General features: G+C 44.0%; 2 protein-coding genes across 6 annotated transcripts; one reads left to right on the forward strand and one right to left on the reverse strand.

Moving 5' to 3' along the window:
* Positions 1–3,607: 3,607 nt before the first annotated feature.
* LOC140106086 (uncharacterized) lies at positions 3,608–12,515 on the reverse strand. 3 transcript variants are annotated; one of them, XM_072130303.1, is made up of 5 exons: positions 12,342–12,515; positions 9,517–9,615; positions 8,019–8,077; positions 7,819–7,918; positions 3,608–5,061 (listed from the first exon to the last, which is right to left on the reverse strand). In XM_072130303.1, the coding sequence occupies exons 1-5, from the start codon at positions 12,367–12,369 to the stop codon at positions 3,743–3,745; spliced, it is 1,605 nt and encodes a 534-aa protein (XP_071986404.1). In that variant the 5' UTR covers positions 12,370–12,515; the 3' UTR covers positions 3,608–3,742. The 3 variants fall into 3 exon arrangements, with proteins under 3 accessions (XP_071986404.1, XP_071986403.1, XP_071986405.1); XM_072130302.1 differs by having other exon boundaries at positions 3,610–5,061; positions 9,540–9,615; positions 12,283–12,514; XM_072130304.1 differs by having other exon boundaries at positions 3,610–5,061; positions 9,540–9,615; positions 12,342–12,509.
* A 5,957-nt stretch (positions 12,516–18,472) lies between these two features.
* LOC140106107 (gastrula zinc finger protein XlCGF66.1-like) lies at positions 18,473–32,332 on the forward strand. Of its 3 annotated transcripts, none has more exons than XM_072130344.1 (5): positions 18,473–18,625; positions 27,884–28,028; positions 29,586–29,756; positions 29,836–29,959; positions 31,270–32,332. In XM_072130344.1, exons 2-5 carry the CDS (start codon positions 27,906–27,908, stop codon positions 32,238–32,240), a joined length of 1,389 nt encoding a protein of 462 aa, XP_071986445.1. In that variant the 5' UTR covers positions 18,473–18,625; positions 27,884–27,905; the 3' UTR covers positions 32,241–32,332. The 3 variants fall into 3 exon arrangements, with proteins under 3 accessions (XP_071986445.1, XP_071986447.1, XP_071986446.1); XM_072130346.1 differs by having other exon boundaries at positions 18,489–18,625; positions 27,888–28,028; XM_072130345.1 differs by having other exon boundaries at positions 18,490–18,685.
* Positions 32,333–59,796: the final 27,464 nt, after the last annotated feature.

Here is a 59,796-nt window from a genome sequence, read left to right on the forward strand (position 1 = left end):
GAGAGGAGGTTCTACCATCACCATAGACAGGAGGCATCCTCTACGCCTAGAGGAGAGGAGGTTCTACCATCACCATAGACGGGGGGCATCCTCTACACCTAGAGGAGAGGAGGTTCTACCATCACCATAGACAGGGGGCATCCTCTACACCTAGAGGAGAGGAGGTTCTATCATCACCATAGACAGGGGGCATCCTCTACACCTAGAGGAGAGGAGGTCCTACCATCACCATAGACAGGGGGCATCCTCTACACCTAGAGGAGAGGAGGTTCTACCATCACCATAGACAGGGGGCATCCTCTACACCTAGAGGAGAGGAGGTTCTACCATCACCATAGACGGGGGGCATCCTCTACACCTAGAGGAGAGGAGGTTCTACCATCACCATAGACAGGGGGCATCCTCTACACCTAGAGGAGAGGAGGTTCTACCATCACCATAGACAGAGGCATCCTCTACACCTAGAGGAGAGGAGGTTCTACCATCACCATAGACAGAGGCATCCTCTACACCTAGAGGAGAGGAGGTTCTACCATCACCATAGACAGAGGCATCCTCTACACCTAGAGGAGAGGAGGTTCTACCATCACCATAGACGGGGGGCATCCTCTACCCCTAGAGGAGAGGAGGTTCTACCATCACCATAGACAGGGGGCATCCTCTACACCTAGAGGAGAGGAGGTTCTACCATCACCATAGACAGGGGGAATCCTCTACACCTAGAGGAGAGGCGGTTCTATCATCACTATAGACAGGGGGCATCCTCTACACCTAGAGGAGAGGCGATTCTACCATCACTATAGACAGGGGGCATCCTCTACACCTAGAGGAGAGGAGGTTCTACCATCACCATAGACAGGGGGCATCCTCTGCGCCTAGAGGAGAGGAGGTTCTACCATCACCATAGACAGGGAGCATCCTCTACCCCTAGAGGAGAGGAGGTTCTACCATCACCATAGACGGGGGGCATCCTCTACACCTAGAGGAGAGGAGGTTCTACCATCACCATAGACAGGGGGCATCCTCTACACCTAGGAGGAGAGGAGGTTCTATGCATCGGGTGTGTGAGGATGTTTACTGCAGTTATTACCCACCCTACAGCCCGTGAGCCCTCTTCATACATCCTTAATGATATAAGTGAAAATTCAATGTGAACAGTACATAATGTACATGTAAATGCAGAGGAGTATTTTTAAGCTCTTTAGGATGCAGCCAGTTTATAGCTTAACGCTCAGCCCCATTTTTGTGATATGACATGCTTCACTTTATTACTTCATGGTTATTACTTTTGAACACTGACTAAAAATGATTTCGTCTTTTTGACACGTCTTCACGTTAGTGGTAAATTTGGGCTGATAAATTTAGCGTTTTTCTTAATAAAAAATTCTATATTATCTTGTTTTCAGAAAGACAGGACCTTGTTACCCAGGGTTATAGGTGAAACTGCGTTTCCCGATGACAGTTCAGCTCGGGTGTAGGGCATCCATGACGTTCTATTACTGCATGGAGCATCACTAGCTACTCTCCACCCTGAAATAGTAGGTAAAGGAGCCGCAACAGGTTACACACCTTTAGTGAGTGCACATCTTAAAGGGAAGCTGTCACCAGGGACCTTATTTTCACTGAACACAGGTTGCAAAAGCCAATAACACCTGCAGTGCAAAAATGTCTTCTCTAAGCATTTACATTACAATATAATTGTGTGTTATAACTTACCTTGCACCCTGAGAGAATCCTCTGTGTAGTCCCTGGGGTTGGGCTTTGGATAAATTTCCACATGTGACTTGTCTTTGCTGCAGACTTCTCAGCCCTTTGTGCTCCTGTAGAGATGTTACATGAGAGGGCCCTTGTTCTTGTGCGGTGACATAGAGAAGTTGAGGCATTGAGGTAAAGCCAGAACATATTTTACTGCTGAAAATAACAGCAGGAATCTTCCATACGACATTGAGTTGCGTCTTATGATGCCTAAATGAGACCTGGAGGGAGGTGGTGGTGTTGATTTTTACTTGGCTTGCTCCTTGAAGCTGGCTTTAAAGCGTTACACTCATCTGCCATATTGTTCTAGTGGTACGACATACTCCCTGCAATCCCCAGCTGTGGGGTCCAGATGTGTACGAGTAGTACCCGAAAACCTACTCAATGTCTGAAGTGGGTCCTGAATCCATTAACGGTGTGGGATCTTCTCAAGTTATGCCCTCATGCAACACTTTCCATTTTGTCACACTATCGCTCTTTAAGACTCTCAGCTTGTTTTTTGTATCTGGAGGTCAGTCTGCGCATCGCACATTTCTGCATCAGGTTCTTCCTGGTGTAGATTTTAACCAGAGACCGCTTAGTTCCACCCTATTCTCACCATTTAGCACGTCATAGGACAAGGGTGAAATCAATTACATGAAATCCACAAACTACTTCTCCTCCCCATCCTCCATAGAGGCTGCTGTGATTTCATGTGATCAGATACATACGTTAGGTAGATTTAGAAAATATTTGTGTGTAAAAGAACCTTAGCTTACATCACCCTGGTCACATGAGATGAAGTGCTGAATAGTGAGAATGTGGAGGAGTAGAAATGAGTGAGGATGAGAGGACATTCCCCCTCTGACTTGTTGAAGATCTGACTGAATGCCATGTAAGATAACAAAGTAAATTTTTTGGAGATGTGAGGGAAAAAGAAATGTGTCATTTACCAAACAGGGCTCTATGGGAACCTGTCAGTAGCTTAATTTGTTAAAAATTTGTTGACAGGTTCCCTTTAATGTAGTTGTAATTATGCTTTAGAGTTGTGTTACCTTAAAGGGAACCTGTCAACACATTTTTCACAAATACAGGTAGTGACAGGTTCCCATAGAGCCCTGGTAACTGACACCTTTCTTGTAGCTAAAAACGATTCCACGGAGATTCCCATATATTTAACTTTTCACCTGATATCTAAGCACGGCTACTTCGAGTCGAGGTGGGCGTGGCCTCCTCGGGCGGAATCCAGCAGCTCCTCCCCATCCTATCTCTGTATGCAGCTATGTCATGTGACCAGGGTGACATCATTGCAGGTCCTACAGCTTTTTAGCTTTAGAAAACTACACCAAGCATATATATCTCATGAAATCACAGCATATTGTATCACGTGAAAGCACGGCAGCCTGCAGGGAGAGGAGTAGAAGTCCATGGAGGCTGCTGTGATTGTTTTATGTGGTCAGATATGTACATGGGGTACAGTTTGCTAATGTTAGGTAGCTGAAGGACCTTGGATGATGTCACCCTGTCACATGACATTAGGCCACGCCCCTCCAGTGGCTCCAAAGATCCCTATATACCAGGCAAGATTATAACTCTGATTTTATGGGGATCTGAGGGAAACTATTTTTAGCTAAAAGAAGGGGGTCCGATAGTTACTAGTGCTCTATAGGAACCTGCTACGACCTGTACATGAAAAAAATGTGGTGACCGGTTCCCTTTAAATTGTCTCTCCCAATCATTACATTCCATGCACATTTTTGGTCTTTTCTTTGGTGAATTTAAAGGATTTAACGTTTTGGATGAATGATGAAGCAAACATAAGGTTTGTAGTATTTATCACTGATCAACAGACTAAATCGATTGACTGGTACAGTCACATCCATAAAAAACATAAATACATGGTAAAAAAAAAAAAAAGAGCATGTTAATTACAATCACATAAAATCACTTACATCGCTTACATTAGATGTAGCCTTTCTGGTTCAGCAGGACTGCGCAGTGTTGGTGGTTAATTAGCGTGGAGCACTTTATGCCGAAGCAGATTTGACTTCTGGGTAAAACTTTTGCCACAATCGGGACATGAGTAAGGCTTCTCGCCCGAGTGAACTCTCTGGTGCGCTAAGAAACTGGCTTTTAATCGGAAACTTTTGCTGCAATCCGAACATTTAAAGGGCCTTGCGCCGGTGTGGATAGTGAGATGGTGAATAAGATTGGTTTTCTGGTTAAACCGTTTACCGCAATCGATACATGGGAACGGTTTCTCGCCTGTGTGAATTCTCTCGTGCTTCATCTGCTCTGATCTGTACATAAAAGATTTCCAACACCAAGAGCAATTAAATAACTCCTCACGCGTGGCACTCTTCACAGAACGGTTTGACTTGTCACAATCTAAGTCCACTGAACCGGCAGGAGATTCTGGTACTTCAATGATACTTTCAACATCTGGTTTTCTGCACTCTGGACAAGACATTGTTCCGTCTCCTTCCTGGCAGCTTGATACATGCGTAAAGGGTTTCCCACAATCTGAGCAAGAAAATATCTTCTCTACTGCGCGCATCTTCTGATGCATGACAAGTCCAGATCTTTGGGTAAAAGACTTCCAACATTTAGGACACGTGAAGGGCTTCTCTCCCGTGTGGATTCTCTGGTGCTCAATAAGGACGGACTTGCGTGAAAAACACTTTTTGCACTCGGAACATGAATACGGCTTTACTCCGAGGTGGATTTTTTCATGTATGCCCAGTTTAGATTTGGTAATAAAGCATCTGCCACACTCAGAACATGTGAACGGATTATTGTTTACCTCCTGGTTCACGACCACTGACTTGGCTTTCTTCCTGCAATCTAGGCAGGAGATCTCTTCCCCTGGAGTGTGATTATTTAACCGATCTGTGAAACCGTTCCCACAATGAGAACAAATAAATGATTCCTCCCTCGCGTGGATGCGCTGATGCACCGCAAAGCTGGACTTTTGGGTAAAGCGCCTGCCACACTCGACACACAAAAATGGCTTCTCGCCTGTATGAATCCTCTGATGTTCAACAAGGATGGATTTACGTGTAAAGGATTTGCCACATTCAGAACATGGAAAAGGCTTTTCTCCTGTGTGACTCCTCTGATGCCTGATAAGTGCTGCATGCTGGGTAAAACATTTATCACATTCTGTACACGAGAACATTTTACCCTGGTTATCAATATCATCATGAACCGAGAGCTCTGTGACCTGAAGGACTGAATATTGTGTGAAGTCCTGGTCTTCTAACTTACACTTCAAGGTGTAAGACAACTGGCTGTCCGTGGAGCTTCTGCTGTCCTCCTGATGTTCATCTGTGAGTAATACAATATAGATACTATTGAAGTCACCAACAATAAACCTATGAAACACTGCAATTATCCCCTGGTATATTAAAGGGGTTTTCCTCCAAAGGAAAGTGCCGAGACCCCAATAGATTGCAAAAACAAGGGGGCGTCCTGACGTTACTGACCCGTTTATTACTTTTATTATTACTCCTATTCCTTATACAGGCAGTCCCCGGCTTACATACAAGATAGGGTCTGGAGGTTTGTTCTTAAGTTGAATTTGTATGTAAGTCGAAACTGTATATTTTATAATGGAAGTTCTAGACAATTTTTTTTCTTTTGCCCCAGTGACAATTGGAGTTTCAAAATTTTTGGTGTAATTGGACCAAGGATTATCAATAAAGCTTCATTACAGACACCTTACAGCTGATCATTGCAGTCTGGGACTATAGTAACATCCAGAGACTTCACCAGAGGTCACAGTGGGGTCCGTCTGTAACTATGGGTTGTCTGTAAGTCGGTGTCCTTAAGTAGGGGACCGCCTGTACATGTTTCTACCCATCAATTCACCCATAGAAAATAAGCATTTCAACTATAACATTAATGTTTAAATTAATTTTGTAATTAATAACCTTCTTCTACACAGAACAAGCTCTCTGCTTTTCATATGTTGCATCATCTTTTTCTTTTTTAGTGAGAGAATGAACATTGATATTCTTTGCCTTATGTGGCTACATATTAACATCACGACCCAGAACTTGTCCAAAAAAAACAAAGTAATACATTTCCCCCATCGCTCCATTATATATAGCTATGTTATGGCGTTCTTACTCAAATTCTTATGAACCGTGGAAAATTTAGTTAATGCGCAGCTAATACAATGGGGAACATCATAATGTGACCTTTGTTATCTCATTAGCTTGGTTTATGGCTGTATAGTTATTTGTATATGCAGTAAATGGTCGGCACTCGGCTCCTTTCCCTCGTGCACGTGGATACACTTTAACAGTATAAAAATGAAAAAATCCCGGCACCTCGAGGTGAAAGCAAAATTCCTCCTTTTATTTTCGGAGCATGTAACAAATCAAGTATACACAAGTCACGCAGTAAAACGCGTTTTTTCGGCTCTCCTGAGCCTTCATCAGCTGATGAAGGCTCAGGAGAGCCGAAAAAAACGGGTAAGATTTTTTACATGCTCCGAAAATAAAAGGAAGAATTTTGCTTTCACCTTGAGGTGCCAGGATTTTCTCATTTTTATACTGTATAGTTATTTGTGTTCGGCTACATTCACATTAACGCATGCCCACTGTACCATAGCACGGTGGGCATACGTCGACGCCGGGGAGAAGAGGAGGGGGGTGAGCACTGCTCGCCCCTCTCCATAGAGACTTGTGCAGCACCGTACCACTCCCGTCCGGCGCCGTGCGCCCATTGCCATCTACGGGGGACGTATAGAGGCCGTATATATGTCCCCCATACGGTGGCGTCAATGCAGCCATACACTGTAATGGAGAGTACGATAATATATGTTTTATCCTCAGTGCAATCTTTTGCAAAACATTTTCTTTATATAAGTAGTCTGGATTTGTACATATTTTAGTGGAAATTTTGAATGTTCATGTAATATTAGCATTTTATCGTGGTTTGCTGTAAAGTTGCATAAAAGTGGTAGTGTGTATTAATTAAAACTTTATTTTTGTATACATGCTACACTGCGATTTCAGAAAAATTACTTTGACAGAATATGAGCTTTTACTTTGTGCATTTTGTATTTTTAAAAACCATTTGTGGATTGCAATCCCTACTCCCAGGCGTTTTCACTGCGTTTGTAAATGCAATGCAAACGCCACATGTGAACACACCTTGTCTGCGCCAGCACAGAAGAAGTAAAGGTTACATTAAGAATCTCCAGCCAGAGAGTCATCATCAGACACTGGGACGGATGATTTCACAGAGGACTCACTTCTGGAGGACAAGAACCAGCCGTTTTTGCCCAAAAGCCTCCAAATCTTTACTCCTGATAGACCAAGCTGAAATGTAGGAGCAGCTACAGCTAGTGACTGGTTCACATAGAGTCCTATTAACTAAAATGTCACCCTATTAGCCATCACATCCCCATAAAATCAACTTTATTATTTTACATGGCATACAGCCAGATCTGATGAGGTGTGCCCTGCTCATTGCCTACCCCCCATGCCCTCTCCTCACCATTCAGCACCTTGTGACCAAGGGGGTGTCATCTAAGGTCCTTTACCCACTAACAATTGCAAAATTTTCCCCATGTATTTATCTGATCACTGGTCACATGACAGGAAGTGCAGAACGGTGAGAAGGAGCAATGCGGATGAGCCGCTGGATTCTGCCAGGTAAGATAAGAAAGTTGATTTTTATGGGGATGTGAGGGACATCCCCTTTGCCTACAGGGAAGACAGTTTTACAAATATAAAAGGGATTTACTGTAAGAGAGTAAGACTGTGGATTAGGCTGTCACAAGAGGTTATGGTAGTTGGGACACTGAACAGAGGCCTGTATGCCTTTGGAACTAAATTCTTGCAATAGGATATTGATGTAGGGATTGTCATTGAACTCTCCCCACTGCTCCGCGATTCCTTTACCTGTTGGCTCGGCATTTATAATGTCATGCAGAGATTGTAACTGGATGGGGAAACTAGACAGGAGGAACCAATATGGGCAGGACATCTATCAGATCAGTAACAATTATTTTATATGGTCTCCAGCTTGAAGCCCATTTAAAATCATGAACAATTATTGGTCACTACTCACTTGTAATGATCTCTGTGGATGCTTCATCATCATTTAGGGTAACAAGGATCTCCTCTTCTTCCTCTTTAATACTGATCTGCAAACTGTGAAATATTTCCTCCTTTGTAAAAGAAAAAAAAACCAAAACACTAAAACACTGATACCGGTACATAAGACACGATACAAAAGCAGTAGTTGTTGCCGTGTTCACTTTCATTCACCTGATCATCCGAAAACTCTTGGGAGGATGGAGGACTGGAACATCTGTCTGAGGAGCCATCTGTAACACACAGCATCATACCATTCAGTTACCAATATAGGTCATGTATTAAATTATATGATATAAAACGGTTTTGCAATAATTAAAAAAATCTTTGAATGGAGCATTGGTCAAGCATCCAGTGCGTAGGACTGTATCCGAAGATACAGCAAAACCCACAAGTTTCCATTTGCTTTAGCAAGAGGCACCTATAATGTTTTTCTCACTATGTGACAAGAAATCAAAATAAACCTTTCCCTTTTTTGGTCAATTAGGAACCAAAATTATTTGTAGTGCCAGAATAGTATGAGAGAGAGAGAGAATGTTTAAGGCTTTTTCATCACTTTCTCTAAAGTCAAAAGTTGCCACACATTTCATTAGCGTTTGGTGCAATTGCCTTTAGTCATGACTAAGTCATAGGCTGCATTCCACACATGTATGGGGGACGTATATACGGCCGATATACGTCCCCCATACACTTCTATGGGCTCACGGCCACACGTGCGGCACCGTACCGCTCCGTAGCCCGGGAAAAGATAGGACGTGTCCTATCTTTCTCCGTAGTACGGCGCCGTGGTCCATATGTTCCTATGGAGAGGGGCGGGGGTGAGCTGCGCTCACCTCCTCCTCCTCTCCCCGCACGCTGACGGGTGCCCGCCGTGCTACGGGGCGGCGGGCCACGGCAGTGTGCATGTAGTCATACAGTGTAAGGCTACATTCACACTGCCGTTGCCCGCTGTACCCTAGCATGGCGGGCAACGGCAGCGCACGGGGAAGAGGAGAAAGTGAGCGTAGCTCGACCCCGCCCCTCTCCATAGGAACATATGGCGCACGGCACCGTACTACAGAGAAAGATTCCAGGGTACTTTCCGGGGTACGGTGCTGGTGTAGCTGAGCCATGTTTGTAGCATCTTGCTCACATCTGCCTTTTCAGTTTTACCATAAATGATCAATAGGACTGAGATCAGGACATTGTGATGGCCGCTCCATAAGTTTGATTTGTTCTCTTCAAGCCACTTTGTAACCAGTCTGGCAGTAGCCAGTTATCTAGCTGACAGGCGATAACTTGTTATACATGCCATTTTTTAACATCTAATACATTAAGCTGTATGTATGTATGTATGTATGTATGTATGTATGTATGCATGTCCGCTAAAGGACACTTCCGTCGCCTTTACAATCAGCAAATTTTGCACAGCCGCTCTCTGTGACACTGGAAATGCCAAAATTTTCGCCCCACGCTTTCCAAAATCCACTTATTACCCACCATATACACTTCTGATTAATCTCCCCAGACAAATTGAAGGGGCAGAGGCAGCCGGGGGCAGCATTGGGACCTACAACTAGTATATCATACACATACGGTAAAACTTTTGTCTGCCATAACACAGATGGACTAAAATAGCAAGAAAAGGCCACTTGGTGTATTTAAGCCCTCACAATAACGTTCTCTCCTTTACCATGAATGAAAGTCTCCTCATACCGGGTGACGTGAGGGGCTGGGAATCCTCCATTATCATATCCTTGTACTGCTCCTTGTATCCGTCCAAATACTCCCACTAATCCAAGAAAGAAACAGTAACACAAAAATGAATGTAGTGTCCATAATCCAAAAATACACACGCAAGGTTATGAGAGATAAAATCATTTTCATAACTTTACAAATGCTGCAGTCCCTCAATGTCTTGTTTCTTAACCTACCGGTTACTGTAATGTGAGACATAGTAACTGGTAAATTAAAGGAATATTATAATAGTAAAGCATATGTAGCCAAGGAGGAGCTTTCACCACCGCACACATGCAGAGATTAGCATAATTTTCGGTAGGAGTAAATACAATGATGGGGCGCTTTAAATTTTCTCCCATAGTTGTGATATCAGTCCTGGTATCTGACCATTATAATCTGTCTTCTGTTGAAAAGGAGCAGAGAAGGGAGCGTGAGTTATGATAATCTTCTACTTGTCAAAGTATAGCACACGCCCCCCTACAAGCACCTTCTCTCTGTAGGTTGAAACTTCTGATAAGACAATGAAAACGTTTTATACCATATACACACAGTACACTAGAGGCTCCTCCTCCGGTATTATATATATATATATACACACACACACAGTACACTAGAGGCTCCTCCTCCGGTATTATATATATATACACACACACACACACAGTACACTAGAGGCTCCTCCTCCTGTATTATATATATATATATATATATACACACACACAGTACACTAGAGGCTCCTCCTCCGGTATTATATATATACACACACAGTACACTAGAGGCTCCTCCTCCGGTATTATATATATATATACACACACACACACACACACACAGTACACTAGAGGCTCCTCCTCCGGTATTATATATATATACACACACACACACACAGTACACTAGAGGCTCCTCCTCCGGTATTATATATATATACACACACACAGTACACTAGAGGCTCCTCCTCCGGTATTATATATATACACACAGTGTACACTAGATGCTCCTCCTCCGGTATTATATATATATACACACACAGGACACCACAGTCTCCTCCTCCTGTATTATATATATATATACACACACAGTGTACACTAGAGGCTCCTCCTCCGGTATTATATATATACACACACAGTACACTAGAGGCTCCTCCTCCGGTATTATATATATACACACACAGTACACTAGAGGCTCCTCCTTCGGTATTATATATATATACACACACACAGTACACTAGAGGCTCCTCCTTCGGTATTATATATATATACACACACACAGTACACTAGAGGCTCCTCCTCCGGTATTATATATATACACACACACAGTACACTAGAGGCTCCTCCTTCAGTATTATATATATACACACACACAGTACACTAGAGGCTCCTCCTCCGGTATTATATATATACACACACACAGTACACTAGAGGCTCCTCCTCCGGTATTATATATATACACACACAGTACACTAGAGGCTCCTCCTCCGGTATTATATATATATATACACACACAGTACACTAGAGGCTCCTCCTCCGGTATTATATATATACACACACACACAGTACACTAGAGGCTCCTCCTTCAGTATTATATATATACACACACACAGGACACCACAGTCTCCTCCTCCTGTATTATATATATACACACACAGGACACCACAGTCTCCTCCTCCTGTATTATATATATATATATATATACACACAGTACACTAGAGGCTCCTCCTCCGGTATTATATATATATATATACACACACACAGTACACTAGAGGCTCCTCCTTCGGTATTATATATATACACACACACAGTACACTAGAGGCTCCTCCTCCGGTATTATATATATACACACACACAGTACACTAGAGGCTCCTCCTCCGGTATTATATATATACACACACACACAGTACACTAGAGGCTCCTCCTTCAGTATTATATATATACACACACACAGTACACTAGAGGCTCCTCCTCCGGTATTATATATATACACACACACACAGTACACTAGAGGCTCCTCCTTCGGTATTATATATATATACACACACACAGTACACTAGAGGCTCCTCCTTCGGTATTATATATATATACACACACACAGTACACTAGAGGCTCCTCCTTCAGTATTATATATATATATATACACAGTACACTAGAGGCTCCTCCTCCGGTATTATATATATACACACACACAGTACACTAGAGGCTCCTCCTTCGGTATTATATATATACACACACACAGTACACTAGAGGCTCCTCCTTCGGTATTATATATATACACACACACAGTACACTAGAGGCTCCTCCTTCGGTATTATATATATATATACACACACAGTACACTAGAGGCTCCTCCTTCGGTATTATATATATATACACACACAGTACACTAGAGGCTCCTCCTTCGGTATTATATATATATACACACACAGTACACTAGAGGCTCCTCCTTCGGTATTATATATATATACACACACAGTACACTAGAGGCTCCTCCTTCGGTATTATATATATATACACACACAGTACACTAGAGGCTCCTCCTTCGGTATTATATATATATACACACACACAGTACACTAGAGGCTCCTCCTCCTGTATTATACCATATACTGCTCAGGTATTATCCCGACACCTTCCTCATACAATAAGCAGTCGGGACGCGGGAGGGGATAACCTCCTGCTCCTCCTGTGTAGCACAATAATAGATGATACAATGAAATTACAATGTGATGTACCTCGCGCCGGTGTAGTGAATGTCTCCCGTTACCCGGAAGCTTTGTGCAGCACTTCCTACCTCCCCTCTCCGCCGGCCCCTGGAGCATCAGTACGTGTGTGTATTACCGGAAGGATCATGGATGCTGAGCAACTACACAGTAATAACATAACGGTTTCGCTTCATAGTGCAGAAGGCGACCTAGAACTACATTGCCCATGATCCTTCGGGCTTTCTCGCCACTGCTGATGACGTAATAAAGTAAGCAGGTCAGCCTGCGGATCGCCGATCACTAGCCTAGACAGGAGAGTTGCGCGCAGAGTTGAGCTGCTGTAGACAGAGTGGAGGAGTAACTATAATAGTGGGGCAGAATGGGACAATGGTTATTATAACTGGGGCAGTGTTAAGGCTGAGGCACAGCTTGGAGCAATATTAAAGGAACACTACAGTCACAGGTGATTCATTAAATGATACCTGGTGCAGGGCCTGAAGGGAGGAGCAGGACTCTTTCTCATTGTATTCTTAGGACATTGCTAGAACCTAGAGTCCTGCTCCTCCCTTCACCAGGTATCATTTAATGAATTAGCTCCGACTGGAGGGTTCCTTTATGACTGGGGAAATATGGGCTGTCATTAACCATTGGGGTAGAGTGGGGGTATTATTGAAGGGGTTTTTATTATAAAATTATGATAATGAGGCTCTGTGGCTGCTCAGCGCTTCTCCTCTTACCCTAATTATGCCCTGCTCCCGTCTTCTCCTCCCAAGCATAAGCTCGGAATACGTCATCACAGTGTTGTCCATGAGGCTGCGGTCACACGTTGCCTTTTGAAACGCATTACAACAGCTTAATTAGATTACTGTTTATATTTGTTGACACATTGTTAACGCATGTGTTAACGGTACATTTTGTAAATGCAAATGTTAACAGTAATTGGGCAAATCAACTCTCAGCTGTTTTATTGTGTTTCAAAACTAAATAAAAACACGTGAACGCGGCCTGAAATGCAGAAATAATACATCACTGAACCATCCCCCAGCTGCTATGTATCCAGCTCAGGTAGATTAGTCCTGTCTGAACAGTTCAGGAAGCTCCGTGTGGAATGTGTTTACCAGCTTTCCCAAGGTCCTGAATGTTATAGTTGTCTTTTGAGCGGAACCACTCGGTCTAGGAATTAAACAAGATATGTTTCTGCATCAGTGTAGCTACAGCATTCTCAGGGTATGTTTGGTTCATAATGCATAAAATCAAATGGTAGATTTTCTTTATGACTGTCGAGTCATGCTTCGCACCTCCTATTAGTTATCTTACATTACGCAAGAAACCAGGACAAAATTCTGTCAGTAGTATTTTTGGCACACAGACCATTTTGGTGTGAGGAGTGCCAGAAAACTGAGTTAAAACCTTTATAAATATGTTGCAGAGGTTTTTTTTAGTATGAATTATGACAGTATTGTCATATTATGTATTATGACAATCTTCCCCATAGGTGTAAATGGAGGCTGGTGCCCCTCAGGTACATTATTATACAGTCCATCGTCCTGGTGGTAGATGCCCTTTAAAGGACATCTACCATCATGGTAGATGTGTAGAGCTCACATGGTGGTTCTTTGATGCAGGTCCTGAACTGTTCCTACTAAGTGCAGGATTACCTGGAAAAAAAGTTTAAAAAATATACAGATTAGCCATAGGCGTTCATTTGAGCGTCTCTCTGCATCGCCGCCTTTTAATTTTTGCACGCCCTGCACTGTAATAGTACCACTTTCTCGCACCCGAGGAGCTGGGAGATAGCCGGTAACGTCAGAGAGCCAGGGCGTGCAGCGTGTGGGATGTGAGCTCGCTCCTAGCTCTTAGGGTGATGTCACACATGGCGTCTTTAGGCCGTTTAGGCATACGTTTTTTGAAAATGCATGCATTTTTGTCCGTTTTTAATTGCGCAAATTCCGAAAACAGGACAAAAACGCATGCGTTTTTTACAGCCTAAAAACACCATGTGTGACATCACCCTTAAGCTGCAGTCCTTCAAAAGATATACAGCTTTATTGGTCCTAGGGTCAACATCTGCAAAGAGTTTGTATGTTCTCTCCCTGTGTGCGTGGGGGTCCTCTGGTGTCCTCTTACACTCCAAAAACATACTGGTAGGTTGAATAGATTGTGAGCCCCATTGGGGACAGGGACCGATTTGGAAAGCTCTGTGCAGCGCTGTGTAATCTGTGTGCAGTATATTAATAAAGGAATTATTATTATTATTGGTATATGTCATCATTTAAAAACACATAAACGTTATGTGTGCTAATCATGGATATTGATAGCTCAGACTCTGTCTACTGCCCAGGTCTCAGCTGAATCATACAAAAAGCAAGTTAGAAAATACCAGAGACCACAAATTGCAAAATTTAATCAGCTATCAGCAATGTCTGTGGGGCAGGGAGCGGCTGTCGCCCCACTGCAGGGCATTTCATAAGTAGGGGGTCTGGCTGCAGGGCATTCCATCAATGAGGGTGTTGGCAGCAGGGCATTTCATTACTAGGGGCTCTGTTGCAGGGCATTACTGGGGGAGGCCGCTTGGCATTTCCATACTCGGGGATTTAATACGCTTTCACAGTTATTTGTGGCAAAATGAGGGGCCTCAGCTTAACCTGAACGAAGTTGGCCCCCCCACCTTGTTCAAATCACACAAAATTGGTGTCAAATGTTTGTGCAGCAGAAATTTTAGTTTGTGCTGCTAACGTTTTTAAGATTCATGGGGTCAACCAGGCACCCCACATTACCCAAGTAAAAAAAAACTGGTGCCAATCAATTGTGCTACGTTTGTGGCTGACCTTTTGACCTTTACAGTGTTGTTAATATCTTCTAAACAAAAGCAGCACAAACAAAAATTTGAGCAGCACAAATGATTGGCACAAGTTTCGTTTGATTTGGGTAATGTGTGTGTGTGTGTGGGGGGCTTGTTGCTGCAGCGGTGGTGGACGCCATGTAATGCCGCACATACCGTAATAGCGCAGGGACCCACCAGAAAGCGGTCACCGTGAAGTGGTTGGTGGGCTTATACAACTTGATCACAATGTAACTAAGAACCTTGAGTTTGTTATATAACGTAGCCTAGCGGCAGTAGATCATTGTGTGATGTGTGGATGTGCCGTCCACTTCTTTTTCTTTCCCCATGTTAATCCTATTAATAAGGCTGACTTTATCTGATCTTTGCCTGTTATACAGTTATATCTTTGCTATCCAGATTATTCTGTTTTCTGTATCCTGGTATTTTGACCCTTTTGCTCACACTCCCCTAGTTACGTACAACATAGGTTCTATAGGTTTGTTCTTAAGTTGAATTTGTATGTATGTCGGAACTGTATATTTTATTCTTGTAGCTCCAGCCAAAATATTTTTGGTCTCCGTGACAATTGGATTTTAAAAATTTTGGATTCTCATAAAAACCAGGATTAATATAGCTTAATTGCAGATACCTTTGTTATTATAGCTGTTTATTGTAGCCAAAGTAGAGTACTGTAAATGACCAACATCCAGAGGTCCGTTTGTAACTAGGGGTCGTCTGTAAGTCGGGTGTTGTAAGTTGGGGACCGCCTGTACTCTGTTTGCTCTCTTTATTGTGACAACGCTCTGTAGAGTTTTATTCTCTTTGTTATATTCTGTCTTCATCCCTGTTTGTTGCACTTTAGTTCAGTGAGAGAACATCCTATAGTTGTCTACCCACTGCCTACGTTGGACGGGGCAATAGGCAGGGAGAGGTGGGAAAGGGAATACGCCTCATGGCCTACAGTCTCTGTCTGTGTTTTAGTTGTTTTCCAGACCCTGCATTACATTGTAGCAGGCCCAAAACATGTTCTCGTGTGATACCTATTGTGTTTGTGACTATGTTTATTATGTTTTATATCAGGGAAAGGGGGGTGATATGAATTTTTAATATTTTATAAATTTTTTACATTTGTGAAACTTTTTTAAAAATTATTTTCACTATTTCGGAGACCTCTTGGCTACATTAACCCTTGATGGTCTGATCGTTTCTACCATATACTGCAATACTACTGTATTGCAGTATATGGCGTTTTTGCATAGGATTCATTACAATGAGCCACTGGCTCATTGTAACGAATCTTCAGAAACCATGCAGCCTCGGGTCTGACGTAGACCTGAGGCTGTCATGGCAACCGATCGCTGGCCCCTCGATGACGTTCGGGGGAGCGACGATCTAAAGAAAGATGGAGCCGCCCGGCATACAAGAGGTTAATACCTGTGATAGTGTCCAAGGTTAATATAATATAAATATATATATATAATATAGCGATGGGTCTTTGCTTCAATATGCAGCAAAGCCCATCTCTGTATGAATAGGGCTCAGCCCATGAGCCCTCTTCATACACCCTTCATAGCTCTGCGGCGGATATATCAGTCGCAGAGTGTAAAGGGGTTAAAATCAGGAACTCCCTCTTAGACGCATGTGCAACAACCTGGGCCTAGCCTTTCTAGTGGCCTGGATGAAGCCAGGAGCCTGGAATACCCGAGTATTCAGCAGGTGGTGTGGGCAAGAAAAGGGAGGGAGAAGGTGATAGAATGGTTGCCCCCTGGGGCAACCCCAATGTGTAGATAAGCATCCCTGATGATGGAGGATGGGGAGCCCGTGATGTGGCACGTTGTGCAGTAACTTGCAGCTAACGGCAGGCAACGGCTTTAAACATCAGCAGAACTTCAGCTGGAAAGAGATATATGGTCGGAGTTTGGGTCCGCAGGAAGATGGTTGCTCACAGCCTGGATAATTGCTTCAGGCTGGGCTGGTAGTAGAAGGAGCAGAGTGGTGGATCTCTGTCCCAAGGAATGTCGGATGTTGTCGGAAACGAGCCGCCAGTGTTTTGCATTAAAGTAACGCAAAATACCGGCGGCTCGTTCCCGATCGCAGGCGTTTCCATGGAAACCCCCGATGAGATTGGGCCGCGGCCCGCCACAGTAAGTGTGGTTTGGTCTGTGTTTGCAAACGCAGCCAAAACGCAACGTGGAACAGCGCCCTTAGTGTTAGGTTTTGTAATGCATATATGGACTTAATACTTTAGATCCCATGGATTTGGATGGTTAGTATAATTGATTATAACCTATTATTGCACTTATAAAAGTTTTATCATGTCATTTATGTAATTGCACTGTGATCTATTATTATGTAAATATGCACTGAAAACCAATGTAGTTCATGAATTTATACTAATAAATTACACTTATTGTAATGAGGTGGAACTGTTTGGTCATGGGACCAACCTTTGTACGTGAATATGTTGCTTGAGGAAGGCTCAGTTGGAGATGAAATGTCAATACTGTTCACTCTGCAATAAAAAGGCCACTTTTTTATCACTTTTTTTCTCTTTATATTGTTGGAGAACTTGAAGTTTGGCCCTTATTGGCCTCTGCATCCACATTAATCAACTTTTAATTGTGCTGCTGGGATTTTCTATAAGTAGATAGAACTTTAGATGCCTGTGTGAATCAGGAATTGGCTGATAAGGGCGCTAGCATACACACTTGTCACATACTGGTAGATAGATATAGATCGATCGATTTATCATAATAAATGTTAAAAATCGGGCAGTAACTGACAGTAAAATGAAACAGACACTAATGGGGAAGATTTATTAGGACTTGTAAGACAGTTTTTTTGGCATACAACCTGATATAATCGCATTTACTTGTGTAAGACTAAACCAGAGACGTATCCGCAGCGCGAGACCACGCCAAAGACGTATCCGCAGCGCGAGACCACGCCAAAGACGTATCCGCAGCGCGAGACCACGCCAAAGACGTATCCGCAGCGCGAGACCACGCCAAAGACGTATCCGCAGCGCGAGACCACGCCAAAGACGTATCCGCAGCGCGAGACCACGCCAAAGACTTATCCGCAGCGCGAGACCACGCCAAAGACGTATCCGCATTCCTCCAGTGTAATAGTCAAACAAATCCTGACTGAATTCCTTGATTGCTTTCTCTCACTGTGGTCAGATGAATAATACACAAGCACAAGCCCATGCACACTGCAGCTACAGAGACTGATGATAAAGGAGCAATAACAGCTGAATATAGGGCTCCAGCACCATAAACGCAGGGACACATCCTGTTACCTGCGATAGGAGACAAAACCTGTTGAAGTAAAAAAAAAAAAACCTGGAAATCATTTGGAACGCAAAAGCCGGAAGTGCCCTGGAACGCACAGAAAGGAAAGCAGAACCCGGAAGTGAAATAGCAGCAGACCGGAACGTTTTTTAGTTTTCTTTTTTTTTTTCCTCCCTTTTGGACGCTATGTTCATGTTACAGATGGATGATAAAGGAAAGACGCTGCAGTCCGTGTGAATTACTCCAGCGGACCCCGGTATTTTTCTTCTCATTTACCTCTGTTACCATGGTGCACAGGAAGGGGAGAGGGTTTCAGGTTTGTGGTGTCCTTTGTTGTGTGGCCCCTGACACTTACAGGATGTACATACACCCAATCATTCCTCCTGTCATACACATTATAACAGTGTAACAAGTGTATAATACACATTATATCTGTATGTACAGATATAATATACATTATAACAGTGTAACACGTATATAAAACATACATGTATGTACAGATATAATATACATTATAACAGTGTAACACGTATATAAAACATACATGTATGTACAGATATAATATACATTATAACAGTGTAACACGTGTATAATACACATAACTGTATGTACAGATATAATACACATTATAACAGTGTAACACGTATATAAAACACATACCTGTATGTACAGATATAATACACATTATAACAGTGTAACACGTATATAAAACACATACCTGTATGTACAGATATAATACACATTATAACAGTGTAACACGTGTATACTACACATTATATCTGTATGTACAGATATAATATACATTATAACAGTGTAACACGTATATAATACACATAACTGTATGTACAGATATAATACACATTATAACAGTGTAACACGTGTATACTACACATTATATCTGTATGTACAGATATAATACACATTATAACAGTGTAACACGTATATAAAACATACATGTATGTACAGATATAATATACATTATAACAGTGTAACACGTATATAAAACACATACCTGTATGTACAGATACACATGACTGTACAGATATACACATAAAAGGGTAACACGTGTATATAATACACACTATAACTGTATGTACAGATATTATATACATTTTAAGGCTGAGCTCACATAACTGTCATATAAAGCGGATGATTAATAAACAGAATTAATCTGAATGTAATGGATGTCAGTTACTGTCCATATAACATCAATTATGACAAATTGTCAATCTACATCTCATGTCTATCTATCTGTGGCTCATTTCACAATACTGTTCCTTCCCTCTGTTAATAAAGGAAAGAATGGAGGATTAACAGAGGTTTGACGTATGAATAATTAATCCCATTGACATTAATGTAAATCTTATGTCATCCGTTATGTTTGGCTTAGGCAGGGATTTGTTATCTATGCGTTTTTTGGAGAGTAAAAATGAAGCAGGACTTATCCTTCGTTTGATAAAGACGCATGGATAATGGATCCAAGACTAATCTGACCATAACGGATGACATAAAATGTACATTGATGGTAATGGGATTAATTATTGATACATTAAACCTCCATTCTTTACTTTAACGGAGGTAAGTAACAGTTGTGTGAATTTAGCCTTTCTCTTCTATCCCTTGTATCTATCATCTATCTGACAAGAGTGAATACTAACACCCCCTATGTTCCCATCACACACAACCCACGCTAACATTTAGATTTCTATTGTATTACAAAGAGTGACAGGTTCTTTGGATTTCGTGTTATAGAATAAGAAAAATTACACAGTCAACAATATTTAAATGTAATACAAAAGTATATAAAGAGTTAAATATCAAAAATTATGCTCACAACACTGTCAACTTTCATTGATGATCATCTTCACGGGCTTATCAACTTACAACTCTGTCCAGCATCATTGATGACCTTCCGGCAGGTCGGGGTCTTCACGGACTATCACCAAGCAGTAGAATGACAGGTATTGACAGGTATCATCAGGTCTTGAGGCGTCCCACAAGTACCCAAGCAGTATAGCATCAGTCACTAGCTAGCTCTTAATTCTCTCAAATCCCACGCCAGGTGATAGTACGGAATTTTTATACCCCATGTCTGTGCGTCACCAAACTATATGGAAAAACATACGTATGTTTCTCTCATTATTCTCCTAATGGTATAGTTTCCTGAGACTGTAGAGTTAACAGCGGCTGTTCTAATTCACTGACAATATTCTGTAAAAGCATTTTCTCCTCATTCTGCTCCCTGCATTCTGTGAGCAAGATCCACCTCCTGCACACATTGGGGGTCATTTACTAAGGGCCCGATTCGCGTTTTCCCGACGTGTTACCCGAATATTTCCGATTTGCGCCGATTTTCCCTGTATTCCCCCGGGATTGTGGCGCATCGGCGCCGGCATGCACGCGACAGAAATCGGGGGGCGTGGCCGAACGAAAATCCGACGGATTTGGAAAAACCGCCGCATTTAAAAAAAAAAATTGTGGCACGGGACTCGCGCTTACCTTCACCAGGTATAGGCTCATGCATTCCGGCGTGCCTCGGCGGACTTCAGCACAGCCGTGACATCTGGTGGACGGCGGAGGAACTACCTTAGTGTATCGCCGGAAGACCCGAATCCACCGCACAGAACGCGCCGCTGGATCGCGAATGGGCCGGGTAAGTAAATCTGCCCCATTGTCTTTACTGATCCGCACTAAACACTGTACAACATCTACTGGGCCAGTTTTCACTTAATCCAGTAGTTTTAGCCCATTCCTTCACTAAAATTGAGTGACAGGTTCTTTGGATTTCGTGTTATAAGAAAAATTACACAGTCAACAATATTTAAAAGATTTATTGTAATACAAAAGTATATAAAGAGTTAAATATCAAAATATTATACTCACAACACTGTCAACTTTCATTGACAAGCCCGTGAAGATTTTGTGTGCCGGAGCTCATCAATGAAAGTTGACAGTGTTGTGAGTATAATATTTTGATATTTAACTCTTTATATACTTTTGTATTACCGTATTTTCCGGACTATAAGGCGCACTTAAAAGCCTTGGATTTCCTTGGAAATCCAAAGTGCGCCTTATAGTCCGGTGCGCCCTATATGAGGCAGCGGACCCTACTTACATAGGTCCCCGCTACCGGAGACAGCAGATCTCCAGCGGGAACTGCAGACCACGCGGCACGAACAACTTCTGCCGCGTGGTCTGCAGTTCCCGCTGGAGATCTGCTGTCTCCGGTAGCGGGGATCTATGTAAGTATTCTATTCTTTACCTCCCCCTCACCTTCCCCGCGTCTCGTCTCGGCGTCGTGTCTCGTCCCGTCGGGTCTCCGCCACGCCCCCGACCCTGCGCCTTATAGTCCGATGCGCCTTATATATGGAATTATATAGGCGCATCGGACTGTTGCGCCTTATATTCCGGTGCGCCTAATGGCCCGGAAAATACGGTACAATAAATCTTTTAAATATTGTTGACTGTGTAATTTTTCTTATTCCATAACACGAAATCCAAAGAACCTGTCACTCTTCGTAATACATCTATCTATCTCACATTTGTGTATAATCTTATCATTTATCTATATATGTATAGATTATCTATGTCTATATCTATCAAAAAAAAAAAACTGATGTGATAAAGTAGAAATGATAACATCTGTTATGCTGGCATTTTTTTTCTATCCAGTCAGCTAAGATTTTTTAATTTTTTTTTTTTTTTTAACTGTTTTGGAAAAATGAACCGATTGATTACCGTAACATAGACAGTTGTAGTAAATGACGCCCCTTATAATACATATTGTATAGACCAAGCCAACTATGTCCTGTTGTGCACCTATACTATGCATTTTATATAATGGAGTTGGTCCATAATACAGTTAGCTCATGCACATTGAAGCCAGTTATATCCCTGTCTCCATACTTGCAAACTTTGAGGAGGACGAAAGAGGGACAAAGAATGCCGTTCACACCTTACCCTGTATTCCACCTCCTCTTTATAATGTCACCTTTTCTGTTGGAACATCATGTCTCACACAACAGCGGCAGAGGATCAATGTTGCAGCAAGGGAGCTGATGGCTTCACCATTGCATTCAACTCTATCTATGTCAATAGAACAAAGATTGGATGCCTGCTATTCAGGGTGCCAACCCGGGGGCCCCCCATGTTGCTCCTAAGGAGGTCCCTTACCTGCAAGAGAATCTTAAAGAGTGTCTCATGTAATTCTGGAAAGAGAGAAAAAAAAAAGTATACTTGACTGACTTACCTGTGGTCTGCAGCTCGTGTGAGGCTAGCTCTTAGTTTTACGGGTCAGCCAGTCGGCTCACACACTTAGCTGTGGAAACCATGTGTGCTAGCCATGGAAGCAGTAGCTATCATACATCCAACAGTGGCCATCTATAAGGGTGTGAAGGAAACTGCGACGTTTCGGACCCCTGAAGGGTGTGCAAGGTCACTTAGTTATCCTTTTATACATACTCCCAGAAAGCACGAGTTCTGAGAGGCGCAGGAAGTGATTTAACAACTTCTTGATATGGCACAACAATAAATCGCAACCCTAAACTCAAGGAGCTGCCACCAGTTCTCTTTTAATATAAGCCCAGTCCGTAACAGGATTATATAGGGTGAGGAACCAACCCGGTAGCATGTATATAAGCGAAACTTGGATGAGGGGATTCGTGGATCGAGATAAAAGAGCGACACAGATTAGATTTTATATTTAATTGCCTTAAGGGCTCACTAGACAAAACAATATATACAGTAGAGATATACACAGTTACACACAGTACAAAATACAGGGTAGCACTACAAGTAACAGCATTTCAGTAAGTTTGTTACCTTGTGTGTGGCCTAATGGAACCCGATAGTGCTCACCTTAAGATCCTTCTCTGCTCATGATGTTAAAATGGTTCCCAGACAAAAGACAATGCAGTCTTAGAGGTGCCTGATTATATCAGGTGGAGTCACTCCACTGCCCACCCAACAGGAGGGGTCATGGGTCCCTCCTACCTGGTATTACAACCAGAGCCCTGGAGAAGCTTCTCAAGGGGAAGTCGTCGGATCATGGTTCTGGTATCGTTGGATTTGGGTGAATCCCTGGATCACATTGATCCCATACCGGACCCATTTGCTATGGTCCTATCCAGAGCTATTGATATCTCTGCACCCAAGGGTCCTAGAGCCCCAGGAATTGGACCATTGTGATCTCCTTAAGTTAACCAGTCCAAAATATATATTTGTCCTTGGGGTGAGATGGACCATAACTGTCCCTATTCAACCTATTGGTTTAAGAGGTTTTATGGCTCTTTGTCTGTTTGAAAATTGGGGGGGGGGGAGACAATTCCACTGCAGAGGTCCACTGAAGCTTGGACACCTGTTGTGTTAGGTAACACTAGCTGGCTCCATTAGGATAATTAATCTGAGGCTGGGGGAAAGTGGTGAACTTGAGTAGGATAAGGCCTCCCCTCCCCCTGGTCACATTTATCACAAAGGGTTCTTACTTTCCCTGGCTTCCATTCCCACTGTAGCAGGTGCCGGTTCTCCAACGCTTAGGAAGGGCTGACCAATGCGGTCAATTAGTAGCTGGTCACAGAATCTCTACTTGCCACTCATTGGCCTCAGAATTCCAGAAAACAATGAACTTTTTTCATTGTATTGTTTTTTTCTTAAAGGGGTATTCAAATCAGGGCTTACACATTTAATTCAATTGTGTACCCGTGTCAAGATTATTTCCCATAAATGCAGTCTTGTTGTCCCTTGGAAACCAGATAGCTGTCCTTGGATATGGCCACCGCTACAGTATGATACTGTATGACCACCAGGTTCAGAGTTCAAATTAATGTATATAGGAAATGCATTAACATCCAGATGGTAATAACCCTTTAAGGACTGCTACATTGATGTAATGCTCCCATTACTGAGCCAGGGATTTATCTTATTCACATCTCCATTATTATTATTGTCTGCTCCGGGGTCTCCTTTATTTATTGTGTAGTTCGGAAGCCATATGTATTGTCTGGTTTGGGGTCCGTGTTATTATGGTCTGTCTGAATGCGGCAATAGATATAATAACATCTTTTGGGTCCCTGTCAGGCTTTACTATCAACTGGACAAAGTGGACATCTGTAGTAATGCCCCTATCCCCACAGGTGTGTCCTAAACCCCTCACTGAGTATGGTCTCTCAGTGGTGTCGGTCTTTAAATATCTGGATGTCCAAATATCGGCAGACCCTACTGAATTCATTGCACTCAATATTCTACCCCTGATTAATACGTTTCAGACGAAAGTAAAGGACTTGTGTAAACTTCCCCTCACCGTGATCGGCCGCGCCAATCTCATTAAAATGGTCAGGATGCCACAATTGTTCTACTTCCTTCACAATTCTCCCATTTGGATCCTGGTAAGACTATTCCACAAGATTAATAGTATTTTTAGGGATCTGCTTTGGAAAAAAAGGCTTGCCACCCTGCAGAGATCTAAGGAAGAAGGGGGTCTGTCACTACCAAATCCGTGGCTGTACTTCATGGCAGCTCAGCTGCAACATCTCCGGGATGGGGAGACATGGCTGGGGGACTATCCTCACAGAAAGTGCTTCGACATATTTTGAATGCGGGTAATTTATTGGACGCACTGGAAGGGGGCTCATTCAAATCTGTAGGTTTGGAGTTAGTAACACTGCAATGCATAGACAAACTGTCCAATGTCCAATACCCTGAACTTGGCAAGCTCACTCCGTTTCCTCAGTGGATAAGCAAGGGAATTGCCACTATGGCTCAATTATATGAGGACACTACACTGAAGTCCTTTGAGCAATTACGCTCTGAGCAGGGGCGTAACTACAGTGGTAGCCGCTATGGGGCCCGCAGTGTCTGGGGCCCTGTCATCTGACGTGACACTTAAGAATGGAGGATATGCACCATTATATATGTATAATGCTGATGTATACATTCTGTAAATGTGCGTGTATCTGTGATGTGTATATGCTGTACATATATATGGTGTATGGTGTGTGTATATACTGTATGTGATGTGTATATGCTGTACATATATATGGTGTATGGTGTGTGTATATACTGTATGTGATGTGTATATGCTCTATGTGTGTGCAAGTGTATAAGTGTGTGTATGAGTGAAGAACTGTATGTTTATGTATATAGGTCTATAAATGTGTGTAAAAATATGAGTGTAACATGTACATTTTTAAGGGGGCCCCATTCAGTTCAACCTTCCGCACTCATGTTTTTACCAATTTCTTCAAGTTAGGCATGCAATAACCCAACAAGAACGCTCCCAACCAATTAAGAAGTCAGGCCACAACATAGTAGTGGATATGATAACTAAAGCGGGGGATACGCGGGGTATAATCGCAGTTAACTACTCGTATGTACGGGACGCCCATATAAAAAAATTCCCTACAGAATTAAAATCTAAGTGGGAGAAAGATGTGGGAACCATTACAGAAGATCAGTGGCAAGAGATTTTAGAACCCAGAGGGTCGGTTAGCGAGGCGCAGAGATTATCCAATTTATATCTGCTGCATAGAGTTTATTTGACCCCCGTCAGGTTGTTCAAAATGGGATATAGAGGTAATGATTGCTGCCCCAGATGCGACGGATCTGGTGCAGATCTGATCCACCTGATGTGGAGCTGCCCCAGATTACGTCGCTATTGGAAAGAGGTTCTGGATCTGATTGATCGGACTTACTCCACAGTTATCACACGTAATCCTTTTACAGACGGTCCCCTACTTAAGGACACTCGACTTACAGACAATCCATAGTTACAGACAGACCCCACTGACCTTTGGTGAAGTCCCTGGATGTTACTATAGTCCCAGACTGCAATGATCAGCTGTAAGGTGTCTGTAATGAAGCTTTATTGATAATCCTTGGTCCCATTACAGCAAAAAATGTTTAAACTCCAATTGTCACTGGGACAAAAAATTTTTTGTCTGGATCTACAATTATAAAATATACAGTTTCGACTTACATACAAATTCAACTTAAGAACAAACCTCCGGACCCTATCTTGTACGTAACCCGGGGACTGCCTGTATATGTATCTTAGGGTGAAGACACACGTGGCGTTTTTAGGCCGTTTTTGGGCCATTTTTAGTTGAGCAAATTCGGAAAAACTGACAAAAACACATGCGTTTTCAAAAACCGGATGCGTTTTTCACGATCTGAAAACGCACTAACTAAAAACGGCCTAAAAACGCCACGTGTGTCTTCACCCTCAGGTTGTGTGTCTGGACTGCAACGGTCTGAGAGTCATAGATTGGCAGTGCTGCGACTGCTACATATAGCTAAGAAACGTATTGCTTTCCACTGGAAAGATACGGAGCCTCCACGAGTTTCAGAATTTATATCTAGGGCCAATCTTTTACTAAGACTAGATAAATTTGTCTACCTAAAGTGAAATTAAATGAAGAAATTTGATACTATATGGGGCCCATGGCTTGATGCCCCAGGATTAGCTCCTCTAAGTCTTACTAGAGACAGAATAATTAGTGGTAATGTAAGATAATTGTTCTCACCACTCTACTAAAAAAAACATGGCAGAGAATGGGGCACATTTACTAAGGGTCCTGCGGCCGCCATTCAGTCGGGTTTTCCCCAATATTTCCGATTTGTGCCGTTTTGTGTTGAATTGGCCCGGGTTTTAGCGCACGCGATCGGATTGTGGCGCATCGGCGCCGCAACAGAAATCGGGAGGCGTGGCCGTTGGACAACCTGATGGATTCGGACCATCCGCAGAATTTAAAAAAAAATTATTGTGTCGCAAGATCAAGCACTCACATGCACCGGGAAGAAGAAGGTGAACTCCGGCGGACCGGAATCGGACGACGCGCCGCGGGATCGCAACTGGATCGGGTAAGTAAATGTGCCCCAATGTATGCAAAGGTCTATGACTCTCCGACAATCAGTAATTGGTGCTATATCACTACTGTTTGCTCTATATCTGTATATATCATTGCTTGATCTAATGTATACGGTTTAATATATGTAGCCTACAAGGATTAAAGGTATCTTGGATGGACTCTCTCTCGAAACCTATATACCCATACAGAAGAGCATTGGCTATGAGTAATATGAGTATACCTGTAATGCATTAAAGCATTGACATTCTACCCACCAAGTAGAGGGGTGGGGGGAAGGATTTGGGGCCTTTTTTTCTTTTTCTTTTAGTTTACTGTTTATATTGTTTAAATGTGAAAAATGGAAAACTATTGTTTGGTTTTCACTAAAAACTTTATTTGATAAAAAAAAAGTCGCCAAATTTGCGCTGCTTTCCAACACAATTTTGGCGCGTTGGGAATTAATGTCCTGCGAGACAGAAAAAGCAGTCATAAGGAGTCACATAATGATAAATTACCCTCCATTGTCTATCGTAGACAGAAAATTTATAGATAGAAATAGAAATGATTTACATTGGGCCAGCTATATGGCCATGACTCACCTATACATATAGCTAGAGACCATTATATCCACTACATTGACTTGATATTTTTCTCTTTTTTTTTTTCCCCAGAAAGGCAGAGCAGTAATTATACATGACGGAGGGGTCCTGTATGGATCACAAGTCTTTCCCTGGGAAAATGGAGAAGGGCAGAATTTACATGGTGGAAAGGATATTTAATATTACCCTGGAGATCATCTGTCTGCTGACTGGAGAGGTGGGTGATGTGTTTGGTAGACCTTAGAAACATACAGTATATGAATTACAGATGTTAATAGTCCTGCGGTGGTCCACAACTGTCAGGCCACGGCCAAAGAACTTAAACTTAAAGGGCACCTACCACCACAATTCTACCTATAAAGGTAGAAGGGGGTGGTAGGTGGATGAATGGGATGTGAGGATAGCCCTTTTTTGGGCTAATCCTCATGTCCCAGCTTTCTTTTAGAAAACTTTAATCTTTAAAAAATTTTTAAGAGGCCCCAGTAGCCTCTTTTCTCCGCCTACCATTTCATCTTCGGCGTGCAGCTCCTCGTAGCTGCGCGCCCTCATCCGAGTCCCCGGCATCAGCGGCGTTCTGCGCATGCGCAGTAGCTCCGGCCCCTGAGCTGCGGCCACGCAGGCCTGCGTTCTGCTATGAGGAGCTGTGCGCCGAAGATGAAATGGTAGGAGGAGAAAAGAGACTACTGGAGCGTGGAGTAGCCGCGACGTGTAACCTCATGTCCCAGTAGCCGTTTAAAAAAAATGTACATATACGCAGATTAAAGTTTTCTAAAAGATAGCCAGGACGTGAGGATTAGCCCAAAAAAGTTCTATCCTCACATCCCATTCATCCACCTACCACCCGATCTACCTTTATAGGTTGAATCGTGGTGGCAGGTTACCTTTACTAAAAAAAAAAAGAAAAAACAACTCTATACTTACCTCCGCCTTTTTCTCTTCCTGGCAAAGCAGGCAAAGGCCCATCTATACGCCCTGTGCTGGGGTACGCCCTCTGCCCGCTTTGCCAGGAAGAGCTTTTTCTTTTTAAGAAAACTGCTGTAAACATTTCATTAGTGAGGAGGGGCGGGGGCTCTGATGTAGACATTTCATTTGCAAGGTGGGCTCCGTTGTGGATATTTCATTAATTAAGGGAGGCTGCTGCTGAACATTTTATTTGACACAGTGGAGCGCAGTAGAGGACCAGGGAGCAAAAGAGGACTTCTCAACTTCACTCAGCGCTAGCTGCCTTCTGCACCGATGAACACTTCCATCAGGTATGGAAGCAATCATCATACTCATCATACTCAGTAGGGTGTGGTCCGCAATTCATGGCTTAACAGACCACATTTGGCATCCTATTCTAGGCTTTGGCTGCACTTTATGTACATGCTCAGTGGTGAAGCTCCTGTGCTACAGGTCAGAGTAATAAGGCACTGGAAAGGTTTCCTGCTCTCATGTTAGAGCTGCTAGACTGATGAGAAACCCGGGGCTGCAGAGTCTTGGAGTTTTGGTGGAGCTGGATTCGGAGTCGGTGACCATTTTGGGGGAGCTGGAGTTGGGGAAATTGAGAAGTTGGAAACTTGGCTTACTGATTCCACAGCCCTGATTAATGTAACCCTTCAATCTAGGTCAGACACTACATCTTTCCAATACTTAAAAGTGGTAAATTTATTCCTAAAATTGTGATTTTCAGGTGTTTTTTTTTTAAGTCTCAAGTATGATTCTTCCACAAAAACCCTGTACAATATAACCTAGCCCAAATCTAACATGTTTTTTCTGTGCTTTCAATTTCTAGGACTGTAGAGTTGTAAATATGTGCGGTGAACCTGTGACAATTAGCAGCAAATCCCCTTTGACAAGAGGATGGAACAGGATCCAGAAATCCATTATGATGTTAGATGTCGGGAACAATGATCAGAAGATCCTAGACCTGACCTATAAGATAATAGAGCTGCTGAGCGGAGAGGTGAGCGCTGCAGGGAATGCTGGGACATTATACAAGGGGTGATGTGTCTGGGTGATGACTGTATCATTGTGTGTCGCAGGTCCCTATAAGGTGTCAGGATGTCACCATCTATTTCTCCCTTGAGGAGTGGGACTACATAGAAGGACACAAGGACCAGTACCAGGACATCATGATGGAGCACTGCCACTTTCTCACATCACAGGGTACGAAAGGAACAAGTCAATCGAATGATGCTGAATAATTTTCATGAATTGACTTGCTGATTTGATATGAGGGATTCTGGGAAATATGGAAATATGTTTTCCAGGATGTGATAAGGAAACATTGCCTCTTAACTTCCTTGTAAGGCAGCCCCCTTGGCATAAAGCATGACTTTCAAGAAGCCTAATGACATGATGTGGGATTAGCCAGCGCGGTTTCCATTTGTTTGCATATTGTCAGCACAGTGTAGGGATCTGGTTTAGCTGAGTGACAGGCTTATGACTAGGCTCCCCCAACCATCATAACAGCAGTGACAGGAGGATTTCCCTGCCATCTGGAGAAAAAGTCTCTGCTTTACCATTCCATTTCCATTCAGCGGCCAGCTTTCTTGTGGTCAAGGGATGGAAATAAGCCTCTTTTTTGTTTAAAGTGTTGTTGGAATTCTGCTCCACATGTGACTCTTAGTGGACGGAACATGGGGGGGGGGGGGGTATTTAGTCTCACATCCGGAGCTCATACCCACACTTACTAACAGGCCACAGCTTACTAACACTTACTAGCAAGCCACAGCTCTCTAAGCAGACACTTCATGATTCCTCTAGTGCTGTGAGATACTGTGTGATGAAAATGTGGTTAGATTATGAGGGTCCAGAGTTTATCAACACTTTTATTTGGCTTCTGAACATTCTACTGGTATCTGGCACATAGAAAGATAGAGATGACACCGTTCAGAGATGATGAGATCCATGAGATTGCCTATTACACATGACATTCTCGGCTCTGAAAACTCAGCTATAACACACACAGAGTCAGCTCTGCTATATGCCTCCCTCCTGGATAAAGACCTACTCGACAAGCTACAGGCATGATAAAGTCTCTGCACACTGCTTCTTGCTGGCAGGAAGTGACTGTGTCTGAGCTGATCTTGTAATGCATTGGGGGAGGGGCAGGAGGCAGAAATCACTGCAGTGTGCAGACAAGTGAAGCTATTGATTAGAAGAATCCGATCATAGTCAGAAGATTCATGGTCATATACAGGGACAACCAAAACTGTATACAGCAGGACTGATAGACACAGGTTGGAATTATATCTGTGAAATGCTGCATTTTTGTTAATAACTGTGAATAAGAGAATGAGTACTTATCCTGTACATATGAATACTTATCCTGAGTACATATAAGAATCTTGTCTTCATGGGAATACACATTTAAGGTTCTGATTAGCTGTAAAAAAAAACACTACTTCCAGCAACATATTCCACATCCAAAGCTGGACTTGTATTCAACGTTGTGCTTTATATTTTATTTTTAGATTTATCAGAAGACAGAAGCAAAGAGAAACTGGCTTCTCCAAGAAATCTAAACTTGACAACCAGCAACGTTTATGAAACCTCACAGTATCCATCCACTCAGATCCAAGATCCCAAAACTTTCTTGGATGATACAGGAAATTTATCAGATGATAACATTTATATCCAACATCCGACAATTCACATAAAAGAGGAATCTGCCTCAGGGGACGACGGAGATGCTAAAGATATAGACATTTACGCTGACAATATTCAGCTCTATCCATCCATTTACGTTAAGGAGGAATCAACCTCTTGTGAGGAAGGAAATGTCACTGATAATGACATCTACACAGAGCAGACGCATTATTCCTCCAATGACCAAGCTGCGGACACCTTAGACGGCGAGTACCGCAGCTATTACCACAACAGTCTAGATCTCCATAAAACTGATGCTACACAAGAAGAACCGTCCTCCATTATTTGTTCTGAATGCGGGGAAAGTTTCTCCACCGACTCAATGCTTGTTCTTCATCAAAGAATACACGGAAGGAGACAGATACATTCCTGTCCAGAATGCGGGATGTGTTTTACTAGCAGCACGTACCTCAGCCGTCACGTACGCTCCCATACTATCGAGAAGCCATTTGCTTGTTCAGAGTGCGGGAAACGCTTTGCCAGCAATGAAGATTGCGCGAAGCACGAGACCGCGCACACAGTCAGGAGACCTTACATCTGCAACGTATGCGGAAAGTATTTTTCAAACAACTCAAACCGCGTCAGACACCAGAAAATACACACGGACGAAAAACCGTTTTCTTGCAACGAGTGTGGGAAGAGCTTCAGACGCAAGACGCACCTTACTATACATAGGAGGGTTCACACAGGAGAAAAGCCATTTCATTGCCCACAATGTGGCAAGTGTTTCAGCTGTAGTGCCCACCTCGCTGCTCATCGCCGTATACATCGGAGAGAAGCTGTATTTCTAGGGTGAAATGGAGATTTTGTTGTGTTCCTCTTTTTAATTTAAAGTAGTTTACGTGTTGTGATATTTAAAGGAAACCTACCACTTCCGATGGAGGTTATAAGCTTTAAATGCCGTGCACCAGCTCAGGGTGCGCTGGTGTCGGCGCTTATTGTCGTTATGTTTTTAAACCGTTATAAAGCATTTAAACGCTTTAGTAATCTTTATATAGGAAGTGGCTGCACCGCACCGTGGTCTGCGCTCGGCGCACCATGCGCGCTACCACTTCGTGTGCCTGAATAGGAAGTGGTCGCGCACGGTGCGCCGAGTGCGGACCACGGTGCGGTGACGCCACTTCCTATATAAAGATTACTAAAGCGTTTAAACGCTTTATATGGGTTTAAAAACAACGAAAATAAGTGCCGGCACCAGCTCACCCTGAACTGGTGCACGGCATTTGCAGCTTATAACCTCCATCGGAAGTGGTAGGTTTCCTTTAAGGACTGTAAAATCACAAAGTTTGTAGTTGTGGCAGCCAGTTTACTTCATGTGTGATATTACTTAAATATTATTCATGAGATTTTTTATTATTTGTCAATGAACCTACTCTGTTCATGCAGATGGATAAAGTTTAGATTAAAGGGAAAGTCCACTATCTGCAAATAATTGATATTGCTTGTGCAATAAAAAGTTCACCAATTTTCCAATATACTTCAAATTCAATGGTTTTCTAAGTCTCTGTTTGCTCTCATTCAACAGGAAGCTTCATTGTTCATTTCCTGTGGGTAAAACCGGTCCCTGGTCATGTGATGTCACACAGGTGCAATGGCTCTGATTACTCTGTGATATAACGAGCCGTGCACCTGTGTGACATGACTGCGGATCCATTTTTAGTAGAGATCTAGAAAACCACTAGGAATTGATACAGAAAATATATTGGAAAATTGTTTAACTTTCCATAAACAATATCAATTATGTGCCGTTTTAAGGATGCTATCAAAAATCCTTTTTAAATTACAAAGCGTGTAATACTGAAGCATAACTCAAAGTGGAATTACCTGGCCAAATAGTTTTAGAATAGTTGAAGAAACGCTTGGACATCAATTGTAACAATACTTATATCATGCTGCTTAAGCACCATCCTGTAATATCTATGAGCCCTTCTGATAAAATCATCTTCAGCTTCCGAAGATCCCTGAAGAGGCCAGTGCAGATCCCCACTTCCCATAAAGCTGAGCTCTCCTCTCTAGCAATAGCAGTTCTAACACAGGGGCAGATTTGTCAAGCTGTCTGAAAGCCAGAATACTTCTAGTTGCCCATGGCGACCAACCATGAATATTTTAAAGGGAAGCTGTGATTGGTTGCCATGGGTGGCTAGAAATATTCTGACTTTCAGACAGCTTGATAAATTTGCCCTACAGAGTATTACACACAAATATATGCCTATAAACTGTTATCAAAGATAGACCTATAATCTACTATAGCCTTATGACTACTATACACACCATCTGCTAAAATGGATGTGTCTGACAGACTGTTGAGCAGGTGCTATCACTCTCCCCTCATCCGATCAGCCTGTTGAGCAGGTGCTATCACTCTCCCCTCATCCCATCAGGCTGTTGAGCAGGTGCTATCACTCTCCCCTCATCCCATCAGGCTGTTGAGCAGGTGCTATCACTCTCCCCTCATCCTATCACTGTGAGGGATTGGGGTATACAGTGAACGGAGAAGACATTGCACACACAATAGGTAAATAGTCTTCATCCTGGGTATCAGACTGCTGTGCTGATTCTCCCCACTTCTCTTCACTGATCTGACTATAGCCTTGTCAAAGCCTAGAGAAAAGTTGGTGGTGAACATGAAAGACTTATGAATGATAATACATTTTTTATTAAACTGAAAAGCTGCAGGGAGAGGAGGTGGACTGTGTGTGGGAACATGAGAGCAGAATGTAGACAGCAGACATGATGGAGCTGCTTCCTGTAAATACTGAGCAGAGACCAGAACTAGCTCAGTGCTTAGATGTCATCGCCCTGATCAATTGACATGATCGCTCTTTCAATGTTCCAGCAAGACACAATGGGGCACATTTACTTACCCCGTTCCTGGAGTTCACCAAAAGTGCATTGTCCGTGTATAATGCACTCTGTGCGATTCACTAAGATTGTGCGCCCAATATCCTGCATGTGTCGCTTCCCCGCTCAGGTCCAACAGAGTTCACCATCTTTTTCGTGGTGCATGTAAGTGCATTGTCTTGCAACACAATTTGGAAGTTAAATCCCGCGCTCAGTCCGAATTAGTTGGATTGTCTGACGGCACACGTCCCCCGATTTCTGTCTCATGGAAGCAGCGCAGCTGCTCCAAAAACCGATCGCGTGCGACACAATCCCCAGGCAGACACTGAAAACTGAAATCCCCTGAAAACTGCGCACCGTCCGACAAAAGCGAGCAGCTGGACCCTTCTTAAATGAGCCCCTCAAATATTAAAGGACACCTGTCATCAGGTCTGTGTCACTTGTCCTGTCACTACTACCTGTCGGAGCAGCTCACAAGGATCCATCCCAGCCTTTATCTAGTCAATTCATACATTAATCATTGTAAAATCATCTTTTCTTTATTATGTAAATGAGGCTGGTCACGTGGTCAGAGGCAGTGATGTCACCCCTGTTACCCCTCCCCCCTGCTCATGTCTGTGTGTAATGTATAGTAAAGCATTGCTGGTGTGTGTGCTGCATCTGCTGACATGCTGCATCCTCCTAATATACAGGTGAGAGACACAGACATCAGCTACACATGTACCTGATATGACTGCCTGGAGCTGTGGTATCTCTCCTATACACACACACAGGCTGCAGGAGGTGTGGCCAGCAGCAAGCACATGGAAACATTACACCATTATACCTCACATCATTATACAGGCTGTCAGTCAAGCACTGGGGGAGTGGCTGTGCCTCCCACTCATGAATAGAGTGGACAGCTTGAATATGCTAATGACTCATTGGACATTTCACAGGTCATTTGCATACAGCTTTAGGACCTCATTGCTTAGGCATGTAGAGGGACAATGAAGGGATAGAGGCAATGCTCTCTAATGGCAGTTTATGAAAATATATTTAGATTAGGGGGTTATTTTGCATGACGGGTTCTCTTTAAGTAAACAGAGCTGTATAGGTCTGTAGTTGAATATTGGCAGACAGTCCCTAAGTACTAGTTCCATACAGCAGCATCACCTAGCAGTGAGACCTGTCAATCAGGAAAAAGGAGGTGGGGCAGTGCAAGTAAAATTTAATATGCAGGACCCCATTTATGTCCTTGGGCCCACATCAGGTTAGTAGCCTATAAGTTTACAAACTGATTCTTTAGCATTGCAGCCATGGAAAGGAACCATTTAGAGATAAAGCTTTTTAATCCTAGATTTGTTTTTTTTTTATAAATACTTATTTTGGGTGGGTTATTTTAAATGGCAGGTTCCATTTAAGCAAAAAGAAAACGGTCAAAGATCTCAGAACTTCCTACTTGCTTTATCAGCATTTTCAGTGTGTCCGCAGGAGGGTGAGGGGGTCAGTGTGTCCGCAGGTGGAAGGGGGGGGGTGGTCAGTGTGTCCGCAGGTGGAAGGGGGGGGTGGTCAGTGTGTCCGCAGGTGAAAGGGGGGGGGGGTCAGTGTGTCCGCAGGTGGAAGGGGGGGGTGGTCAGTGTGTCCGCAGGTGGAAGGGGGGGGGTCAGTGTGTCCGCAGGTGGAAGGGGGGGGGTGGTCAGTGTGTCCGCAGGTGGAAGGGGGGGGTGGTCAGTGTGTCCGCAGGTGGAAGGGGGGGGGGGGGGTCAGTGTGTCCGCAGGTGGAAGGGGGGGGTGGTCAGTGTGTCCGCAGGTGGAAGGGGGGGGGGGTCAGTGTGTCCGCAGGTGGAAGGGGGGGGGTGGTCAGTGTGTCCGCAGGTGGAAGGGGGGGGTGGTCAGTGTGTCCGCAGGTGGAAGGGGGGGGTGGTCAGTGTGTCCGCAGGTGGAAGGGGGGGGTGGTCAGTGTGTCCGCGGGGGGGGGGGGGGTGTCAGTGTGTCCGCAGGTGGAAGGGGGGGGGTGTCAGTGTGTCCGCAGGTGGAAGGGGGGGGGGTGGTCAGTGTGTCCGCAGGTGGAAGGGGGGGGGGTGGTCAGTGTGTCCGCAGGTGGAAGGGGGGGGTGGTGGTCAGTGTGTCCGCAGGTGGAAGGGGGGTAGTCAGTGTGTCCGCAGGGGAGGGGGGGCAGTGTGGCCACGGAGGGGCCCACTAAGGCTCTGTCGCCCAGGGGCCCACTAAAACCTGGAGCCGGCCCTGTCCGGGATCACCGAGGGCTGGCCATAACTTACCTCGCCATGTGTACTGGCTCATAGTCGTGCTAGACCTGATCTGCCCAAGCTATTTTCACTGAAATGAAAGCAATAAATTCCATTAATCCTTTGAATTTTGAATCTGTAATAAACTCCTTTGGGCAGTCAGAAGGATAATATTCCCCTGGCATTTATAAGATAATCTGAGACCCATCTTTCAGTCTGCTAGATAGACACCAAGACGTACCAGAAAGCCTATGCAAAGACTAGAAGGCCATTAACGCCTTTAGATTTATAGATACGATTGATGACTGATTTATTATACGAGGCTCCCCCTGCTGAGAAACGCCATTAGATTTCGATTGGGATGGCATCAGAGCACCAGTAGGTGTAATATGGAGATTTCCAAAAACATTTTTTTTTCCTCTAGTGAATGGTAGCAAGGGAATTAGTAGTCAGTTCCTTTCAAGATTTTTTTTTTTAAAAAATTTTTTCAGAAAAGAATGAGCATGTGATAGTAGTAAACTTCGTAATATACTTCATTAACTAGAGCAGCTTCTCTGTGCCCTGTGTCTGCTCTTGCTCCTGCAGAGAGCAGTGTATTTTAAAGCATCCATCCTCACCTGATGTAAGAAGACGAATTATTCACTTTTTAATATCTAGATAATATTTCCCTTGACGATTGAACTGTGTAACAAGATCAGACTATCCAGAGACGGTCTATAAAGCGTTATAGGAACATTATCAAGTTGCAGTGGTGCACAGACAGGGACCTAATGTACAGAAACCGCTTAAAGGAAATCTCCCATCAAAGTCGAGCATGATAAACCAGGGACACTTACTCATAGATCCTGGCACTGTGACTGCGGGAATCTTCTTATATTTGTTATCTATGCCCTCCTTCCTTCTAAAATCAACTTACAAAACTGAGCTAATGAGCCTGAAAGGCACTGGGGGCATTACCACAGATCCTTAGTTCTGCAGATTCACAGGCTATTACAATGAGAAGAACATGTCACAACAAACCCATCCTCTCTCCCTTTTCCCCTCTGCCTGCATAATCTAGTAACAACAGGTACTGCAGGGGGAGGTCTGCCACGCTCATTGTAACAGCCCGTGAAGCTACAGCACAGAGTAGCTCTGGAATCACTCATGAGCATAATTATAAAAGTTGATGATAGAAAGAAGAAGACCATGGATAAAAAAATATTTAAAAAAATTAACAAAGTCACAATGCCTGTAAGTGACATTGGTTTATCATGATGGATTTTGATGGTAGATTTCCTATAAAGAAGACCTGTCACCAAACTTTTACCCCTTGCACCAGTAATACCTGCTGGTAAAGTGTTAAAAGTCCGCCCCATATCACCTAAAATGATATGCCACTGAGCCACTGTATTTAAATTAAAGCCGTTTTTTTCTGATATGCAAATGAGTATAGAAGAGTCAAATTCTGAAAAGAAGAGTCACGCTTTCTCCAGGCTGCCAGTGACCACGCCTCCTTCTTTTGATTGACAGGTAGGTGTCTCTTTAGAGCTCAGCCTGAGCAGACAGGAAGTCCTTTCTCTTTCCACTTCCTGTTTTACCAGAATGCTGTCCCTCCCTCTGCATGGTGTAGTGAGCGCTGTGTGGGAAACTGCAGATCTTGTCACTATTTCACTCACCCTGTGGTGGGTGTAGCCAAGCAGCGATTGGTGGAACCAACGTAGACAAAGCCGGAAAAAGTTTGGGGATCCATTTTACTGGTGGGAGGAGGAAAATTTAAAGGAAACCTACCATGAGGACTCTACCATAAGAAGTAGATGTGATGGTAGATTCCTCCTGCTGCTTCTGAGCTAATCTGTAATTTAATAATCCTGGAACCTAAGTTGTTAAAAACTTTACTTTACTAATATGCAAATTACCTGCAGAGGCTACTGGGGCGTGGAGGAGCCTTAGCTTATTCCTCATGTTAGGTTTCCTGTAAGCTGGGACCACTTTTAAACATAGGCACAGTGTGGGTGGGCAAAGTTTATTGGGCCTGTTCTTGATGACAGGTTCCCTTTAACCCTTACAGGACGTAGCCCTTTTTCATTTTTTGAGTTTGTTTTTTACACCTCTCATTCCAAAAAGCAATTATTTTTCTTATTTTTAAAGTTTACAGAGATGTGCGAGGGCTTGTTCTCTGCTGGACAAATTGTACTTTTTAATGTCACCATTTAATATTCCATGTAATGTACTGGAAAAAGCCGGAAAAAAAATTCCAAGTGCGGTGAAATGGACAAAAACACATTAGTGGGGTTTTCTTGTGGGCTCTGATATTAGGGCTTTCATTTTGCACTTCAAATAAATGACACCTCTTTATTCCGTGGGTCGTTACGATCACAGGGAGAAGAAATGTATGCAGGTTTTAATAGATTTTTAAAAAATTTAAATCTGTTGTACATAAAAAAAATATTAGCATTTTGCCATTTTTCCAGACCCTCTAGGGTACTTTAACCCTGCTGCGTCTGATTACTAATACCATATCCTGAAATACTGCTGCATTGCAGTATATAGCAATTTTACTGCCGATCTCTAATAGCCTGCCATCTGCTGGCTGTTAGAGATCATTACACATGGCAATCCTACGAGTCTCAATGAGACTGTAGACTGCCATGCCAACCGATCTTCACCCTCCGATGACGCCACTGGGCGGCGATCGGCCATCCAAGATGGTGGCACCCATGGGAGGGTAAGTTGGGTGCCACGGTCGGGTTTGACCACGGCACTTAATAGGTTAACTGCCGCGACCGGTTCCAGCACTGACCACGGCAGTAACGGGCAGGTGTTATACGAGGACCATATAGTACGTCCTGGTGCGCTTAGGGGTTAAATAAGGAAAGAAAACAGGGAGAAGAAGGACACAGAACCATATTCCTTTAATAAAGTATATTACAAACTTTACTATTATCACGAGCACTATGAATTCATAACATTTTGTTGGAAGTTTAGTTACACTTTAAGGCACTGGACGATGTGGAACTCGTTCTCACAGGGAGATTTATCAGAAGTGTCAGAGCAAAAGTGTTCGTGTTGCCCATAACAACCAATCAGAGCTCGGCTTTCATTCTTTAAACTGCTGTGGAAAAATGATATCTGAAATCTCCCCCTGGAGTTCTGCGGCTCGGCTCGAGGTGTCTTCACTACAGCGCTCCCTTATACAACCGCCGCTTACTAAAGTGGAATTCTTGGTGATTTAGGGAGGAGATCTCTGATCCCATTCTGGGATACTGTGGGATAGAAACGTACATACTGTATATAGTCGAGTTTTTCAGCACAAAAATTGTGCTGGAAAAACCCCTGACTCGGCTTATACTCGAGTCTAAAAAAAAAAATTAACACAGTACTCACTTTTCCAATGCCCCCTGCAGGTCCTCTTCTTGCTTTGGGTGCTGGCCGGATATATCCTTGGGGGATGGACTGGCTATAAACTGAGGGGGGGGGCAGGGGCGGCTGGCTACATACTAAGGGCAGGTGCTGGCAGGCTATATACATGGGAGGACAGGGGCTGGGAGAATATATATAAAGGGGAGGGGCTGTCAAGCTATATGCTAGGGGCTGCTGGCTTTATTCTGGGGGGGTGGGGTGGCTGGCAGGCTATATATTGGGGAGGCAGGTGCTACAGGCTATATACTGGGGGGCAGGGGCTACCAGGCTATATACCGGGAGGCAGGGGCTGCCAGGCTATATACTGGGGGGGGGGGGCAGTATATATACTGGGAGGCAGGAGCTGCAGGCTATATACTGGGGGGTAGGGGCTGACAGTATATATACTGGGGTGCAGGGGATACAGGCTATATACTAGGGGGCAGAGGCTGCTGGCTATATATCGGGGGGGGGCAGGGGCTGCAGGCTATATACTGTGGGGGCAGGGGCTGCAGGCTATATATCAGAGGGGCAGGGGCTGCTGGCTATATACTGGAAGGCAGGAGCTGCAGGCTATATACTGGGGGGGCAGGGGCTGACAGTATATATACTGGGGAGAAGGGGCTGCAGGCTATATACTGGGGGCATGGGGCTGGCTGTGTACTGGGGGATATGGGCTGGCAGGCTATATACTGGAGGGCAGGCGCTGGCTATATACTGGGGAATGAGGCTGTGACCAATGCACTTCCCACCCTCGGCTTATACGCGAGTCAATAGGTTTTCCCAGTTTTTTGTGCTGAAATTGGGTATCTCGGCTTATACTCAAGTATATACGATAATTAACCCCTTCCCAAATTCAGATGTTCTTCAATGTCCTGGCGTGGCTTGGGGTGTATGAAGAGGGCTAACAGGCGGAGCCCTCCTCATACTCACTGGGTATTTGCTGTATAATGCAGAAAAGACCCTTTGCTAACACATGCAATCAGTGTTCACAGCTGCTTTTAAATGTGCCCAAATGTCTGAATTGCCACTTTTTTTTTGCCATTTTGCATCACTTACATTTTTAAAAAAAAAGTTAACTAGATGTTGTACAATCCCCAATTGGTAGCAATGAAAATGTCATCTTCTCCCACAAAAAAATGACACCTTACTAAGGTCACTACACCAAACAATGAAAAAGTCAGAATAGGGCAAAATGACAACAAAAAAAACAATTTGTACAAAAGATTTTTGTTTTTGAAAATGGATTAAAACATAATAAAACCCATATAAATGTATCTTCGTGATCATACAGACCCAAAGGATGAAGTTATTAGATACTGTCACACAAAGAACAAACCTCAAACAGCTCTGTACACGGAAACATAAAAAAGTTATGGGTGTGGATATGCAGTAACTCCCGGACAACTCATATGCAAAAACATTTGTTACTTTGTCTAATCTCTCTAGTAGCAGTGGTCGTATCCAAGGACAGCTGTCTTTGTTTTTTTTAAGGGACAACATCCCATCATCCTTTTCATCTTGTCTCTTTCATATCATCCAACTGAAGAAATGCCCTCAATAATGTAATCTTACCCATATTACATGGCCCCCTTCTATTACTTCCAAAATTAATCAGAAATTTTACATCGTGCACCGTTTGCTTTTTATTCACAAACTATCTAACTTTGCAATGTACATTATTAACCCCTTAGCGCTCAGTAACATACTAGTACGGTGCCGGCTCAAGCTATTCGCGTTCAGCACAGTACTAGTACGACGCTGAGCCGATGCCGGTTAGGCTCTGCAACAGAGCCGAGCCGGCATCAGGAGTTGCGACCGCTTACATAAAATAATAAAATACCCATAAGCCCCAAAACATATAAAAAGACATAATGCACATAAAAAGTATAAATCACAACCCAAACCCCACATATATAGTTTCACCGCGTCCGTAACAACCCATAGAATAAAAGTAAATAATTGTTGAACCCGCCCGATGCACCGTAAAAAAAAAAACTGTCAAAAACCTGACAAAAATTATGATTTTTACCTGTTTAATCTCACAAAAAAAAGGAATAAAATGTGATTAAAAAAACACATGTACTCCAGAATGATACCGTTGCAAAGTACAACATGTCCCACAAAAAACAAGACATCAACCAGCTCTGTAGCCAAAAACGTAACAATGTTATGCCACTTGGAAGACAGCGAGGCAAAAATTATAATTTTTTTTCCCACATTAGGGTTTTAATTGGTAAATTTAGTAAAACATAAGAAAAAATATTCATGTCTGGTATCCCCGGAATCGTATCGACCCATAGAATAAAGATCACAGGATTATTAGGCTATACGGTGAACACCAAAAAAAAAAAGGAAAAAATCCAGTACAAAATTGGTGCTTTTCTACTCCTGCCCTCAAAAATAAGTTCATAAGTTTTCAACAACAGCGGATACCAACCCCAAATAGTAACACTGGAAAAAGCATCTCATCCCGCAAAAAACATGCCGTCACATGGCCCCAATAACGGAAAAGCGAACATTTTATAGACTACAAAAGGGGCCAATGAGGAAACAAAAATCCTGGCAGCTGCAGGGTGCTCCTTCCCTTCTGCACCTCGCTGTGCGCCCATAAAATAAGTAACGGCCACGTGTGGGGGGTCTCAGTACTTGAGAGAAACTGCAGAAGAAATTGTATGGTGGGTTTTCTCTTTTTATCTTTTGGAAATGTGTAAATTTTAGGGCTAAATGAACGTATAACCGACAAAATTTGACCATTCTAAATTTCACCGCCATTTTGATTCAATTACTATGAAGATCTCAAGGGGTTAACAATCTTCCTAAAAGCTGTTTCTGATAGTTTGAGGGGTGCAGATTTGAAAATGGGTTGGTTATATAGGGGGGGGGGGGGGTTAACATTAAATATTTAAAATTTCATTCAAAACCATAATTATCCCCAAAATAGTCAATTCTACAAATACGGAAAATCGATATTCGATTTGTAAGCCGCGCGACACCAAAATAAATTATCCAAAGTTCACCACTAAAATAAGTGTAATGGAAAACCAAAATGGAGTCGAAGATACAACATGTCTGCTCTTGAGATAAAAGACAGTTCATGTAACCTTATTTCAACTGTGAATGAGCCCAAATCAACATATTTGGATCCTCATTATATTTGACATTTTATTCTCATTAAGTTTGACATATTCTTATCCTTATTTGGCACCCTGTTAGGCATTACACACCTGCTGGGGTGCGCCTATCTTTTGGGATGCGCTCATCTCCTGGGATGCTTTCCAATGAAAACTGGCCACTTTCATGGGAAACTATACCATTAGGAGAATAATGAGAGAAAACATATGCATACATATGTCTTTCCATATAGTTTGGTGACGCACAGACATGGGGTATAAAACTTCCGTACTATCACCTGGCAGAGGGATTTGAGAGAATTGAGAGCTAGCTAGTGACTGATGCTATACTGCTTGGGTACTTGTGGGACGCCTCAAGACCTGATGTTACCTGTCAATACCTGTCATTCTACTGCTTGGTGATAGTCCGTGAAGATCCCTACCTGCCGGAAGGTCATCAATGATGCTGGACAGAGTTGTAAGTTGATAAGCCCGTGAAGATTTTGTGTGCCGGAGCTCATCAATGAAAGTTGACAGTGTTGTGAGCATAATATTTTGATATTTACCTCTTTATATACTTTTGTATTACAATAAACCTTTTAAATATTGTTGACTGTGTAATTTTTCTTATTCTATAACACGAAATCCAAAGAACCTGTCACTCTTTGTAATACATTTTTGGCGTAGATGCGGCAGGATTTCTATTTATAGAATTAAGGAAAATGATCATGAGTAAAATGTTTAAGTGTATTTCGGGTTGGGAGCAGGCTCCTTACTTTAACTACTGAAACTACTGGATTAAGTGAAAACTGGAAGGAACAGTTAACTAATTGTAGCCCGGTAGATGTGAATCTTGTCAGTGAATTAGAACAGCCGCTGTTAACCCTACAGTCTCAGGAAACTATGCATAGATATCAGCAGCAGATGTTGGCTGACAAAGTGTTTCTGTATAAAAATGTGTCAGAAGAGGCATTTGTAAGGGCAGCCCGATATAAATACAGAAAGCGGGGGGGCGTGTCCTGACTGCTGAGGAAGATGGCTGCACATTAAGCCTGCTCCTGCCTTCACCCTGCTTGTGACCAGCATAAACGCGTATCCAGCGATCCCTTCTCATCACACATGGGTGCAAAGAGAAAAGGGGGTACCCGAACCCCTTCAGTACCGCTCGGACGAACCTCAGCTAGAGGTATAAGCAAATACCTCACCGGCATAGTGACGGCAGCGACATCCGCCCGGAGCTCTGACATGGCGGCGGGCTCTGCACGTGGATCGGGAGACGCGGAGAGGGAGTCCCATACAGCGGAGACCCCGGGTGCCTCCTGCGCAACACAGCCGCAGATACCAGATGCCGGCACGAACGGAGGGGAGCAGGGAGAAGAAGCCGGTGCTCCGGCACTGATGGAGCACGTGGCTAAGATGGCGGACCCCGCGGCTACATCCCCCCGCGGTGGCCCTCTCCCCGCACAGCCGCGGAGTGGAATGATCTGCTCCGTGGCGCGGTTGGAGCGGGCAGCCGATCGGGCTGCGAGTACAGAGCCTGCAGCGGAGCAGCATGGGGGCCAGGAAGATGAACGGCCACCTGGGGCTCCTGCCACACATCTGCCACCGGGAAGCAGCACCCCTCCTCTGGCAGAGGCGTCTGTCCACCTTGGTCCTCTGCCTCAGCAGAGTAATGACCTCCAGGTACCTAATGCTATGGATACAGCTCAGCCTGTCAGCCCACCAGCAATGATTAGGAGGCCATGCTATGCCCCACAGATCTCCCCATCTTCTACACCGGGCCCTTCCTGGGCCGCAGGGGTAGAGAGCCAGCAGCGAGGCCATTTTGGAGTGGTAGAGAGGGAGACCGCCGGTTGGCAGCCGTGCCTCAGAGGAGACATACCCTCCGCTCCTCATTCCCCGGCCTTATGGTCTGAAATGGGGGAGGACTGGCCAGGGACACCCTCAGCCCATAGCCCAGCACCTTCTCCTCACCCCTCGCAGGACCCGAATCAGCTCCCTGTACCCTCCACAGGGCACAGCGTAATGGCCGCAGCCTTCTCCCCAGAGGGGCCTTCTACCACACAGCAGAATATATGGTCCCAGGAGTTTGGTGCCTTAGCTGAATTACGTGCCCTAAGCTCACACCTCCGTACTATACCCACTAGGGATGATATGGAAAGCTATGTAGCCAGGTTGGAGCAATCTTATACAGCAGAGCTAAATATGGTGCGGGAAGAGGTTCAACAGTTGGGAGCCAGGGTCTCATTGACAGAGGAAGTCAACAATACGCTTACAGAACGTCTAAACTCCCATGATGAGGCTATATCCACCCATACCTTTCAACTGCAATATCTCGCGGATCAGTTAGATGATGCTGAGAACAGAGGTCGCCGCAATAACATTAGAGTGCGGGGCCTCCCAGAGACTGCGGAAACTCCTTCGCTTCACGATACTCTGCGACAAATATTTAACTCCTTACTGGAAGTCCCGGCAGACACACCCCTGGAGCTAGACCGAGCCCACCGTTCACTACAGGCCCGCCCACCAGCAGGTGACCAGCCTAGAGATGTGATATGCAGGGTGCATCGGTTCCAACTTAAAGACGCTATCATGTCTAAAGCACGTCTAGCTGGCGACATTATCTATCAAGGGGCTCACCTTCAGTTGTTACCCGATCTATCACGGCTGACCCTGCTCAAACGAAGAGCACTTAAACCTTTATTGGATGAACTCCGTCAAAGAGACATACCATACACGTGGGGTTTTCCGTTTCGCCTGCAGATAAGACGGGCAGATCAAAGATATGTGGTGTGCCATCCCAGAGATGTCCCGGCTTTTGCTGCGGCGCTGGATTTTCCGGCTCCGGCAATCACAGATTGGCCCGGCTTGCCTTTACCAGGGCGACCCGGTAACCTTCCTCCATTGGGGGGGCTGCCCGGGCGTAGAGCACATCGTGGCCCTGGACGAGGCAGGGCCCGTCGGGGTCGTGACCATGCGCCCCAGCCATTGAACTGAGTCACATATACGTCATAGGTTCTGACACAAGCACTAAGTTAATGTTCTAAGTGTTAGATGAGTTGCAGGGTCTATGTTAAATATTTACAACTTGGGCTCATATTGCGTCACAGTTAACAGTAGGCATCAAGCCAGGTTGAAATGAGATGGGCGAGCTTCGCTGCCTAGAGCCGTTATAGTTATCAAGACCCTCTGCTCAATTGCTCTACCTAACCCCAAATCCCAATTTCCTTCACTCACACCCCTTAATGCTGGATACGTTCAGATGTCGATATTTCTATTTTTGTGTAAGATTTGGTTGCGACAGGGGACGGCGGTCTCCTCTACAGTTAGTTTACTACCCACAGGGGAATCCGTGGCCAGCTGGTCTGCCTGCGGTATAGTAGCTGTTGCTTCCCCAACGCAATTTTTGTTTTTCTTTGTTTGTTTATTGTGTATATTTGTGTTTTCTATTCTCTCTCCTCCCTCTCCCCTCCTTTTGTCACACTTCCCTCCCCTGTACACTTTCCTCTGGTCTTCTATATTAGCAGGCTAGGGGGACTCCTGCATCCCCTCCACCACGACTCCAATAGATTCCCAGATGGATACCTTGAAATTGTGCTCCTTTAATGCCAGAGGACTGAATGTTCCTCAAAAACGCTCACAAATCCTGTATGATATGCACAAACACCGGGCTAACATTCTGTTTTTACAGGAAACGCATTTCAAGTCCACCAGCGTGCCAAACATCCGAGATCGGAATTTCCCACATTGGTTCCACAGTGCCAACCCTGAGGCAAAGTCCAAGGGAGTATCAATAGCCCTCCACAGGTCGCTAGTTCACGAAGTGATCACCTCTCGGACGGATGATTCTGGTCGATACGTCTTTTTGAAGGTAAAAATTATGGGACAAGTGTTGACTCTCGCCAACTGGTACCTACCTAATCATAACCCTGTTTCAGCATGCAAAAAACTCTTGGCAGCGCTCTCAGAATTTGCCGAAGGTCACTTAGTCATAGGGGGTGACTTTAACTTCCCACTAGACCCCTTGATTGACACTTCAGGGGGTCGAAACTATCTTCCACAGAACCAAATGCGGTCCCTTAAACGTGACATACAGGCCCTCCAATTACTGGATGTATGGCGCATCCTACACCCTCAGGACAGGGACTACTCATACTTTTCACCTGCACATGGCTCTTATAGCCGGATTGATTTCTTTCTCATAAGTCATAATGCTTTGTCCTGGGCCCCTGAGGCAGAAATAGGGAACATACTATTCTCTGACCATGCCCCAGTATTCCTGTCCTTGATATTACCTCTAAACTCCCGTTCTCCGTGGACATGGCGTTTGAATGATAATCTTCTGAGGGACTCCCTCTGCGCGGCAGACATCCGGGAACACATCAATACTTACATCCAAGCACAAACCACAAACAATCAGACCCCCTTGCCGCAGCAGTGGGAACACCTCAAATACTCCCTGAGAAATATCTTCATCCGCCATGGGACTCGTCTTAAAAGAGAGAATTTAGCCCGGATAGAGTCACTTACCTCTAAAATCCAGAGCCTCGAAACGCGTCATAAATCTACCCTATCCCACGAGGTCCTAGCAGAATTGACATTAGCTAGGGAATCTCTGAGATCCCTTCTAGACCAAAAGTTCCTCCATCAGAGGGCTAGATTTCAAAGTTACTTATACGATCATGCGGACAAATGCGGTCGCCCCTTGTCCCGCTTACTACTCCCTCGGTCCCTCACCTCCTACATACCCAAGATTAAGGGCCCGGGGGGGACAGAGGTTTATCAACCATCTGAAATGTGCGATAGCTTCTCTTCGTACTACTCTTCCCTGTACGCCCTAAAAGGCCCCGACACACCTAGGGCCGCTCCTCCACATGAAGCTCAGATAGAGTCTTACATCTCAGAAACTAGCCTACCGCCCTTGACTGGAGAGGTGATTTCTGGGCTGGAACAGGAGATTGAGCCTACAGAAGTTTCTGTAGTTATCAAAAACACCCCTACTGGGAAGAGCCCAGGCCCAGACGGCTTTACTCCAGCCTTTTACAAGCAATTTAGGGAGCTCCTGTCCCCCTTATTGGCCAAGGTCTTTAGCGCAGTCTCTGCGGACTATGGATTCTCTGACCGGGCCTTAGAGGCTCATATTAGCGTATTGCCTAAGCCAGGGAAGGACCCGTCTCTTCCAGCCAGCTACCGTCCCATTTCTTTGATCAACGTGGACGTGAAGCTGTTCGCCAAAGTCTTGGCTGAGAGATTGGCCCCTCACTTACCCTCAGTCATTCATACTGACCAGGTGGGATTTGTCCAGGGTAGGGAGGCCAGAGATAATCTGATTAAGACCTTTCTGCTGATGTCCCAGGCTAAGGCAGGACAGGTCCCAGCATGTCTATTATCGATCGATGCAGAAAAGGCCTTTGACCGGGTTAGCTGGGGTTTTATGGAGGCAGCGCTGAGACAAATAGGGATAGGTCCAAACTTTTTGGGGAAAATTCTTGCTCTATACTCCAGCCCCACTGCGAAAGTTAGGGTTAACGGCAATTTATCCTCTTCTTTCACAATTAAAAATGGGACTAGACAGGGGTGCCCTCTGTCCCCTTTGTTATACGTTATAGTAATGGAGCATTTGGCTGTTGCCATTAGAAACAACGCTAATATCCATGGTATCCACATGGGCTCTCGTCACTGCAAAGCAGCATTGTACGCTGATGACCTATTGCTATACGTATCGCAGCCAAGGATCTCATTTCCGTCCCTTATCCAGGAATTTAAAAGGTACAGTGTACTCAGTAACTTTAAAATCAACTACTCCAAATCGGAAGCTTTAAACATCTCCCTCCCACAGTCAGAAGTACAGCACATAACAGATAACTTCCCGTTCCAATGGCAGAAGACATCGATCCGATACCTAGGCATCTCAGTTCCCACTGACTCGTCCAAACTGTATAGCCTCAACTACACACCTCTGTTGGAACGCACCTTGGGGGACCTACAGCGATATGATCGAAAACGCTTATCGTGGTTTGGAAGGATTAACGTCCTTAAAATGGACATCCTCCCTCGGTTTTTGTACATCTTCCAAGGGGTGCCCATCAGCCTCCCAGCCACATTCTTTCGATCATTGCGCTCAGCTATGCTACGGTTTATATGGGGTTCTAGTCGACCTAGAGTGGGCTGGAGGGTTCTGACTCGCCCCAAATCCAGGGGGGGAGCCGGCCTGCCTGATTTAAAATTGTACCACCAAGCCTCCATACTCACGAGACTTGTAGACTGGCATTTTCACACTACAACCAAGCAATGGGTATCTTTAGAACAAGCCTATTCTCCAGTACTGCTTAAGCTCCTCCCGTGGATTTCTTCAGAGTCTATTCCTTCTATTCCCCCCCAGGCTACCCCCCTGAAAGACGCCCTGCGAATATGGAGATCGTTGATTTCAAAAGGAACTTTGTCCCGACAGTTTAGCCCCCTCACACCAATATTTCGTAATCCCGGTTTCCCTCCAGGGATGTCAAAATTGTCCTTTTTGGGGTGGGGGGTACTCGAAGACCCCAGATTGCATGATATCCTACAGGGCTCCCCTTTACCAAACCTAGAGGATTTCCATCCTCGTCCTGAAGTGACTAACCCATCGTGGTTTGAATATTCGCAACTCCGGTCTTTCATAAATAAGGCGGGATCCGCGGCAGCATACGGGGAATCTCTGACTGAGTTTGAGAGACTATTCCGGTCCAATACGGCCCCATCCCATGTGATTTCTGAAATATACTCTCTCCTATCCCGAGGCCCGGACTCATCAGAGCTCTCCTTTGTCAAAGGTTGGGAGCGCGACCTAGGTAATGTCCCATCTGAGGAGGATTGGCAACGCTCATTCCTCTTCACTCATAAGTTATCATCCGCTTGTGCTGCCCAAGAGAAGGGCTACAAGATTGTGTCTAGGTGGTACCGGGTGCCGACAGTACTACACTTGGCTTTCCCCTCTGTCTCAGATTTATGTTGGCGCTGTGGAAAGGAGAAAGGGGACATGCTACACATCTGGTGGACTTGTGATGCCCTCAAGCGGTTCTGGGATCAGGTGTTTGCCACGTACCAACAAATAACAGGTAAACAAGTGACAACTTCCCCAGAGATAGCTTTGCTGTCGATGCTCCCTGGTTCCATTAGCCTCCAAAAGAAGAACATTCTGAGGTTCTGCTTGATAGCAGCACGGGCGGTAATTCCCAGACACTGGCGATCGGTGGTCTGCCCGTCCATGGCGGAATGGGCCCAAGAGATGTTGGCGCTGTCCCGTATGGAGGAGCTGGCAGCGGTGACACCGGACGCCTATGAAAGGTACTTTCATGTGTGGCAGTCGTGGCTGGATTTCAAAGAAACTAAAGCCTTTAGTGACCTCATGGGGGGATAGGATGTTAAGCTACCGTTCGCCTTTATCTATATACTCACTCATTCATGTCCTCCACTACATGTTGCCCAAGCATCTAAATCTGCTATGGTTTCCCTTTCCCTTTAAGAGGAGCCCCTCTCTCCCTTCCTCTCCCCTACTATTCCCTTTCCTGCCCTCCTACTCTCTCCTGTTGATATTTGTCCGTTATTTTTATAACTCATAGAAAGGAGGCGCTAGAAGTTAGCAGTGAATAAACGGGTGATTGCTCAAATATGCACTCGTTATTGCCATCGTCATATTAGGCCTCTTCAGACGCAGAAGCAAATATCACCTGGATCGCTGGGTACTTTGGGTCTGACACGGGGCCCATCCATAAGAGCCTAGCGGTTTCTCAAGACTGGTATTGTGTATATATGTGTAATTTTGAGAAGTATCACCATACCTTAAATAACAAACAAACTGTCTAGTACCCCTCCATAGTATGTATTGATATTGTAAATCATACTGTTGTTGTCCCTGCGTGGATAACTTTCTTATGTTATTACCTGTTTTATTTCTTTGGTTTTTGTTATTGTTTATCGTTTGTTGAACTGTCTCAATAAACTGATTCAACATAAATACAGAAAGCGGCGAGGGAAGATAAAGCAGCACAGGGTGGCTTTGACAGTTTTTTGTGTTGGGATTGATTGTAACTCTTCCCAACTTGATGCCTCAGTGTTCTTTTCTATGGATCAGGACAACTTAGGTGATTCAAAGGGGAATGATGATTGGAAAGATCCCTCTGATACAATCATAGACCCTCCGCAGTTAATTGCCAAACCAATTATCAGAAAAGAGCAAACAACTTGTCTAAATCATGCCCCAGCCACTAACTTGTTTAAAGAAGTGAAGGCACTGTTATCCGATTACAAGGCTCAGGAGAATGGGGGGTTGTTTTGGAAAAAATTCTTCCCAGGAGCAATAAGACTGACAGAATAGCCAAGCCCACGGTGTAGAAGTGTAGAATGCCTGACCCCATGTAAATTTGCTAATTGATTAAAGAGACAAACAATTATTGAAATGTATTTGCATAAGTAGATAAGGCTACATTTATTTATGGAAATCCACGCAAACACTCTGGGCAAAAAGTGACTATTACAGTGCTTAGTATCAGAAAATCATATGCACTTGAACAAAAATCTGGCTAAAAATAAGGAATCTTCCTGTCAAATAGTAGTGTTTTATTGTAGTATTGTTAATTGTTCTAGTCCCAGTCCCTGAATATATTATAGATATAGACATTTTAAGGGCTATGCAGTTGTAGCTGCCTGACAGGATTTCTTTTGAAGTAAAATTTGTGAAAGTTAATCCAGTTGTGATAGGAAAATTAAACATGAAACTTGTTGAAATCCCTAGAGCTACAAAAACAATCCATGTGAAGTAGTACAGAATCTAAGGGGAACTCGAGATATAATCCTGGGACAATCCAGCTTGAGTTTACGTGGTGTACAGGTAAGTAATGAGGTAATGGATGTTGATTACTGAGGTGAAATTAGTGTGATTTTATGTAACACTGAGATAGAAGCATTGGGAATTCAGGAGGGAGAGAAGATAGCACAATTGCTAGTCTTGTCATACCAAAAATCACCCTGGCTAAAGGAGAGGCTCCTACACTCCTGACTGTATAAGGTCCTGAGGTTTTGGACACTCAGATGGAGCAAAGTATGTGTAAAACAGCCCAAGGTCCTCTCACACCGGCTGAAGTAATTGCAAAAGGCATTGATAATGTGCTGGTTACCATGGCACCTGGTGCAATTCAGTATCAGTGCACCCCAGCCAATAATGTGTACTAACGTGAGTAATTTCTATCTCCTATTAGGTTTGGATCCTGCTAATCCTCATCGGATGTCTTGTGGTGGTGCTATTGTGGACTTATTGCCCTATCAAGCCCCCTGCTGGTCCAAGAACAACCTAAGTCGAGGAGCAAGAGAGTGGGAGAGGGATCTATGGAGAACAAAGGAGAACATGTGGCTGTACCTAGCTCGAGTACTGAATATGACAGACTTTTGCCTAAAAAATGTATATACCAGCAATATCCTGGAAACTTGTTTGGTCGCTGTACCAACTCCTGTTGCAGTATGGACTCAGCTGTTACGCATACAGTTAAATGATACAGAATTAACGGACAATGATTTACTTATGCATGTGGACTGGATAAGTCCGTATTATGCTTGTTTAAACTGCCCCATTTACAGTGATTTAGAAGAAAATATGATCAAAATATCAACTGGGGCTATAACTGATGCAGAATTATGCTTTGAATTTACATGTGACAAAACACACATTCCAGCTTGTAATAAATGTTTTCAGCACACCCCTGCACAACCACCAGAACACACTGATGAGCAGGGACAAGGCGCTGAACAAAATGAATTCACAGGTGCACACACCGAACCTAAGGCAGTGCTACAGAAAAGTTTGCCAAAAATTTGTGATAGAACTGACAAGGATTGTCATCTTCTAAGAGCCGGACGGCGAATGCAGTGTAACAGAAAAATGATTGTCCCATCATTAGACTCACATGTACCCCTGCCCCCAGGTTGGGTTTTAGCTTGTAGCAATAACAGCTATACTTATTTACCTGCCAATGTGACCGGAGGTCTATGTGCATTATCCCGGTTAACCTTAACTATGGTCCCTCCACCACCTGAGCATGCCTTACGTATATCACCTGAGCATGTTCTGAGAAAGAGAGACACTATACAACTGCCCGAAGACTGTCATTATGATGTGACCCTCCTGTCAGCAGCAGAATATATAAGTTTGGCTGTATCACTAGTAGGAGTGCCCGGCTTAGCCGTAGATAATCATATAACACTAGCACATATGACTTGCTTTATGATAAGAAATATAAATATCACTAGTGCTATTATAGAGGATATTTTGCTAGATTTACATTCATATCAGAAGGCTATATTACAAAATAGAGCCGCTATAGATTACCTGTTACTCAAACACGGTCACGGATGTGAAAGTTTTGCAGGACTGTGTTGCTTTAATTTATCTGACCATTCAGAAGATGTTCATGGTAAATTACAGCAACTGCGTGAAATGATTACCCATATAAAACGATGTAAATCAAGGGTGGTGGGATTGGCTATTAGCCTTCCTACCAGATTTTGTATATCTCCGAAAAATTGTCGGAATTATAATTTGCATAATAGTTCTCTTAATTATAAGTTGCTGTTGTCTCCAATGCATTCCATCCTTATGTGCTATGTTCAAACCCACTAAGCGCCAGCATATAAAGGTAGCTTATGGTGTATATAAGGTAACCTGACCTGTCTAGGGTGGAATGTAATGGAAAACCAAAATGGAGTCGAAGATACAACATGTCTGCTCTTGAGATAAAAGACAGTTCATGTAACCTTATTTCAACTGTGAATGAGCCCAAATCAACATATTTGGATCCTCATTATATTTGACATTTTATTCTCATTAAGTTTGACATATTCTTATCCTTATTTGGCACCCTGTTAGGCATTACACACCTGCTGGGATGTGCCTATCTTTTGGGATGCGCTCATCTCCTGGGATGCTTTCCAATGAAAACTGGCCACTTTCATGGGAAACTATACCATTAGGAGAATAATGAGAGAAAACATACATAACAGCATAATATTTTGATATTTACCTCTTTATATACTTTTGTATTACAATAAACCTTTTAAATATTGTTGACTGTGTAATTTTTCTTATTCTATAACACGAAATCCAAAGAACCTGTCACTCTTTGTAATACAATAAGTAACATGTGAGGAAAAAAAAACAAACAAACAATCTCAGAATCGCTTTGATAAGTAACAGAGTTCAAAAGTTATAACCATATAAAGAGACGCAAGTCAGAATCCAAAAAATGGGGCTGAGCATTAAGCTACAAAATGGCTGCGTCCTTAAGGGGTTAAAGAAATTGCTTCTATGTCTGTCACAGTAGGGTAAGGAGTGAGCCCTAAACTCAGCCTCTGACCCTATTCCTTGCCGGTCACGCTCTAGGCCGCAACTGACAACTGGTCGACAAACCCTACACTGAATAATTCTTCATTATAGCGTATGTCAGCCGCATTGTTCTGAGCAAAATTCTAAATAACAACTACCCGTATATACTCGAGTATAAGCCGACCCGAGTATAAGCCAAGGCCCCTAATTTTACCACAAAAACCTGGTAAAACCTATATTTTTTTTACTCGAGTATAAGCCGAGTTTGGGGTTTTCAGCACTTTTTTTGTGCTGAAAAACTAAGCTTATACTCGAGTATATATGGTAATTACATTACATTAGCTTATATTTTATTATTATATTTTATGAATCATTTGAATATGAATTATCCTTCTTCCTGGAATACCTCTTTAAGCACTTAAGGTTCATTAGCATAATTTCCAACGTTGATTTTAGAAGGAAGGAGAACACGGATACCACTGTACCACTGTCACTGAGCTTTTTTGTCACATTGATTTTGATGGTAAATTTTCTTTAAAGAGCACCTGCCACAGTGGTTTGGGTAACTGAACCACCCACAGGTCCTTAACCCCTTAATGACCAGGCCCTTTTTGGTTTCTGCATTTTCATTTTTCACTCCCCACCTTCAAAAATCTATCACTTTTTTATTTCTCCATGTGCAGAGCTTGTTTTCTGCGTAACAAATTGCACTTCATAGTGATGGTATTTAATATCCCATGCCGTGTACTGGGAAGTGGGTAAAAAACTACAAATGTAGTGAAATTGGTAAAAAAAAATGAATTTGCGCCGTTTTCTTGTGGGCTTGAATTTTACGGATTTCACTGCGCTTCAAATGACATGTCTACTTTATTCTTTGGGTCGGTGCAATCACGGGGATCACAAATTTATATAGGTTTTATAATGTTTCCATACATTTACAATGTAAATGTAAAAAAATGTAAAAAAAACCAAAACAACTTTTTCATGTTGCCGTCCTATGGCGCTAATAACTTTTTCATACTTTGGTTTACGGAGCTGTGGGGGGGGGGTGTCATTTTCTGCATCTTTTGATGACATTTTCAATGCTACCATTTTTAGGACTGTCCAGCCTTTTTGATCACTTTTTGTTGAATAATTTTTAATATTTCTCAAAATGGCAAAAAAGTGGCATTTTCGAGTTTTGGTGCTATTTTTAATAATTTATTATGTTTTTATAGATCGGACATTTTGGGACGTGGCGATACCTAAAATGTTTACGATTTTTACTGTTTATTTATACTTATATGAGTTCTGGTGAATTTTTAGGTTTTTGAATTACATTTGTTTTTTACTTTTTATTTTTATTACTATTATTCAGAACCTCCTCGGGTACTTTAAAGGGAACCTGTCACCAGGAGACCCATTTTCAGCACTCCCCCAGTCCCCACAGAGCATAGTACATGCACTGCCAAAGCGTTTTTGTATTAAAAATTGGTTTTACAGGAAAAATGATATGTTATATTGTACCTTTCATTAGCATCTGCTGTGTGACTAGGCAGTTGCCAAATGGGAGGGGCTGGAAAGGAGCAGTTCCCAATTGCTACTCCATGTGACCTTTTGAAATATATGAAAACACCCATAACTTGGCTTAGCGACGCCCCCTGCTCCTCTACAGCCAATCCCGAGTATTGGGAGTTATTCATATATTTAAGAAGGTCACATGTTTCCCAAGGGTGGGGGGGAACTGCTCCTTTCCAGCCCCTCCCATTTGGCAACTGCCTAGTCACACAGCAGATGCTAATGAAAGGTACAATATAACATATCTTTTTTTCTGTAAAACCTATTTTTGTATACAAAAACACTTTGGCAGTATATGTGCTATGCTCTGTGGGGACTGGGGGAGTGCTAAAAATGGGTCTCCTCGTGACAGGTTCCCTTTAACTCTAGGTTGTCTGACTGATCCTACAATATACTGCCATACTACAGTATTGTTATGCATTGAGTAAAAAGAGACAACCTCGGGTCTTTGTGTGACCCTAGGCCAGTGATGGCAAACCTTTTAGAGACCGAGTGCCCAAGCTACAACCAAAATCCACTTATTTACCATGAAGTGCCAAAATGGCATTTTAAGCAGTAACTTATTGCTACCTGTTCTCCACATCTTTCAATCGTATCGGCCCCCTGAGGCCACTAATACAGTCGAAAGAAAGAGACTCTCGTTGTAGCTTCTCTCTAGGGTCTCTCTGTAGAGAAAGAATGAAGGGTCCAGCAGGGGAACCTCAAAAAGATACTGCAGCCCTGTCTACACCTTCTCACTTTTCCCGCAGTTCCAAACAGCCAATGAAGTGTCGCTCAAAAATAGCGCTGGGAGCAGCATCTCTAAAGTTTCCTGGGACTGCAGGAAGATTTGATGGATTTGTTTCTGTCTGGTGAACTCTGTCCTGGGCTGATGGCCTGAGTGCCCACAGAAATGGCTCTGAGTGCCACCTCTGGCACCCGTGCCATAGGTTCGCCAACCCTGCCCTAGGCTGTCATAGCAATGGATCACTACTCCCCAATGACGTCATGAGGAGCAACAATCCAAGCCAAGATGGCGGCACCTATGCACCGCAAGCTCTTTAAAGGGGTATTCCCACAAAGACAAAGTTTCTTATAGTCAGGATAACAAAATAACACATTCTCTAATTCACTAAAATACATATATAATTCCAACCTGTCTCTATCAGTCCTGCTGTACACAATTTCAGTTGCCCCTAGATACAACCCTGTAACTTCTCACTTGGGGTCTTGGATTTCTGTGTGACGGCCATGGAGCTGAGTTTCTCTCTTTCTCTGCTCTCTAGCCCCACCCCCTGCACTCTAGCCCCACCCCCTGCAGTCCAGGACGGAGCTCATTCACTGGTACACAGAATCTGAGTTCCTGCCAGCAGCAGCGTGAGGAGAACTACAAACTACAGACAGATAAACAACTTATCTGGGGAAGGGGAGGAGGGCAAATCAGATCTAGTGTGTTGTGGAATAGCAGAGATGTAGCAGAGCTGACAGTAGCATTGTGTGTAATATGCATCTCATGGATCTTATCATCTCTGATCTGTCTCATCTCTTTCTATGTGTCAGATACTAGTAGAATGTTCAGAAGGTAAATAAAAGTGTATATAAACCCTGGGCCCTGATAATCTAAGCACATTGTCAGCACACAGCATCTCATATCACAGAGGGATCATGAATTGCCTGCTCAGAGACTCTTGAATCTTACACTGACCATCACTGAGTGATTGGAGTTAAAACAGCAATAAAAGTACAATTGTCAAGTAAAGGGTTACACATTATTTTAAGGGTGATGTCACACATGCCGTTTTTGGGCGGTTTTTAGTTAGTGCGTTTTCAAATCGTAAAAAACGCATCTGTTTTTTACTACCTAACTAAAAACCGCCCAAAACCGACCTAAAAACGCTATGTATGACATCACCCTAAGTGTTTACAGCAAACACTTGCTCAGCCCATGAGCCCTCTGCAATCACCCGCAGCCAACGTGTGGCGTACTCCTACTTAGTGTCTCAAATAACCCTGTTTGAGCTCCAAACATGGGTGCTATAATCCCACGTCCCACGTACCTCTGTCGGACCCCTCATGGCTCCGTCAGAGTAATGGAGCAGATAGCCACGCATGACCGTTCTGCTCCATAAATCTCTATGGATCTGACGGAGATCAGTGAGCGCTGCGTTCAGCACTTTCCGTCAGCTTCATAGAGGTTACATGCCGTCTTGTTGAAGATGACTGCAGCTGCAAGTAATACACATCTCCAAAAGGGAAATCATATTTCGTTAAGTCTATAGTCTAATGTTTTTGACACCTGTTTGCTGTGTATCGGTGTAACCGAATTATTTATTGTTTATAGAGAGGACCCAGTGCTCTCACAACCTCTATGAAGATGGGAGATATATATGTCTATATATCAAGTCTCCATAACTAAAATGTATGTTGCATAATGATAATATAAAGAAAACTTTTTCCATCACAGAGTTGGTAGTTGTTTTTTTTTTTGCTGCAGTTACTCAGAGCTGCCAAGCAGGACGTCTGCTGCCTGAGGCAGAATTTTCATCCCGCCTTATGGCAGATGCGGAGACCTGAATGTGGTGGCGTAACAGCTGTGGGTGATTCAGGCACTCACTGGTATCACCCACCAGTAGTATGGACCTGCCGCTGGCCATATTGCCATCACTATCCTCCGGGTTTGTAGACACGAAGGCAAGCGGCACAGCGCGGCGTCCTCCAATGTCATGACAAACGGGTATGCGCTGCTCTATGACATTGGAGGACGCAGGCGGCGTTTGATGACGTCATGCCGCCTGAGTCCATGCACATCAGCACTGCCCTCTATATGACAAAACCTGGGGTCAGGGCTGATTCTAGCCTTTTTGCTGCCTGAGGCGGAACTTGAAAATCCTGCGCACCTGATAATGCTTCCTCACCCACGAGGTGATGACCTGTTCCATCAGGTAGAGGACTTCATTGCGATTTTTCCTGGCCATGGTTTATCTCTGCTGAATTCAGTCGAACATCTTCAGTGCCATGCAGAACAACTCCACACTGCGCCCCTAAAAATACCACAGTCACTTACAGTATAATGGAGCATGTTCCTAATATATATTATCTTAACAACATGATTGAACACACTTTTCGTCACATAAAACATCTTTTATATAGTCATCCGAAAAGATTATAGCAGATATAGCACCCACAATTTATTAGGTGCCCTAATTTAGCCTCCCCCTGCATACACAGCCTCCAGCACCCCCCTCCCTGCATACACAGCCTCCAGCACCCCACTCCCTGCATACACAGCCTCCAGCACCCCACTCCCTGCATACACAGCCTCCAGCACCCCCCTCCCTGCATACACAGCCTCCAGCACCCCACTCCCTGCATACACAGCCTCCAGCAGCCCACTCCCTGCATACACAGCCTCCAGCAGCCCACCCCTGCATACACAGCCTCCAGCACCCCACTCCCCGCATACACAGCCTCCAGCACCTCCCTCCCTGCATACACAGCCTCCAGCACCCCACTCCCTGCATACACAGCCTCCAGCACCCCACTCCCCGCATACACAGCCTCCAGCACCTCCCTCCCTGCATACACAGCCTCCAGCACCCCACTCCCTGCATACACAGCCTCCAGCACCCCACTCCCCGCATACACAGCCTCCAGCACCCCCCTCCCTGCATACACAGCCTCCAGCAGCCCACCCCTGCATACACAGCCTCCAGCAGCCCACTCCCTGCATACACAGCCTCCAGCACCCTACTCCCTGCATACACAGCCTCCAGCAGCCCCCCCTGCATACACAGCCTCCAGCAGCCCACCTTGCATACACAGCCTCCAGCAGCCCCCACCCGGCATACACAGCCTCCAGCAGCCCCCACCCTGCATACACAGCCTCCAGCAGCCCACCCCTGC

Source organism: Engystomops pustulosus, chromosome 11 (assembly GCF_040894005.1).
Source record: "Engystomops pustulosus chromosome 11, aEngPut4.maternal, whole genome shotgun sequence".
Taxonomy (NCBI): Eukaryota; Metazoa; Chordata; class Amphibia; order Anura; family Leptodactylidae; genus Engystomops; species Engystomops pustulosus.

What these genes read in the sequence shown, in the direction of transcription:
- LOC140106086 (XM_072130302.1), bottom strand. Translation starts at nt 12,369, where the DNA reads ATGCTCCAGGGGCCGGCGGAGAGGGGAGGTAGGAAGTGCTGCACAAAG. An exon ending in AAGAGTTTTCGGATGATCAG is followed by an intron (nt 7,919 to 8,018) that starts GTGAATGAAAGT and finishes TCTTTTACAAAG; the next exon opens with GAGGAAATATTTCACAGTTT. An exon ending in ATCCACAGAGATCATTACAA is followed by an intron (nt 5,062 to 7,818) that starts GTGAGTAGTGAC and finishes TATTACTCACAG; the next exon opens with ATGAACATCAGGAGGACAGC.
- LOC140106107 (XM_072130344.1), top strand. Translation starts at nt 27,906, where the DNA reads ATGACGGAGGGGTCCTGTATGGATCACAAGTCTTTCCCTGGGAAAATG. An exon ending in TCTGTCTGCTGACTGGAGAG is followed by an intron (nt 28,029 to 29,585) that starts GTGGGTGATGTG and finishes TTCAATTTCTAG; the next exon opens with GACTGTAGAGTTGTAAATAT. An exon ending in TAGAGCTGCTGAGCGGAGAG is followed by an intron (nt 29,757 to 29,835) that starts GTGAGCGCTGCA and finishes TGTGTGTCGCAG; the next exon opens with GTCCCTATAAGGTGTCAGGA.